We start from the raw sequence: 67,341 nt of genomic DNA on the forward strand, positions 1-67,341 counted from the left end.
TCGATGACGAATCCTTTTGAAGAGGGAGGAGATGATATGATCCAGGAGTCGAGCCCGACGAAGGCGAGTGCGAGACAAGACCCGTTGATAGTCGATGACGGACTAATGACGCGATCAAGGGCAAAGCAAGTGAAACAAGCGATAAGATTGCTCGTTCAAGAAACCATTGATGGAACCATGTTCGGGACTCAAAATGGAGCAATTTTCATGTTCGGGTCAAAAACCGAATCAACTTGGATCAATTTGTTATTTAGCGACGAAACCGGAAGCTGAAAACAAGTCACACAGGCAAAACACCATACGACCGCATGAAGGCTTACCGAAACTCAAGGAGCCAACCGGATTGAACCATGCGACTGCATGGAAATACAGTATGTGGCCGCATAGGCCATTTTTTTTTGGCAAATTTCCTATTTTTGGTATTTTTCCATATTTTGTTAGTTTTGATTTTTTTTTCCCATATTTTGGGGATTATGCTCGACTTTTACACGATTTTTACCTAGTTTTTAGGTTTAGTATAAATAGGAGTTTTCATTCAATTGTTAAAAACTTTTGACATTATTGATATTGAATTAAAGCGAGGCGTATTGTCTTTTCTTTATCGTTCTTCATTGAACAATTTCAAACTTATCAAGTGTTAACTTGTGGCGTTCAAACAACCAGATTTAATTCTTGGATTGCGTGATCAAGGAGTCTTTCAAGCATCGTTCTTGTTGGATTTTTTGGTTCGACTTTCTTTTAGGTTAATCATAAACTCTTGGATTAATTTGACTTTTTTGAGTTCGTCAATCTCGTTGTGGATTTCGTAGTCAACGTTGCTACGGGGTTCGCATCAAATAGGAGGGAAGAATTAAAGAAGAGATGTTGGCGAGAAAAGTAGCGAAGTCGGTGAAGGAAGGCGACGGGAAGGGATAAAACGGGACCAACTGGATTTGGGTTTAGGAGGAAGTGGGGCATCGGGGTGGGAGGGAAAAGATGAATACATTAAATAGTGATTATGTTTTGAATTTTATTTTATTTTTTAATGATGAAATGTTACCACTTTTACCTATTTTAAAATTGGTCAAAGTCATATTTATTGGGTCAACTAGTGGTCAAACTAACAGAAATCATCTATCTGGGATCTAGGTGCTAGATTTTGAAAAATTTGGGGCTGTGATTGGCATAAAGTGAAAATTAAGGTAAAGTATGCAAAAAAATGAAAGGATGAGGACCGCTGCTGCAATTATCCCCTATTATTTTCGCATTTAACCAGTATCTGGAAGTAAATGTGCGAAACCCCTCTCAGCACGCGCCATATACATACACAGTAACACACTATCTTTGTACGGCAACGGTTAGGGTTTTGTTTTCTGATTTTCACACAGAAAAAACAAAGACAAAACCTTGAAGCTGTAACCGCCGATTGATTCGACCGACGAGAAATTGGCTCTTATCTTCTCTTGATTCTTGAAAAAATGGCGAAGGAAATTAAGGAATTTCAGTTGTATAACAGTATGACGAAACAAAAGGAGTTGTTCAGGCCTAGGGTTGACGGCAAGGTCGGAATGTACGTCTGCGGGGTCACCTCCTACGACCTCAGCCACATCGGTCACGCCCGCGCCTATGTGGCTTTTGACGTACTTTACAGGTATACGCGCGTCTGTCTGCACTTAAGTTTATTGTGAATCAAAATATATGGGTCTGTTTATTTAGAATCAATATTTTAAAATTCCTGTTTTTGTTAAGTTGCAATTGATATTAATTTTTTTTTTTTAAATGATATTCTTGTTATATGTGTATTGTATTTAAATTCTGGTTAGAAGTTATATATGTTTTATTTGAAACGTGATCTGTGAAAAATTGATCCTTTTTTTGCTAAGTCGCCCTTTTTATTTATTATTATTATTTATTATTTATATTTTGTGGGTACTAGAAGATATTATGGTTCTTATGTGCTTGGTGAATCTGCTGGTGTGGCCTCACACACACACACACACACACACACACACACAGAGAGAGAGAGAGAGAGAGAGAGAGAGAGATGGAAACCAAAAACACAGAGAATTTGGGAATATTCGAATTAATTAGGCTATTTGGTTTGCATTTCAGTTTTGAATTCATTTTCGGTATATGCTTTGAGGGATTGTATTAAGATTGCAGAAAACTCGTTTGGTTTCTCATTTTGAAAAACTATTTCTCAAAATAGAAAATTGGAAAGCACATTTGGTTCGGAATTTTTAGAAATCGAATTATGACATTTTATTCAATGAATCGCCATAAAAGTGTTACTCTTTTCTTCCCATTATTTCTGATCCCCTGCAATCTAGCAGTCTTTAAATCCGTTTCGCCAGCATTAACTCACCAAAAGGAATTTTCAATAAGAGACAAAACAAAAGAAAACCCAAAGAACCTAATTTCTGAAAATAATAAATTTTCTCAACCAGTCAGATGAATAAAATTAAGAAAAAAATAAAGCAAACCTCAATTCTTCAGAGACGGAGAAAAAAAAAATCTTATATGCATAAACTCATTAATTAACTAATCAATACCAAACTACAAGCAGATAATCAAGTAGTAGTACCAAATCTTTTCTATATGATCTCAATATCCCGATCCCATTTTATATTTCTTGTTGTACTAGCTCTATAAGTAGAAACTAAGTTAGATAATATTTTCTTAAGCTCAAAACTTTTCCTTGAATGAAGGTCCAAAAAAAGCTCTCTTTTATGGCAATAAAGGATTTTGGACTTAGTTATCTTCCAACTGAAGGATTGCACGAGGCAGTTTATTTATTTTGGCTAAGTATGCCAGAGTTCACACTGCAGATTTTATTTGGGTGGGAGAGACTACGTAGATTAACACAAATATTGCCACACAAAGTGTGTAGGTTGAGATATACCATGAAAAATGGAGATGCAAATTTTAGATAGAATGTGCATCTTTGATAAATGATCTTAATATACAGACACTGTTTTAATATCAGAAGCAGCCCCTTAAATGTGTGGAATTGCCAGTGGTTTATTTTTTCTTTAATTTTTTTTTAGTGTTAACATAGGCTATATCCACATATGTTCTTTATAGTTTCTTGGATAAATTTCCTGCTATCCTAATTAATCCAACATCCCAAGTCAAATTTGTGGCTTTCACCATCTCACAAACTTCTCTAATTCATGGCCGTTACTCTTTTATCAGTTGCATCAGGTCCCGTCATCAATAGGTTTCTTATGAAATTGATCCCATTATGCTACATGTTTTCTCATACTTAGTGGCTTGATCACATTAATAATGCAAGCATGCAACAAAATGAACTTTGGTCAATTTTTTTGTGTGCTTGAGTAGTACATATATCCTTCTAAGCCAATCATGAAGCTCATGGCCTATTAAACTTATTTGTTTGTGGCTTGAAATAATGTTTTTCGTCTATGATGCAATACCCCGAGACGCTGTGAGCTGTGCAAATTTCACAAGTTCCAACTCTTAACTCAACCAAATAGAGTTAGCTTGTGAGATGTCTCTTACAACTTGCATTATCATTCACATTACGACGTGCAAATAATTATGATCATCTACATGAATCTCTTCAAAAGCTTACAGTTGACTGAAGTTAAATTGCTACTTTTTTTATTGTGTTGAGTAATTTACTACAGTAACCAGTCAGTCATGTTAGAAGTTTTTCTGCAATGCTTTCATTGGATTGCTACTCTCTTTATTATGGTGAGTAGTTTAATTAACAATAATCCTAGGACGTGTTATGCAATGCTTTGGCGGGTATTATCTGTTTAAATGCACTTCAAGTCTGTTTAATTCTTTGCAAATATTGGTCATGAATTCAACTGTAGTATTATTTGCCTGGTTCCAGTGTTAAACTAACTTTGGTACAAAATCTAGTTTTATCTAGTGATGTATTTTTTTGCCTGATCTACTGTCTATATCCCTTGATTTTTTTATTATTCCTACTGAATTTATTTTTGTTTTTGAAGTACAGATATCTAAAATATATTGGCTATGAAGTTGTCTATGTCCGCAATTTCACCGATGTTGATGACAAGGTGAGAAGTCCTTGACTAATTCTTAATGTCTATGAGATTGTAAACTATCCCGTTCATTTCGCATTTCATTAAAAAAGGTGAAAAGGATAATAAAAATAAATAGTCCACTTAAGATCTCGAGTTAAAATAAGAAGGTAAACAATGTAAATGACATGACCCGGCCTATGTTTATGTAACAAAAGCAAAGATCTTATGAAGAGCATACAATTTAATAAAATATAAATCTATAAAATCTAGAGTAGGGCAAGGGAGCATGCTGGCATGGTGAAGCATTTGTTGAACATTGTTAAAATTCGTTGCCTTTCCTTAACAAATATATCCATAAAAGTGAGTTTTTTTCCTACCTAGTACACATACACGATCATAAGGCTACTGTATTCATATTTCACATAGCTTGAAAAAAGAAAAAAAGGGGGGGGGGGGGGGGGGTGGGGGGGAGTAAAAAGAAAAAGGGAAGGGGGGGGGGGGTGTTCTGAAGTGAACATTAAACTCCGTTGGGAATGGGAGATAGTTTTTCTGAGTTTGGCTACGAGCAAGAAAGACTTATTTTGTGTGTGGGCTTAGATCCATGAAAAAATTATGAAAATGTGGAGATCAAATGGGGAGATTGACTTCATTGACCTGGAGGACCTCGGATGATAGCAAACCGTTATCTCAGTGTTCTACCGTGACATGGAATAACTGTATAAGTTGTATTGTGGTTTCTTATCGATGGTTATTTCCAGATTATTCGTAGAGCAAATGAGCTTGGGGAGGATCCGATAACTTTGAGTGCTCGGTTTTGTGAAGAATTTCTTGCTGACATGGCTGATATCCAGTGCCTTGTTCCCACCCATCAGCCACGCGTGACTGAACATATGGAGCAAATCAAGGATATGATAACTAAGGTTGTTTGCTTCCCACAATTCTCCTTTCATTTTTGAAGAACTTCAATCTCCAAATCTTGAATAAGATCTCTTTTTCCATGTTTTCTGTGTATATGTTCACCTGCATGCTCATGATGTAAAAATCAGGCACAAGCGTTTTTGTTAACTATCATTTTAATTTAATAGAATATTTTTATGGTATTTACTTAGAGCAGTATAACTTGGTTTCTTGTGTAATCTGAACCACACATGTTTGGCGTGGTTCTAATGTTGTATCATGATATTGTTATGTTTGTTTCGTTTAATAAAATTAGTACAATTTCCATAGTTAAAATAAATATCTCATTTCTTTCTTTCTTTTTCATCATGATGTTGAGGAGCGGGCTGCAAGGTTTCTGGACCATATTGAGAAATATGAAAGAAGAATATTTTGTGTTAGCTATCCTCTCTTTTGGATTCATCATCAATTATTTCTGTAACTTGGTCTGATCTGCAGATTATCAACAATGGTTGTGCTTATCATGTTGAGGGTGATGCTTACTTTGCTGTCGATAAATACCCAAATTATGGCCGTTTATCGGGGAGGAGGCTAGAAGATAATAGAGCTGGGGAACGCGTTGCTGTTGATGAGAGAAAGCAAAATCCTGCTGATTTTGCACTGTGGAAGGTGAAAAGGGCTTGCCAAAATCACTTTCTTAGTTTCTTAGTATGTACTGGATTAACCCATGTAAACCCTGAACTTTTCATTTTCCTTTAAGGCTGCAAAGCCAGGTGAGCCGAAATGGGACAGTCCCTGGGGTCCTGGAAGACCAGGATGGCACATAGAGTGCAGTGCAATGAGTGCTCATTATTTGACACACGCATTTGATATTCATGGTGGTGGGATGGATTTGATATTTCCCCATCATGAAAATGAGATAGCTCAGAGTTGTGCAGCTTGCCCTGAAAGCAATGTTAATTACTGGATACATAATGGTTTTGTCACTGCAAATGATGAGAAAATGTCAAAATCACTTGGAAACTTCTTCACCATTCGTGAGGTAAAAGGTGTAATTATAGTGATTTTCTATTGATACTGTGGACTTAAAATTTATTTTCTGAGGAGCATTGCTGTTAAATACAGTTTTGTTTATAGGTTACGAAGGTGTACCATCCACTCGCATTAAGGCATTTTCTTATGGGAACCCACTACAGGTCTCCTGTTAATTACACAATTTCTCAATTAGAAATTGCATCAGAGGCTGTTTTCTACGTATATCAGGTGAAAAATCTAAGTGCGTAATGTTAAATGTTGATTGAATATGCTTGTCTATGCGTTGATGGTCAATATTTTATGTTTGTATTGTCATATTCCGCATCCATTATTTCACGTTTATTTAAAAGGTGACTTATCTTGTTGAACTTGGATCAACAGACTATGGTTACTGTGGTATTTTCATGTTTTTAGCGCTGTCCTTCAGCCAGGCAGAAACTATATGATATCTGTAATGATCATAGGTCTCTAACTTTTATATCTTTTATTTTCTGTTTTTATTGTTCCCTTGATAAATTAATTTAATTGGAGATGTGCAAAATGTTAACCTTACGGATACTTGATGATCATGCTCTGATGAAATGTGCTCCAGCCTTGGTAATTATAAATCATTTTGCCTCGCTAGGCATGAATACACACAAACATACACCGAAGCCAACATTTTCAGATTTCTTTCCCAGTCATATTATACACAAAATTGGCATATTCTTATTTCACACAGAGTTGTGTTGTGGTTATTTACAGACCTTACAAGACTGTGAAGAAGCTTTGTTGGAATTGAAAGAAGAGGCTGAAAAAAATGGCAAAATCAGCCCTGCTGCCCAAGAATGTATCACTAAACTGCATGAAGAGTTTGAGGCAAAATTGTCTGATGATTTGCACACGCCAACCATACTTAATTCTGCTCTGCAAGAATCCCTGAGATTTATGAATAGTTCTTTAAACATGCTCAAGGTAGGATTTTTTATAAAGATCATACTTGCCCCCAATTTATTTTGTGCAACTTTTTCCTTGTGGGCCTCTTTTTTGTTGTATATCTGAAATATTTGCTTCTTTTTTTTTTTTGTTTTGCCAGAAGAAACAGCCAAAGAAACAACAACTATCGACAGTAAAGTCTCTTGCTGAACTGGAGAAACAAGTCAAGGAAGTTTTAGATGTTCTGGGGCTGCTGTCAAATTCAAGATATACCGAGGTACTTCCAAAACTACTGTCATATTTTTATACATCTCTGACTATTCTGATGCTGTAACATATTGGATGTTTCGTCATACAGGTTTTGCAGCAACTAAAAGATAAAGCTTTGAAAAGGGCTGGGTTGACTGAAGACGATGTTTTGCATTTAATTGAGGAGAGGATGCTAGCCAGGAAAAACAGAGAGTTCTCGAAAAGTGATCAGATTAGGAGTGACTTGGGTGTTAAGGGAATTGCATTAATGGATGTGGGAAAGGAAACAGTTTGGAGGCCTTGTGTGCCAGTCCAGCAAGAAAGGCCTGATGTTCCAGTTCAACAGGAAAAGCCAGTTGAACTGGTTAAACAAGAAAATCCTGTCATTCCAACAGAGAAAGGTCAGCCAGCTGTGCCAGCCGGTGAGGAGCAGTAAACAGCTGTTAAAGAGTTATTAACTGGTAATTTTTATTCTTAATCATAGATCATGCATGTACTTTTTGTAACATTTGAGATTTTGCTTCACAAAAAATGTTCCATAATTGGTGCTTACGGCCCTATACATTTTGGGTGCCCATAGATTTACACAGTGGTCTGGTAATTGATTAATACAACAGCAATGCTGGACCTTTTAAACATTCTATATATAATCTTGTTTCTTGGCAAATTTGTGATTAGTGTAATTCTCTGTTCTTAGATATGAATATATGAATCCTCACAACTTATCGGGTATATTGATCTTTCTATGTAAGGAATGAAGACTGCCATTTTGTATAGCATGTTGATGAAGATAACCATGGTTATGTGAACATTGAAGTAATTTGGATATTTTCTTCTTGACGTCGTTCATCTCTAAAATGAAATGATCGCGCAGTTTTTGGCATGTTGGATTTGCTTAGGTTAATGCTGTGGATAGGCTTATGTTTGGCTAATGTTTATAACCTGTTTATAAACATTCAAGTTGCTTTTTGTCCACAATTCGAGGAATCAACAAGTATTGCTCATTTGTTCATCACTAATTCTATCTATTTATATTTTAAATTGTTCATAAACACCTTTTAAACATGCTTTGAAATGGTTTAATTGCTCTCATTATCAATGTCGTAAAATTGAAAATGAAAATGAAAATGAAAATTTGTAGAATCATAAACGAAATTACAATGAATGACATGTTTTAGTAATTTTAATCTATAGTTGTACATGGGCGATAAATGTCAAACTTTTTGTCCTTTAATTGCCTAACATTATCAAATTATCCATCCGGCATTGCTTTAATCTAAGAGAACCACGAGCTAATTTGTCTCGCTCAAAATATTACTATGTTTGGTAGTAAATCGTTTTCGCAACAAATGCTTTCTCCAAGCCTATCCTGTAATAGGCCAGGTTTGGTTGGGATTTCCGCTGTTCGTTCAGTCTAGGTTTGCTACAAACCTGACCTTTGGTTGCATGTACCCTGGTGGTGTGAAACTGCCTTCATGATGGTGCTATGTTCTATGTTCTATACGAAGCTATTACAGGGTTTGCGGTACTTGACATATCTGATTTGATGTGGGACTCGTCTTGTGGTGAAGTCCACATTGGTAAGGATGTACATCACGTTTGGCACATCATATTCGATCTCATTTAGTGAATCGTATAGAATTAATATGTTAAGTGGGTTGAAACCATCTCCATTTCATAAATTAAGAATTATTAGTAAAAAAATTCACTTACACGGATTTCTAATGCGGTGTAGAATCAAACGCCGTATTAGAACAATCCTTTATAGAAGTCAAGTTCTTTTACAAAACTAATTTTCAAAATTTAGTTAAAATTTTCTTTTTTTTAATCATTATAATAAAACAGCCGGCTTTACCACATAAATAAAAAAGAAAACAAGTCGTAATGGGGCGGCTAACGAATTATAATTATATTGCCATCAATTTGATCCATACCCTGGAAAAAAGGGTATGATCATGAAAGCTGCCCAACAAACCTCATGAAGTTGTAGGAATCTGATCCCACCATAAACGCCTAAATCACAAAACATGTCTTCTTTGGTCCCTTATAGTGCCATCTTCATTAGGGCACATTGTATAAGTGGAGCACACTTCATCGAATTTCCTTTCCAATTTTCTCTCATTATATAAATATTCATTTAGCCCATGTTTGAGCATCATTATTTCTATCAAAATATATTTTTTAACAGTGATTTGATCCAATTTCAACCACATATTTTTCATTAAAATAATATTGTACGCAAATCAAAAACTTTTATTTACTTTTTAAACACACATTTTCCATCAATACATTATTCAAAAATGCAATTTTTGACAAGAATGTGGCTCAAACTAGGGCTTAACGTGGGTTTTTACCATCACAAAAGGCACCAACAAAGATGAATTATTAGTAACACTGACTTTTTCCTTTTGGAACAATAAAATATGGGACGAATTTTGTAGGAAAATGCAAGCAAACTCCTGCATCGACAAGATATATGATAGAAGAAAAGTTCATGAGAAAATTAGATGATTTCACATAATAGGTTAACTTTTTGGAATGAAATTCCAACTTAGGTGGTATCGAAGTCAAGTAGATTTTGACTAATTAGCAAAATGTAGCAAATCTTCATCAAGAACAATGCTAATAGTAACAAAAGATTGGAAAATGTGAAATTTTGTAACTTTCATTCTTGAAATGACCTGACATGATTGCTCTTATCGTCCGAGTTGAGCAAAATTCAAAAGTTTAACAAGGAAAAAAAAAATCTATGATTATGCTTGCAAATTCCTCTTTTATTTCATTAACATACATGCACCAATCGTCATCAAAGCTTCAAAAGAAACTAAAAGATCCAAACTACTTTATTATTTAGTGTGTTTCTTGATAATTAATAATTTAACCTAACTTTGAATTCCCCACATTCGTTATTACTAATTTGTCATGATTATTAGTAATAATTGATGACCCGGCAATATAAAATACTACAAATTAGTAATTGCACTCAAATTTTGATAGACCTTTTCGGGTTAAATGAAAAGGGTTTATACCTTTAGTCAACATACCTCCCATTTAACTTAATAATTAAAAAAAATCAAATAATTCTAATGGTTCTCTACTTATTTTTTCTCTTCTTATTTGTATAAACATTCACACAAATTATAAAACATAGTTTATTAATTCATTTCTTACTTTTACTTTCCTCTAAATTGCCCCACGAGGAACAAATTCAGAAAAAAAAAAATTATATTATTGAATGTTGACAAATAAAGAAAATGTTTATTTTTAAAAAGATTTTTATTTTTTTTCTTTTTAAAAATTGCACTTGCTCACCTGGAACTAGGTATAGTCTAAAGCAAAGCATGCAAAGTGGCAACATTTTTTAAGGGATGCAATCGTATCTTGTGCTTTTGGCCATGCAGTTTTGGATTTTCAAATGACATTTATTTGTGGGAAGATTTAGGTTAGAATATGAATATTTTTTGGTGATTATCGACTTGGGATTATCTTGTCTTCGTGCTTACACGTAAGTAAGCTTCCTTTAACACACAATCCACTAATAATTTTGGTTGCTGACTGCTGCAACAACCCTACAACTCACAAATTTTATTTCATTTTAATATTAAATGATATTAAACATAGAGTTTTTTAACTTTTTTTAATAGATTCTTTTCAATATTTGTCATGTACACCAACTTAAAAAACATACCATCACTTTACCCCCTCTTTGGCTCATATTTTTCAAAATCCAGTATTTTAAAAATTTTCAACCACACATTTTAACAAAATTTATTAAAATTTTGATTTTATCTCTATCACACATGAATTTGTTTAGTGGTATATAATGGGGTGTATCAAATGGTGTACACCCCCACTCACATGGGTGTGAGACCCATTTGAAAGAAATGATATTTTATTCAAGTGAGTCATTCGTCCATGTGAGTGAGGTGTACACCATTAGGTACATTCCGATGTACCACTAGCAAAATCGATCACACATAAGCTTACAAAGTTCTCTGGTAGAGTCAAAGCTGAAGTATTGAAGTAGTTTTCTTTGTTTTGGCTTAAATTTTACTCTTGAGCTTTTAGTCACTTGCTCAACATCACACTACACGTGGAAGACCATAAATGAAAATGAAGTTTGACAAAAAACACAAATTACTTCTGTATTCAACGAAGTTGTCAATCCTAAAGCTAGGAAAATTGTTCTGAATGTGAATATGGTCCCATAGTACATGTGCATTGAGATCCAAGAATACGTAACATATACGAATAAGAACGAGACTTGAGAAGATAGGAGAAAGAGAGTTTGAAAAAATTAGAGAGAAAAATCAATAATCAAGTCTTAGTATTACTATAAATATACCCTCTTTATATAGGATTTATCCAACTAGATCGAATCTAATTTAAGAAAGAAACAAAGGAAATAAAGTCTCATTTAAGTCAAACTAAAAAGTCTAAAAAAATAGAAAATTAAAATGAAAAAATCTAAATAAAACTATCTTTGTTCCTAATTAACTAAAGATATTATTATCTTCAATCCTCATATTATAAGACAAACTAAAAAGGTGGTTCCCATATTTCTAGTCTATTTCAATTCTTGTTTCAGTTTTCTAACCTAAGAGCATGTTTGACTGATCTTAAAAAGTATAATTTACTCTAAGTAAATAATTATGTTCATAGAAATGCGTAATCTTTTATTGATGAAATTTAGATATAAATAATTTTTTTACCATAAATTAAAAGTTTCCATAAGCAATTTTACTACAATAAGCAGGAAAAAAAAAAGTAAAGTATTTAAACATATTTACTGACAACTTTTAGTTGTTTTAAGCTTGGCAATATATGCTCTAAGTAATAGATTATATATTTTGCTCTAAGCTGGCACTAAAGTTTGGACATGGTAAAAATGTGATCTTAATTTTGTCACATCAAAGTAATTAATGATTATACTCCCAACCTATGTGTCCAGAAAGTCATATTTATGGGTTGTCAATATTGGTTTTGTTAGACAGATTAAAATATGATTATGTTAACATATGTTGTGTTTGATAGAATTGAATAAAATAAACTTATGTCTTAAAATTATATTCAATTTAAATATACCAAATATGTGACAAAAATCTTAAATATAGTATTTCGAGTTCCAAACATGGCCTTTTTTTTTGTTCATACATGTACTACGTAGGATGATTTTATATTCACTATATTTGCACATGAAGGTACAACTCAATCAATATTTTACATTCTAATATTTTGAAAACTGGGGGTAATTTTAAAATAGTTAGAAAACCGAAAATCCTCATGAGAAAAAAATAAATGAATAAATCTGAATATGTACATTTTCTGGATAATTGATAAATTAACATGGGCTTGGGCTTTCCAGCTGGTTAACAAAGATGTAAAACACAGCTTCGGCTCTTGATCCTCGTGAAGTCCCAGGTACTGGCTATTGGCTAAGCCAACCCTATAGCCTAACCTGATCTCACGGCGCGGCTGGCGCCAGGCTAAGATGCAAATCAAGCCCAAATCCATCATCTAAACTGGGCCCATCGTCTGCCCTAGAGAATCTACTTAATGAAGGCCCATCTAACCTTCCATTATGGGCCTTGATCGCTTGAGGCCCAATACCAGTTAAGCTGGACTCACCAACACTGCTGGTATACGATAAGTTCCCTGCACCCCTCCCTGTTGACCATGTGGGGAACACGCACCCATGCGATACCTGGAAGGGCTGCGCGGCGCGTGGAACGTACAACCACGGCGTGGACGAAGATGCAGGGGCTGAAACCATCACAGAGCCAGGCGGAGCAAGGAGGTTGGTCGGCGGAGCAAAAGCGGAGACTATGGGGTTCCGCATGTAGGATACGGCAGCGTTTCTACTAGCTAGCATTTGTGCACGTTTCAACTGTTGCCTCTCTTTCTTATGAGCATTTTGGTGACCACCCAGAGCTTGTGAATTGGCAAACTCCCGGCAGCAGTACTGGCACTCGTACTTCCGGCCGTCGGAAGTTGGAAAACTTCCGGAATCCGGCGAGCTTGATGGTGTTTTGGTGGAGTCTACTTCTTCTTCTTCAGTTACGCTGAAACCGAAGAGTTTTAAGCGTCCATTACTTATGTTGTTATTGCATGGTTTTCTTTGATACTCTAACTCTTCCATGATATATAAATTATATGTATGTATGAAAATTCTAGAGAGAGACAGAGACACAGAGAGAGTAAAATTAAGGGGTGGTTTAAGAGACTTGTTGCATATTGTGGGGGTATTTATACAAGTTCAAAAGTTCTCTTCACAGTGTAGAGAGAGAGAGAGAGAGAGAGAGAGAATTGGGGTGGGGGCTGCGGACATCCCAAGAAGAAGATAGTAGGTGTAAAAATGGGAACACGAACATGCAACACTTGGGCACCAATAGATTGTACTTGTCTTCTTGACACCATCATTTTTCATTTTCTCACTAATTGGGAAGTTACTGAAGTATCCTCAAATACTTCGCTCGATTGTGAAAAGATATTGAAGCATGCTACACGTGCAGGAAAATTTCACATAACACTTACATGAACAATACTTGGCTAATTTTCATTGAAAAAAAAAATAATAATAATAACAGGTGGACAAAATACTACCATGACAGCATCCTGTATGAATTCTGTGAAAAATAACATGTACTTGAGGCTTAAATCAAAAATATTGGCCATATAAGCAAAATATATGGTGTTTCAATTTAAATACAATTTCAGGAATATTTGTCAAGTTGATAAACAGAAGATATGAAGAGCTCTATTCATATTTAGAGAGCTCGGTTAGACATTGTCAATTAATAGCAATATTTATGTTTCTTGTGGATCATTGATGTGATTTTATTTTTATTTTAAGCAAATAATGAGGAATCGACAGTCCCCTAATCCCTTCTTTGGGGATTCTTTTTCTATATGCTATCTCAGCGGGCAAGAGAAATGTGCTTTCTTTTTTATTTTATCGTAGAATTTTCGAAGGTATCTTGTCTGGAGATTAATTTTAGACTTGACTGTCTATTCATTAGACTTTAGTACCACGTACACATCAAGTCTTCAATTTGCATACTGTCTAGACGATAATTCATAAAATGCAATGACAAAGTTTTGGAATTTGGAAGCGAGTGGGAAGTCATTTTGCTGTTGAGCAGAACTTGATGAAGTGAAGATTTGATTTAAGTGAATGTTGTAGGGTTGGTTCAACTATCAACTCATTGATTTTTCTTGCAACCTTAATTTCTAACTCTTTGTTAGGAAACAATACTATCCACTTCATTATGCACAATATCCAAAAGAGAAACAAATTTCAAAGTAACCATTAATTAAGGGAAGGTGTTAATAGATAATATAATGAGATTTTTTTTTTTTTTTTAATTTAGTTCAATCCAAATTACCGTATTAAAAATATGTGCAAATGTAGCAACATAGTGACAATTGTCATCACAGAATGGCTAAGATAAAAATAATAATAATAATAATAATAATAATAATAATAATAATAATAATAATAATAATAATAATAAGAAATTATATCTTATACTTAATAAGTTTGGAGTACAATATGTTTGTCTTTCCATTGAGTTCATCACTTCAAAATTAGAAAATTGGTGTTATAAATGAATCCTAATAATCTTATGCGACGTATATTGAAAATGTTAAAAGAGAAATTGATGTGATCAACTATTGCACTTTGCACGACTATCTAATCACAATCAATAATCATCATTAACAAAATTTAATTTTTTATTAATAAAATTCATGCTCCACTTCTCTTGGTTGACATTAAAATAGGCTAAGAATAACGTTAGTAGGGAAAACCTAATGTTAATTAAATTATTAAATCCTAGAAAACCAACATGCCCCCCAAAATGATAAGGAATACTTTAAACCTTGAAATGGAGAGTACGATGTTCAACTAGGGTTCTTTATGGAAGCATTCCAATAACAAATTGTCACGTCCTCCCCCAACATATGCACAAATAAGAGCTCTTCTATTAGTCCTAGTATCAAGTAGCCATTTCGAGGCACGTGCCACATGGTCTGATGCTCTAAAATGGCAAGAAAAAACAATTCATTACGAGTAATATTATGTAGTATTACTAGAATTCGATCATAGAATAGGTCTTATATCTCTACTTTTCATTCAATCTATGGTGTTACGTAGTAATATTCTTTTATTACAACAAAAACGCACAAATCAGGTGGTACGTGAAAAAATGTGGTTTGATGGTCTAATGTGGCAAGAAAATGGTTGAATCAAATCTTTCACGTACCACTTTTTGCGTAAAATGAAGTAAAAAGACTTGTAGTGGCTCTTCAAAATCTTCCATTTACCATTTTTATTCGAGGAACTTAATGCTGTCGTGCTTTAAAAAATACAAATCTTCTCTTACTTATATTTTTATTTTCTTTAATTTATCTTATTTCAACGCTTGCATTGTCTTAATTATAAGTAGCCAAGACAAGCCAACTACCTTTCTCTCTCTAAATTTACTAAGAGTTTTAAAAAATACGCCCATTATTACTTACAGAATATTATGTATATGAAGTAATGAAAATAATCAAATGTACATATAGTAAACAAAATCTGACTTTATATTAGGGGTGAACGCGATTCGATTGGAGCGGTTTGTGCTATATATCAACTCAAACCATTTTATGCGTTTTGAAATTTTTTTAAATCAAACCAAACCATTTTATTTTTCGAACCAAATCAAATCAAACCATAATTTTTGGTTTGGTTCGATTTTAATCCGCAGTTTACTTTTCGACATTATAGTAATTGTATTTAACGTAAGTTAAATACAAATTTAAACAACTTTATAATGTTAAATGTTAAATTACATTCATTTTTTAAAGTTGTATGTTAAAATATATTACTAGAACAAATAGATATTTCTTCATTTTTATTATTTCTTATTTGACGTTATAGCAGTTGGTAAAGGTAGAGTTATATAATGTTATTATAATTTGGTTAAAATTCATTTCGTCTTGTTGGTGAGATGTTAAATAAAGATTGAACATGATATTTTTAGATGTATAAAGATTTATAGAGTTTCAGCTTATTGAGAATTGACGAATTTCATCCTCTAACTACTTTATGAAAGTAGAAAGTAGTAGTACTAGTTGAGGAACTTTAACATTTTCACACAATCAATACGCCCCGTCCTTCATTCTTTTCAAATCACAAACAAGTTCATTAATCATCTTGGCACACAAACAATCATTTTTCTATCCAAATCACAACTCGAAAGTGTATAACAAGTTCAAAAAAATAATAATAATAAAAATAAAAGAACCATGAAAAAATTGCTTGAATAAGAATCTAAGACTTACTAAAAGAGAAGAGAGAAAGAGGCAATTCAGATAGAGATTAGTAGACTAATAGGCAAATGCGATTGGCAATTTGTTCAACAGTAACAAACAAGCCTCAAATGTTAAGAAAATGAGAATTTATGTTAGGACATCTAAAACTTTGGACGTAATTTGCTAACTTAGTTTTGTTGAATGTGATTTGGATTGTTGAAAATATATATATATATATATATTTTTTTTTTTTTCATTTCATATGATTTTGGAATAATTTTAATTTAATTTAGATATCAGGCTATATATATATATATATATATATATAATTTTGAAATAATTTTAGTTTAGTTTAGATATCGAGTGAGGACATGTGTTGTGAACCTGTTAAATCATAGGTCAATAATGATGAACCTAATTTATTTTCTAATTATTTTAATTGATTGATTGTAATTTGTATTGCTAAATTGATATATTTTTTTAAAAAAGTGAAAACTGTAGAATTTTTAAGTTAATAAATTTAATATTTTAATTAAAAAATTTAAAAACGGTTCCGTTCGATTTTGTACGATTTTCGTAAACCAAACTATTTTGAAATGGTTTGGTTCGGTTTGAGGTAAAAGAAATCACGGGTCCACGTGGACATGAACCAAATGGTTTCAACTCAAAGATTTCGATTCGATTTGCTATTTCCCGATTTTTTTGTGCAGCCCTACCTTATATGCATTAATATCTAGTATCTCGTTGTCGTCTGTCGACAACCATCTTTACATCATATTATAAATAAATAAGTGAGAATCAATCAACATAAAAAAAAAAAAAAGAGCAAAATAATTGAAAATAAGAAAGCCTCCCTTTTAGAGTAATTATTATTGACGTGTTTAACATGTCTAAATGACGAAATTCGACAGCAGAGTTGATGATTTTATGACATTTATACTTTCTTTAACGTGGTTGACGAGTTCAACGTACCAACATATATATTACGCGGGTATCCTATGACTTCTCACCAATGTTAATTTTTTTGTTATCAATATGGGAAATTTAGTCGAAGCATATGCTTACACACACATATAATGACATGTTTGAAAGAGTGTGAAATTTGAGGTGTTTACAACTTAGGATGGGACCCACCATTACGTGTTGATGATGAATTATTGTTTAGGATGTTTGCGTGATTGACGTTGAAATTAATTTTTTTTAAGCTTCGCTTTATATGGGAAAGATCTCCTCGAATCTTACTAACTACGCCAGAAAGAGAAGCAAATATTAATCAAATAATAATTATATATTTCTATCACTTAATTATCCATGAAACCATACTAATTAATCTTTCACAAGTCTTCACAACAACTCCGAGGCATGGCCCACTATGTCTCTCCTTTAAGTGTTATCTCCTCTCACTTAGTCAAATTAATTTTCCTTTATAAGAAACAAACGTTCATTTGTCTTTGGATCAAACTTTTTTATCTTTCCGACCGTTGGATTAATTTCTAGTTATTTTTTTATTACATTTGATTCCATTAGTAACAAGGGGCGGATCCAGACGAGTTGAGTTAGTGGGCCACAAATAAAATTTATAGGGTACCTTCTAATAAATAAATAAGTGCTAAACAATTTTATTTTATTTTATTTTATTTTATTTGTCGTCCAAAATCTAGAGATTCAATTGACCCTATCAAACTAATAGTCGGTGGTGGATAGTGATTCAAAATCAATAACCCATTTTTCAAATAAACCCTTTTTCTCTCAAACAAGACATACATAAGCATAATAATTATATATATACGCGGAAAAAGTCAATTTGATGTAGCAAATTGGATTTTCGGTGCTTTAGGGGTTGTTTGGACAGATATTCAGTCTACTTAGTAGCTTGGAGATATTTTTTTCAACAGCCATACTACGTTGAATTGGAAATTTGACAGGATATAATGATCGACAACACTTGTTATTCGTTCATTGGAAGATAGAAGTTCAAAAAAAAAAAAAAAAAAAACCAAGCAAAACAAACAAACAAATTAGAATTTGCCATTCATCCCTGTCTCATTTCCCTAGCTGAGTAGATTAATTTTTTTTTTTCAAACTAACGATGTAACGTGTTAAAGATATATCATTCGTGTTTCATGTTACATTATGGAGTGATATTTAGAGAATATTATTTAAAAAAATTTATACTACTTATTTATGATAAAAATATGCTTGGAGATAATAATTAAAAATGAAATTTAGCTTCTGTTTGGTTCCAGTGTTTTAAAATTCATTTTTCTCACAATTTATTTTCAACCACACATTTATGAAATTCACAACTTTAACGTTTGAACCATAAATTTCATCAACTTTTATCAAATCAATTAGACATAAGTTAATTATAACATGCAAGTACAGAAAAGCAACAAAGGAGCTGAAATTGTGGACATTGATTTAGGAATTGATTAGGATCCTATAAATAGAAAATTATAATAATTAAACACAAACTACCTTTCTGACTTTGGGGCATTATCTCTTGGTAGAGGCTCCAAAAAGTTGGTTTGAAACCCAAAAAAATTAGTGAAGTGAGCCTCTCAATTAATCTAAGTAGTTGTGCTCATTAAGGTTGTAAGTTTACATAAAGTTGTTAAGACTTGCAATAAGTGGCCAAGTACTAACTATAACGTTTACTCATTCTAAAGCTTCATGAATACTTTAGATATTCTTCAAATTTTGGGTTTGATTTACATCTTTAAGCTTACAAATGGACATAATGCAACAATATGTTTATGCATTAATTAAACTGATTTTGGTATCAAGTGTAGGATTTTTAAGATTTTCAATACCCACGTTTCCTGAAACGACACTTTGTTCAACTCCTTTCATTTATACTCCTAGCACGATTGCTACTTTGCTATATATAGACTTCCTCGACTACTCTAAGATAGATCGATCTTAAGAAGATCATAGATCGATCTTAAGAAGATCATAGCTTACTCCTCAGTAGCTCACATGAATCGACTATTGAAAGAAAATACCTCATTTAGGGTTATTTTTGTTAGATTGGTACACGTATTTGAAGCAACACTCCTCTTGGGAAACATGAATTTGTTCACTCAAAATTATGAAACATTTCGAACATGAAAGTCTTAACACCACAGCTCAAGGACACAAAGGAAGAGAGACAGGAGATAAGCACTTGGTCGAAATAAATGAATAAACTATTTCATTTAAAAACATAATCGATGACTTATTGAAATTGCATATTCAATAGATGCTCCATCACGTATAGATTGGGTTTATTTGCTAGTTGAAAGCTTGATTTGTGGATGGATGATAATAGCACAATTTGAACTCAGTATCTTCGTTGATTTTAATACTACATTGAATTACTTTGAAAAGTTTAAAATTATAAATAGCGGATAAATTTATTTATTTATTTAAATTGCGTATCGAACACGCTCGTATAAGTTTAGAATTTCATGTGCAGTGTGTGTCAAATGTCCAATCAACTTTCGAAAGCTTGTTGATTAATCAAGAAATGTTCTTAAACAATATGTTTTTCGTGTTAATGGTTTCCACCACCCAATATAAAACTCATTTAAGGACCTTAATCATACTTTCTTTATTGTTGATTGAAGTGATACGGATATTATCGTTTGAGATTGCCGAATCTCGAGTCGGGCCCACTAAGATGTGTTAATCAAGAAATTAAACCAATGGGAGCTTATTATATGTATTTTACCATTAGATTATTTGGCATTAATACAACCAAGTTAACTTTCTAATCAACTTTGTTCCCTTTATTAGAAGATTATTTGAGACATAATCCTATCATTTAACTTTTTTGTCATCTTTGTTCCTCTTTACAACCATTTACTTTGGAAGGATCCAAAAAGCAAAAAAAGATAAACCAAACCCTAAGGTAACTTTTAGTTTTCAAGTTGTAATCCCCTTTTTTGGATATGTTTCAAAGTATATTTGATTAATCCAAACTATGTGGGGGGGGGGGGGGGGGACCCCACATAATATAGTCCAAACACATTAGTTGGGAGACACATGCACATGCATTAAGAATATTAAATTCTATTTTCATTAATTTAATTTCGGAACTAAAAATTCTATTCCTCAAAACATATGTGACCATGTGGACAAGTTTAATTTGATGCAGCAAGGAGAATATGTAATAAATGCACTATGTTCATGTCAACATGTATATTGGCTATCCATTTTAAACTTTTCTTTTTCTTTTTCTATCTTTTCTAAACTTTATTGGGAAGAAAATTGATGGGGGTTGCAAATAATGTGAGTAATTAAATTGCTTTTCCTTACCAATAATGATATTAGTTTATGATTTAATTTATATGTTTTGGTTTACGAACTAATCGCTAAAGTTCATATCGTAGAAATATGACGAAATATGACTTTTATCAAAGGTGACTTGAGCAATTTAAAATTTTAGGTAAAAATCTTTTCAAGAGTAATAAAATACTATTTGAAGGAAGCAAATGGTTTGACAAGGATCTTTCATAAGTATGGTTCTTAAGCGGTCGTCTGTCTTACTTAGAAGTAGAATTGCAATCCTTTTGCTTTTTGTTCAATGCTATGTAGTAAAATTACGGTCTATTTGGGAGCGATTTTTTCACCCAAAAATTTGATTTTTTTACCGTTATTTCACCATTCCAGCCGTCATATTTGACTTCTTCTTTCATAGGTGGACCTCACTTTTTTCCTAACGATAAAAAAATCAATTCTCAAAATCACTCCCAAACAAGCTCTAAAAAGTCAAATGTTCTAGATTCAGACAAGAGATACTTTTTTTTTCCTTTTTTGCTTTATTTGATTTAGCCAATTTTAGAAGTGGAAATTGCTAGTTGGAGAACCTTTTGGATTGATATGAACAATTAGAACAAATTCCATAACCACTTGGAAACTTCATTGCTCTAATCAAAGTATAATAGAGATTACAATATCTATATATAAAGATGTCAAGATAATTTTAAAAAAATAATAATAATTCCAAGAAAAATAATTATATTTTTAAGTGAATGGTTCATGTGCTTTAGGTTCCATCTAATTTTAAAAAGAAAACTAACCCTATTATGGCTATTTCTTGTCTATTAATTATTTAATTTGGTAGTTCATTTTAGCAGCCAGTCTTCGGTCATTTGGGGCAGCCAAGAAGACCAAGATAACTTATTTATTACTGGACATTAAACAAATATGTCACATTGGCCGCCACAATTCAGCAATTGTATTTTTATTTTTTTTCCATTATTAATGAATTGTATTCGTAGTTTAAATATGACCTCAATGATTGGATGTTGGGTTTTATGTCCGTGGGAAGTCTTTACTTTCATATTCAAATAAGATAAAAGAAAAAATTAATTTTAAGAGGAAAGGCAACTATTCTGTAAAGTTACTTAAAAGTAACTTCATTTTTTAATTATATATTTATTTTTTTCCTTTTTGGACTCCATTAGGATGGTATTTGTCGCCCAAACAGGTTGTAATCCCGTTCACGTATTAACTTATAAAACAAAGGATAATTGCATTATCAACAACGAAAACAAAAACTGAATAGTAGTAATATTATTAACATAATAAAAGTAGTTGAATATCTAGTCAGTTATCAACAATCTCAACATTAAACAAAATTATCTGTCTTATTCTTAAGGTAATAGATAATTAAATAATAAGATGATATTTCATCGTGACTAAGAAAAGGGTATGTTGAAGTGTCGGTAAGGTGAATTAAACAATACTGAACTTCAAAGAAGATACTGTAGAATCAAGTAGCACTTGGATCACCAGATGGAACTCATAATATAAATTACAAATGTCTTAAAAAAAATATTATGTTACACAACAAGGAGCCTAAGGATGGAACAGGCCCAAGAATATAAATCTAACTACAAAATCCACTATATTTTCAAACATTTTACAGCAGTGAAATATCAGAAACCAGCCTCCAAAATAAACATACCAATCACACAATACAATGGGAACTTTATGTAACTACTGTGCCCAAATGTTTGCATGCAAGAATGAAATTTCATACCTTTTGGAACAAACAGGAAATTGCCTACTACTCACTTTTTTTCAGATCCTTTGAGGTTGAGATTGAACCATTTCTTCTTTGAAGACTTGTCCTTCATATCTGAACTGCCCTCTTCTCCGGGACTCTCGGATTTGAAATCACTACTTCCATTACTAAAATGTCCACTTCCACCTGTAGTAGCAACTGACCTTGAAACTGTAAAAGAAGAATGGACACTATCTCGTTGTTTGAGCAGCTCGTCAACCTGTTCGTGCAAAGCACGTGACCAAGTAAGTACCAAAGCCAATTTAAAGGAAACCAACAAAGGGAGAATCAGTAATCGAAAGTATAAAACAATAGATTGAATCAGTAATTATAACCAGTAGAGCCTGTCATCAAGTACAAATGGTGAAAATTTAAACATTTTACTCCAAAAAGAGAAGCCTAGCGACCATAATAACAAAAATTAAAGATGTGAACTATTGACCATGGATTCCCTATATACATCAATTCATGAATTCAGAACCACCTTAGTGCATTTTTGGCATAGCTTAAATTAGAATTTAAGTTAGTCAAATATGTTTATTATTCACACATTTCATAGAATCTACAATTTCCTATCCATTTATTATTCACACATTCTGTATGACTCATGGCTTATAAGCACTACCAAATAAGCAGTTAAAAAGACATTATACAAAAGTTAGCCCCCGTTTGGACCCCATTAAATTCCATTCCATTACATTCTATTTTTCTCTCTCCTATTTTCAACTACACAGTCTTTCATAAAATAATATTACACGTGAATTGAAAACTTTTCCTTCTTTTACAACCACTCATTTTTCAAAAAAACACTATTCCTCCCATTTCCATCACCAAAAAATGGGGGCCAAACGAGGTTTTAGTAGTAGGCCAAATAAATTGACATGGATGATGCAAGCATTACAAATTCAATTTAGAAATATCGAAGACCAACAAAATCTAATATTTGAACTCCAAGATGCAAGGAAGGCTAACATTTAATTAAATATACAATCATTTATTTTCTTCTTTAACCTTGTAGTTTCCACTCATCTCAAGTAATTGTGCACTGATTTCGTGGAAAATGAAATTCGGAGATGGAAACTAGGACTGATGCACGCATATTTTGACAATGGACCATTCAAAACACGAGAAGTAAACTTACAGACTGCTTTTCCTGGTTGTATCTATTGGTGACTTCTTGGAAGCGCGCTAAAGCCTGAAGATAACAACCAAACAGAACAATAATGCAGTAAGAGTTATGTGCACAACCCTCAATAGAAAACATCCGTAACTCTTGAATATTAAATTTTAATAAATAAATGTGCCGCCCCCTCTCTAATAGCTAAGCTTTTAGATGAGACAATTCCACATAATATCACAGCAAGCAAAAATTCTTAGTTCAAGTCTCGCCGCCACTCCATGAAAATTGGGCATGAGGGGATTATTGAGGACTAAACTAAATAAACAAACATGACCCCTCTCTAATAGCTTCAGCTTTCAAATGAGGAAAAGTAAATGGCTGGGAAAGGAAAGAAACCTTTCTATATTCTATTTCGAATTGGCGTAGCTCATTTCTCTTCCTCAGAATCTCAGCCTCAATATCCTTAAGCTTATGAGTCGTATCCTCGTAAGATTTAGCACAGAGTGCCTCAATTGTGTAGCTTGCTGTTTTGAAGAAATTATCTCCTGCATGATGGCCACAGGTGAGTTTAGAAGATTCTCATCTGTTCTGTAATAGTTACTAATATTACAAACCCAGTCTTTATAATAATAAACAGAAAATAAAAGCAATTCGGACCATAAACAGCGAATATGTGAGTGCCAGCTTTTAGTTCTGAGACCTCACAAGGTTGAAGGCCTTCCAATCTTTTGAAGAAAGCAGCTTCTGGATCCTTAGCCATTGCCAACTACATCACCACGTAAGCATATTAATCAGCAAGTAAAAATGTAAGCATCTTAATTAAAAAGGAAAAGTAAACAGACATACTGCATTTAAAGTTGAATCCATCCTGTACACTTGAAAATGTAAGAAATACATTCCAGCTGACGTAACCTTGCCTGTCTTCTCACTATCTTCCTGTGTAAGTTTAACAGTGTGCAGAAACATTCGGTGCCAAGGGGAACAGCCATAGATAAATAAACATTCAAAAAATATTGTGAAACACCTTACAGTAGCTAGATGATTTCACGTCTAGAAAGGAAACAGAATTCAGGCCCAACTGGTGATCCAAACACTTCAAAGAATATATTGAGACCAGATACTAAGTCTTTAAATAGGTTCATTTGAAATTATTGGACATTTAGTTATATCCGTAGGCGTGAGTGAACTACTAGAATCATACCATCCAATTAAAAGGCATGATCAGAGTATAGAAGCCTCAAAATTAGGGTGGATTATATCACACAAATTTAATCCATAAGCATGAAGATCTCAGACTAGCTAAATGACACGATTCTGATACCCAGCCAGATGGAACTATATACTCAATACTAGGCCAAAAAAACAAATCAAACAAGCTTAAACAACTAAAAAAACTAAGACAACAGCAATCAATAGAACAAATACATATTTGTCTGATTAGAACTTATTACATTTTAACATCACAAAATGGAAAGTTTAGAAATGACAATGGGACAGCAGAATATTTTCTATTAGGTCATTTAGCCGCTGTTTGAGCCCCATTAACCAATAATTCATCTTTTCTCACTCATTTTCAACCACACATTCTAATTTGCACATAAATCCAAAATTTCCTTACTTTTTAACCGCATCTTCTCCAAAAAAGCACTATTACAAAGTTCATTTTAACATAAAAATGGGGCTCAAACAAGGGCTTAGTAAGTGACGAATTTGTTACGATTGTAAGCTTGCCCTAAGTTTTTGCCTAAGTTATTATATTTTTTTTCTTTGAGCTGCCTCTTGTATATTATTCCTGAGGAAATTTTTCTGTAGATGAGACAAGGAGGAGATAAATCGAAAATAATAATTCTAAGGAAAATTTTGCAATCTATTAGCGCGTTTGGTTTGTTATTTCCAAACTATTTTATGTTTTCAATTTTGCAAAACACTGAAAACGTATTTGGTCTAGTATTTCTAAAAATACATGTTCGAAAATAATATGAAACTTGTAACATAAAACTCAAAATGCATTTTTGACGTTTTGAATGCTTCCAATGAAAATTCTAAAAACGCTCAAAATGGATAACAAGCATTTAAATAAATTTTTTAAAAATAAACATATAAGTTTTTAACAAATAAAATTCAAAAAATTTGAGAAAATAAATCTAAAAAATAAAAAATAAGAATCCTGAAAAAATAAAATTATAAATTTTTCTAGAAAAATAAAAAGTAAAAATAGTTCAAGCACTTAATAATTATTTAAATAGAAATTCTAAAAATATATTTAAATGAACACAAATTAAAATATTCTCAATCATGTCATTAATTTTTATTTTCTATATTTTGAACTCTAGTTATTATTTATTTTTATTTTACTTTTGTAGTGAGAAAAAAATATTATAAGATTCACCAACTTTAAAACAATTTTTCAAAATTTCAAACCAAACATGTTTTCAAATTTTCTGTTTTGGGAAATAATTTTCAAAATTACAAATTAAATGCATTTTTAGAAATCTTAAAACATACCTCAAAACAAAAAATTGAAAATGAACTCAAAACTGAAAGCTAAAATACAAACCAAATGGGCCCTAAATGATTTAAGTAAGCTAAGATGCAATGAATAGAGTGCTCTTTTATTAATAGTAAAGATAGGTTCAATTAGTATTTAAAAACAAAGGACTTGTAGAAGGATACAATGTAGTGGACTAGAGAGGATTGGATCAAAATGGAGAAGCAATGTAGGGATTTCGTAGATGCGCAATGTAAAAGGGTGAGTTCTACAAATCAGATTATATTAGCTATGCTTTACAGTATCAAATACACAGTGAAATACTAAATTCTATAAGATTAGGTAGTAACCAGCAAGATATTAAGATGGCTGCACAACCATACGATTTGTATAGGATTAGATAAATAATCACCGAGAATATATGCCAATAAGTGGAGGTATGTAACAATAATTGAGATAAATTAAGGGGAGAATTACTTAATGTTTAAGGCATGCCTTAGGGTAAACTTAAAGAAGCTCCCATTCACAAGAAAGTTGTAATCCTAGTAGTGTAGGTTAGAGAAGGGACCTAAATTAACATAATTTGATATAACTTCAAACATTTCACTAGACCTTTTAAGTAGACTAACACAGGAGAAAGTGAGAGGCAATGAGGATTCATTCAGCCAGTTCCAAAGTTTAGTAAGAATAAACTTAGCTTCTTGCTGTAATTTAACCCGTGGTTTTGGCATTCTGAAGAGGAAAGGTTACAATTGTGAGGAAACCGTGTGTTGGGCCTTCTAAAGTCAAAAGCTACATTCTAAAAAGTGTAAAGCCTACTCACCATTTGGTCCACACGTAATGCACAGCTAGGCCCCTAGGAGTGCAATTCCCAGACGAGAAAGAGAGAAGACAGACAGACGAGAAAGAAGAAAGTAAGAGAAGAGAAGAGGTGAAAGAGAAACTAGTTTTTATTCAATATTGAAGTACAACTATGACTGTGCATATGCCCGTTAGATTAGTTTAATCCATTTGGCTATAACCTTGCAACCCTCATCCCTGCCCCAGAACGGTTTTGGATGCCCCCCTTAAAGTAAACCCTAAGGCACTCCAGCAGCACATTTCAAAAACTAAGCTTGACAATCCCCATAAAAAAAGTTGCCTTTCTTCTTTCTCATTCAATAATTTGAGGACATGTCCAAGTTCAACTGCATAGTTAAGTAATCAGAAATTCTGATAGACAAATGCTGGGTAAGGGTTTATCTATGCAACAGCTCTTCTGTAACAATCGTCAATGAGAACAATCTAAACAAAGTAGTTACGAAACGTGGTTCACTTAACACTTTTATAAGTCAAGCTAAATATCCATCAAAACTGTAATTTATTTTTTAAACCAAATTTATTCAGAACTAGGCTGAGTGGGGTATTTAGCCAAATTTGCAACCTATAGCAGGCATGTGTAAACAAGTTGAACTGAGAATGAGTCTGGTCTAAGTTATTCCAGCATTGGTACAACTAAGATATGCAAGCTCCAAACTTAGGGAAATGAATGAATATTGCCGCTCTAATATTCATTCTATCCGATTGCCACGGGCAATTATCATTGTAGTGCCTGATTTTGAGTTAAATCTCATCTGTGGTGTAAGTTGTTTCAACTGACATAGAGAGAACATGTGTATATGAATTGTCAGAAATGACAAACTCTAATATCAATTAAGATATGTTGTTATTGTCAGTATAGTAAGTTATATCCAACATGTAAAGTACACATCAATATGTATTTACACTGCCCATTAAGCTATAGACCATATGTGAGACAAGACAAGGAAGAAAAATATTTGACAAACACAGCATTCTAACAGGCATTATATGTAGAAGTAATGTCCATCCTTGAACTAATTTGAAAAAACAGAAGTATAGGAAATTTTGAGAGCAACTTAGAAAATGAGAAATTAGCAATGTAACGCAGCTTGTGTTTAGACCGAAGTAAAAGGAACACGTTAATAAGACCTATAAGTAACATGTGCAAATAACTATGCACATACAGTGTCCATAAGCCAAAGCATCCTTTTTACCAACTTGGCTTTTAAGGCAGTTTTTTGCAGCCTAAAATTTGAAGGGTTTTTGGTGGTTATAAACACAATCTAGCCCTCTGCCCTTGCAACTAAATTACAATTCTCCAGTCACACAACTTTATGGCAGTAGGTTGGTGGCAGAAGACTTGCACCGCATAACTTCACTCTTTCTCACTTATATTTTTCTCAATTTCTTTTCTAAGTTATTATCTGTTATATTTTCATTCCTTTGCATCTTTCCATTTGAGGTTAATTATTTCATTTGTTTTTAGCTCAAGTTGTGGATTAAATATTAATGGTCTTGTTTATATGATTACAACTTTGTTAACTTGTAATTTGCTACTTTGTCGATTCATTTTATGTTTCTAGTTGCAAATTAAACTTTTAACTATGTTGACGTGTTTTATAATTGGTTTTTAGATGATTTACGGTTTGTTATGAATATAGTTAAGTATTTTCTAATTACTTATTGGTCTGTGTGGAGGGCGACTCATGGAGGCAAAACGTCTCAATACTAGATTTATACTTTAAACACTGATAATGCTCCTAGACCAAAGTATGTTAGGAGAAAAAAGGTCATTGTGCAACTAAATCTGTAGAGACAATAATTACCTGCAAGGCCAGGCCATACCCACCATTTGAATCATGCTCGAAGTACAGGAGCTGAAAATCACACATCAAAAGTTTTCAGTAACCATTTTTGCTGCATCTGCTTTGCACACCAAATTAAGTGGAAGAAGTGTTTTCTCCACAATTAATTGTCTATATACTCTACAACCAATATGCATGCACCTTAAATTTGCTCTGTGCAGCTGAAGTAACTCTAACTACAATCCCTTCTTCAGCTTGTTCTTCATTAATGGTTACACTAAAAAAGTGAGCACATTGCTTTTCTACCTGTGGAAAAAAAAAAAAAACAAAACAAAACTTAAACGAGCAAAACCAGGACAACAAAACAAGTCTTATTTAACCTGCAACATGGAATGTGTACCTTTCCACTGACTGAAGTTCCAATTGGAAGAGGTCTGACTGTAACAGTGCCATTTAAAGCATCTTCAAGAACATTAGCAGAAATTGTGGTCTTGATAGGAACGCCCAGTTTGCTATCCAAATGAAAATAAGTAAATAACTTACTTCTTAATTACAACAATACAAAAAGATCGAAAAGAGTACCTGAATAAAGCAGCAAACATTGTGTTAACAGTTCCGAGGTTTGATAGATCAATTTCCACATCCATTCCTTCAGTGTCAAGGGCCTTATTGAACCAATTGGGAGATGCAAAATAAAAACTAGTCAAAAAGCAAACAATTACTCGAAATATTAATGCACTGTCAGCACCCACCCCCATTTAGCTCAGGTGGAGTTGAGATGTGACGTGCCAATGATTGATGCTAGGTGCTAGACCTATCATCAAGGCTAAATGTAATCTAATACTACAAATCAATTATTTTACAAAAATTCTAAATCAAACTGAAAAGCAACTCAAATACTTCAACACGATGCATGATATAAGATGTCCCCTCTAAACTCATACTAATCAACTAAAAAGACACAGCAAAATCACATCCATCTTAATTTTTAAAAAAATAAATAAAATAAATAAAAAATAAAATAAAATGCATGAATTGACATAAGACACAACGAGCCCATAGTTGTCCCCACTGGAATCAAAATCTTTAGTTGGATCGCTACCATGTGGGGGGGTTCGATACAATACAAAACACCCATGTTATTTGCTGTAGGGTTCATCTTTTTGTTCACCATAGGAGGACTCACTGGAATAGTTCTGGCAAATAAAAGTTACACAAACTGAATAGAGCTGGGTTGACTCAGAAAGCAAAACATGCATGCAAATGTCCAGGTGACTTAATGTCAGCGTGGCTTGACTAAGAAATCAAAACACGCAAACAAATGTTTGTGAAGGAAAGAAAACTGCAATTGCCAAAAACCTTTTACCAACTGATGTGGTAGCATATGATGTACATTATCTTGTAAAATTTGAACCATGTGCATGAAACATTTTAACCATGAACCCGTTAAAAGGCTTTAATATTCATCTATGTATAGCTTTGATGACAAGAAATGATGCACACAAGTATGATGAGAAAATTAAGGCCCAAATCCATGCTTTAACCCTTATATATCCACATAATACAGAAGCGCGAGATCAACATATGTGCACACACACGCAAAGAAACAAGTGGCCATAATTTCTTAATAGCACCTCAACATATAAGTCCAATCTATGTTGTCCGAGGAGATATATAAATCCTAATTTTGGCACTGATAACAAACATGTCATATTTAACTAACCTTTGGACGCATTACTTTCACAAAAATTCTTATTTCTTTACAATTCTTAATTTAACAAAAAACTGAAGGTGATTAACTTCACCATATTCAAAAACTGGGCTTCACCATCCAAGTTTTTAAATAAAATTGCAAACCATTGAAAACAAGCATGCAACACTTTAATCCATATATATATATATATATATAGATAGAACATGGTAGTGTTTTCCAATCAAATACTCCATGTGCACTTCTGTTTAAAATTTATTCTATAATGGTAGTAGAACATAAAAATATTAGAAACAGGCATTCTACCACAGTAATAACCTACAATCATTTTGGTCAAGCTACTTCATAGAATCACATCCATGACCATGAGCATATTACACACTTGTAGCATCCGGTTAATGGGAGGTAATTTGCCTAATTCTAGGATTAAAAAGTTGATTATTTGCATAGTTCAAAACTAGCAGAACCCACGGAGGAGTATTACACGACTATTCAAACAGACGTGGAAGATAAGTATTACCTCAAATCCAGCATTATCGTATTGCCTCTTTTTCTCTGGATCAGATAAAATGCTATAGGAATATGCAACCTCCTTGAAAAGATCTGAAGCTTCAGGATTATTAGCGTTCTTGTCCGGATGGTACCTGTAGATAACAACTAGTTATCTGATCCATGAAATCTATATGAACTACTCGATCCACATTCTCTCTTTCCTTCAAGTTTACTGCTATGCAACTTTGTGTTGGAACGAAGGACCATCCGCAAATGCCTTAAGACATGCAACAACTTTGTTATCACTATGCTGTGAAACTTCGAAAGTCTATTTACCATTCTTAATACCAGAAATTTCCTCATTACCATTGACTAACAAACATATATCCTATCCAAGCTCTCAAATTTAAGCAATCTTGAAATAAAACACCCTCGACATATCTGGACAGAAACCCTTACCTTTTCTTCCTTTTATCCTTTTGTAATTTTAACTCAAGAAAAACATTAACAGACTCAGCTGCAACTTTAACAGAAATTGGGCTTATGACCTACTGATACTTTTCAGAAGAACTCTCAAACAGGAAGGCTAAAAATTTATCACTAATTAAAATAAGAATTCTTAAACTGTGAAACCTGTTAACCTATATATTGCCAGTAAACATGATGAAAACAAAATTCGACCTTATCACCATGATGAAACCCATCTGTTTAACAAAATTGCATGCACAAGCATAAGGAAAGACCACAAATTCTTAAAAATAATTATCAAACTATCCAACTTCACCAATAATGAAACACACATTTGCAGAAAATAATCTACATACTCAAAACTCAAAAGATGAAAAGAAGAAATTGAAACTCACTTGAGCGCAAGCTTTCTATAAGCAGTCTTGATTTCTTGATCAGAAGAATCCCTTGACACACTCAACACCTCATATGGATCCCGGCGTAATGCAGGTGCTGAAGATCCCTCCATCTTCGATCCGCCCATTTATTTCGCTCCTTAATTCACCTCTTCTATACCCTTCTTTCAAAATTTTCTTCCCCTTTCACCAAAGTTTGTATCCTTTATTTCCGGCAAAATTGACCTTCTTGTCTGTTAGCTATATTATGTATACCAATCAGACTAAAATCCTGTCTACAAATGAGCAAGCATAACAAATTTTCAAGAAACAAATTTCATCAAATACAAAACCTAAATCGTTACGAAAAAAGAGCCAGATTTGGGGCATGGATTTCAATCCATTGGATCACTTCAAATTTTTCCTGGGATTAACGCAAAATTATTCGGTAATTAATCGGTCTCAACAGTGAATAATTAAAAAAATTACTGAATAAGATCTACCACAGGGAGGATTCAAATTATTAATAACACACATATACGCATATGCTTGGATAGATGTAAACATAATTGAATAAAATAAAATTTTGGTTTTGATAACATTACTTACGGTTATTTTTCTTGATTTGCTTCTTCCTCTTTTCCCCTTGCAATGCTTTCAGCTAAGCAGAAAAGAAATAACAAAATTGCTGTAATATTTATGTGCGAATGAGTTTTACTACTCAGAAAAAATAGGATCGTCTGCGCGCGAGTGCATTGATAAGGTGTCAATTGTCAAAGTTTGAAATTTTGAACTCTTCCTTTTTATTTATTTATATTATATTATATTATATTATATTTTGATATTGGTATATTTATGGCATATTTTAAATTTTAAGCACTTGTTTGGTCCGTGATTAAAATTTTTAATATATTTTTCATTCTTTTCTTTTCAATCACACATTCTCTAATAAAATAATATTACACATAAATCAAAAAAATATCTTTCATTTTTAATCACACATTTTTCAAAAAATTTCTATTTCAAAATGCATTATTCTCAAAATCGCATTAAAATGTTGGACAAACAATTGTGGTAAGTATGGTGAAATTATGAATGGATCAAGTCGAATGTGAAAATAAAAGTTTTCTTTTTCCATCCTTTATTTTTTTTATTCTTTCTTTGTATTTTTTGTTCGAAATTCTATAAAAGATGAGAAAGAAGACATGCAAGAAATAAGAAAGGACGTGTCTTGGATAGAGATGGCAATCGGGCTCGTCGGCTCGAGCTGCCGGTGGCTCGACTGGAAAAAAAACTCGACCTGCCCAGCTCAAGGCTCGGAGAACCGAGCCGAGGCTATGGTCGAGCCCCATTTTGGAGTGTCAGGCAAAGCCCGAGCCTGCCCGTGTGGCTTGCCGACTTGGGTTCACAAGCCTATATTTAAAATAAATAAATAAATAAAATACAAAAAAATATATGTTTTAAAGACAGCGTGCTGTTGCCTAAAATAGGCAGCAAGTTGCTGCCCAGTTCGACTTGGAAAGACCGAAGCCGAAAGTAAGGGTCGAGCCTAATTTTTTTGGCTCGTGTCTCAAATTTCGACTCGATTCGTTGACATCTCTAGTTTTGAGTATGAAAAGAGTTTAGGAATAAAGGAAGCAACTACTACTGTAGGAGGAGTGCATATCATGCATAGCGATTAGCAAGTATGATAGAAAAACTCTTAATTTCGTGTTTTTCTGATATGCATAGGTGTCGAGCTTATCGGTCCAGATATTTCAATATCCAAAACTATTCATTATAGTTCGGGTATTTCGTAAAATAAAACCATTCAAGTCAATGTAATTAAATTACTGGAACCAAACTCAAACCTTAATCGTTGATTCTAGTTCGGGTTTGATTATACCATATCTATTAGACCTGACCCAATCAAGGTACTGGGTCATCGAGTTCGCATTGATAAGGTGTCAATTGTCAAAGTTTGAAATTTTGAACTCTTCCTTTTTATTTATTTATTTATATTATATTATATTATATTATATTTTGATATTGGTATATTTATGGCATATTTTAAATTTTAAGCACTTGTTTGGTCCGTGATTAAAATTTTTAATATATTTTTCATTCTTTTCTTTTCAATCACACATTCTCTAATAAAATAATATTACACATAAATCAAAAAAATATCTTTCATTTTTAATCACACATTTTTCAAAAAATTTCTATTTCAAAATGCATTATTCTCAAAATCGCATTAAAATGTTGGACAAACAATTGTGGTAAGTATGGTGAAATTATGAATGGATCAGGTCGAATGTGAAAATAAAAGTTTTCTTTTTCCATCCTTTATTTTTTTTATTCTTTCTTTGTATTTTTTGTTCGAAATTCTATAAAAGATGAGAAAGAAGACATGCAAGAAATAAGAAAGGACGTGTCTTGGATAGAGATGGCAATCAGGCTCGTCGGCTCGAGCTGCCGGTGGCTCGACTGGAAAAAAACTCGAACCTGCCCAGCTCAAGGCTCGGAGAACCGAGCCGAGGCTATGGTCGAGCCCCATTTTGGAGTGTCAGGCAAAGCCCGAGCCTGCCCGTGTGGCTTGCCGACTTGGGTTCACAAGCCTATATTTAAAATAAATAAATAAATAAAATACAAAAAAATATATGTTTTAAAGACAGCGTGCTGTTGCCTAAAATAGGCAGCAAGTTGCTGCCCAGTTCGACTTGGAAAGACCGAAGCCGAAAGTAAGGGTCGAGCCTAATTTTTTTGGCTCGTGTCTCAAATTTCGACTCGATTCGTTGACATCTCTAGTTTTGAGTATGAAAAGAGTTTAGGAATAAAGGAAGCAACTACTACTGTAGGAGGAGTGCATATCATGCATAGCGATTAGCAAGTAGGATAGAAAAACTCTTAATTTCGTGTTTTTCTAATATGCATAGGTGTCGAGCTTATCGGTCCAGATATTTCAATATCCAAAACTATTCATTATAGTTTGGGTATTTCGTAAAATAAAACCATTCAAGTCAATGTAATTAAATTACTGGAACCAAACTCAAACCTTAATCGTTGATTCTAGTTCGGGTTTGATTATACCATATCTATTAGACCTGACCCAATCAAGGTACTGGGTCATCGAGTTACTGGTCGGACCGGTGGATCATTACTTAAAAATAATTTAATTGTTTTTAAAGTATAATTTTATATTTTGTTTGAGACAAATAAAAATTTCAAATTCCTTGTCAGTTGTCACTAATTATTTTTATACATTTAAAACATTTTGATTTTATAATTTTATATATAATATTAAAAAGTATATTTTCCCTTTTTTTAGTTATTGACCAAAAATTTATGTGTATTATCTATTAAATTTATCATAGTTAAAATTAATTTTTTTTCAAATAAAATAATTATTTGATATTACAAAATGAATGAAAATTTGGACTAATTTTTTAAAGATATTTCTAGAAGATAGCAAATTATTTATAGGTTAGATATAGATTTTATTACACAAAAGACAACAGAGTGTTGGATGCTCTAATGGTAAGTTCATGCTTTATTTAGCCACAGATCAAGTGTTCAAATCTTTGGCCCTTAATATTTCAATGGAAATTTTTTTAAAAATTTGGATCAATCGGGTCGCTCCGTCCCAACAATTAAATAAAACGATCTAATTGACCCGGTCAAATCCGATTTTTGACTGGGCCACTTGTATTTGCATAAGAGGAAATTACATCATTCCAGAGTTTTCAAGTTCACCGTTCATAAATCATGGGCTCAACTTTTCTAATCAAATATTCGGTATAACCCTAACCCTAAAATTGAAATTCATTTTACTCCATCCTTCATTTTTTCTCTCTGGTTCACAAGCCTATATTTAAAATAAATAAATAAATAAAATACAAAAAAATATATGTTTTAAAGACAGCGTGCTGTTGCCTAAAATAGGCAGCAAGTTGCTGCCCAGTTCGACTTGGAAAGACCGAAGCCGAAAGTAAGGGTCGAGCCTAATTTTTTTGGCTCGTGTCTCAAATTTCGACTCGATTCGTTGACATCTCTAGTTTTGAGTATGAAAAGAGTTTAGGAATAAAGGAAGCAACTACTACTGTAGGAGGAGTGCATATCATGCATAGCGATTAGCAAGTAGGATAGAAAAACTCTTAATTTCGTGTTTTTCTAATATGCATAGGTGTCGAGCTTATCGGTCCAGATATTTCAATATCCAAAACTATTCATTATAGTTTGGGTATTTCGTAAAATAAAACCATTCAAGTCAATGTAATTAAATTACTGGAACCAAACTCAAACCTTAATCGTTGATTCTAGTTCGGGTTTGATTATACCATATCTATTAGACCTGACCCAATCAAGGTACTGGGTCATCGAGTTACTGGTCGGACCGGTGGATCATTACTTAAAAATAATTTAATTGTTTTTAAAGTATAATTTTATATTTTGTTTGAGACAAATAAAAATTTCAAATTCCTTGTCAGTTGTCACTAATTATTTTTATACATTTAAAACATTTTGATTTTATAATTTTATATATAATATTAAAAAGTATATTTTCCCTTTTTTTAGTTATTGACCAAAAATTTATGTGTATTATCTATTAAATTTATCATAGTTAAAATTAATTTTTTTTCAAATAAAATAATTATTTGATATTACAAAATGAATGAAAATTTGGACTAATTTTTTAAAGATATTTCTAGAAGATAGCAAATTATTTATAGGTTAGATATAGATTTTATTACACAAAAGACAACAGAGTGTTGGATGCTCTAATGGTAAGTTCATGCTTTATTTAGCCACAGATCAAGTGTTCAAATCTTTGGCCCTTAATATTTTAATGGAAATTTTTTTAAAAATTTGGATCAATCGGGTCGCTCCGTCCCAACAATTAAATAAAACGATCTAATTGACCCGGTCAAATCCGATTTTTGACTGGGCCACTTGTATTTGCATAAGAGGAAATTACATCATTCCAGAGTTTTCAAGTTCACCGTTCATAAATCATGGGCTCAACTTTTCTAATCAAATATTCGGTATAACCCTAACCCTAAAATTGAAATTCATTTTACTCCATCCTTCATTTTTTCTCTCTCCCTCTCGTCTTTCGCTTACTCTCTCTCTATCCATCCCATCTCTCTATCCTCTTCATCACACGAGCAGCCACCGTTGCCAGAGACCACAGCATCATAACGATAACCTCTTCCAAACATGTGAGCGTCGTTGCATAGTGACTTGCAACGCCGTCATCGCTGCAGATACCGTGAAGAGCGGTGATGATTGCCGTCACTCGAAGCAGATGTGACGTACAATCGGACCTCAACATGGTCGTCGATTGGTTGTCTAAGCGGATAGAAAAACTCTTAATTTCGTGTTTTTCTAATATGCATAGGTGTCGAGCTTATCGGTCCAGATATTTCAATATCCAAAACTATTCATTATAGTTTGGGTATTTCGTAAAATAAAACCATTCAAGTCAATGTAATTAAATTACTGGAACCAAACTCAAACCTTAATCGTTGATTCTAGTTGTGATTTTAAGGTTTTGTTGGTTGTATTTTCAGATCTTGGTCGTGGTTGTGGTGGTGATGTTGGTAGTAGGATCTGATTGCTGGTGGTTTTGGGGGGATGTGGTTGTAATGTTGGTTGTTGTGGTGGTCGCGGAAGTGGTGGCAGTGGGACACCGTAGGATAGGAATGTTTGTTGTTAGTGGTTGTGGTAGTGGTGCAGTGATAGTGGTGTTTCTAGTTAGTGGTACTGTGGATATAATGGTGTTGGTGAGGTTGGGAGGTGGTGTATTGTTAGATGTGTTTGGAGGTATTTTTTGGCTATCCCGGTGGTCTTGGTGGCTGCAATAGTTTCTGATGGTGGTTGTGTTGTTGGTGTTGGTGGTGGTGTTGTGGTGGTGGAGGATATGGTGGTGGTGTCGGGATCGAATGTTGGATGTCTGTGACCAACTATATGGTTACGTCTGTGATTATGACCGTAAACTGTGACATTAAAATTCAATCCTTTGTCATTAAAAAGTAATTCGTGACCATCAAATTTGAAAATATGTGGCATATGACCTATAATTTTTTTGAATTTGTGACCAATGATGTGAGCTATGACCTACAAATTTTTTTTAATGGAAATTTTTTTAAAAATTTGGATCAATCGGGTCGCTCCGTCCCAACAATTAAATAAAACGATCTAATTGACCCGGTCAAATCCGATTTTTGACTGGGCCACTTGTATTTGCATAAGAGGAAATTACATCATCCCAGAGTTTTCAAGTTCACTGTTCATAAATCATGGGCTCAACTTTTCTAATCAAATATTCGGTATAACCCTAACCCTAAAATTGAAATTCATTTTACTCCATCCTTCATTTTTTCTCTCTCCCTCTCGTCTTTCGCTTACTCTCTCTCTATCCATCCCATCTCTCTATCCTCTTCATCACACGAGCAGCCACCGTCGCCAGAGACCACAGCATCATAACGATAACCTCTTCCAAACATGTGAGCGTTGTTGCATAGTGACTTGCAACGCCGTCATCGCTGCAGATACCGTGAAGAGCGGTGATGATTGCCGTCACTCGAAGCAGATGTGACACACCAACACCAACACCGACACAAACAAAATCGCCACCACTAGATCAAATCAAATGCCAACAAAAATAAGGACAACGACAACCACCTCCGACGTCAAAAACCACCTAGACTTCCACCACCAAACACACCAACAATAACCAAGCCACAACCTCACCAAACAAACACCTTACAAACGATCAAATTCGTAAACATCATACATTAGTCCATCAAGAATTGATTCCCAAAACACAGCTCCCATCTCAAATCTAAATCACTATCAATCCCAAACCAACCCAAAATAATAGTGCACGTGGGGAATGTACGTCGGAAGAGGTAGTGTTGATGGTATCGAGTGCAAGTGTTATGCCCTAAATCCAATCGATTTTGGTTGTAAACGCTTTTAATATGTTTAATGCATTTAATTTTGGCGAGATCTATTATTTATTTAAATTAATTTTGTGATAAATAAAATGATAGTGGTGTTTCTAGTTAGTGGTACTGTGGATATAATGGTGTTGGTGAGGTTGGGAGGTGGTGTATTGTTAGATGTGTTTGGAGGTATTTTTTGGCTATCCCGGTGGTCTTGGTGGCTGCAATAGTTTTTGATGGTGGTTGTGTTGTTGGTGTTGGTGGTGGTGTTGTGGTGGTGGAGGATATGGTGGTGGTGTCGGGATCGAATGTTGGATGTCTGTGACCAACTATATGGTTACGTCTGTGATTATGACCGTAAACTGTGACATTAAAATTCAATCCTTTGTCATTAAAAAGTAATTCGTGACCATCAAATTTGAAAATATGTGGCATATGACCTATAATTTTTTTGAATTTGTGACCAATGATGTGAGCTATGACCTACAAATTTTTTTATTTGTGACAAATGAAATAATCTGTGACCCACAAAATTTTTGATTTGTGACCTTTAAATAATCCGTAACAAATTAATTCGATGATATGTGACCAATAATTATGAATTGTGGTCATCAATTATGTAACTGTGACTTTATTATATTTAATTAATAAATATTTTTCAATTAATTATACAGAAACTTGAATTTTGAATTTTTGAACTTTATACCAAATTTGTAAATTGATGTAAACAATACCCCTGAGTTGTGATTTTTTCTCTTTGCATAATATGATATTGCCCCGGCCTTGGGCTCAGCCCAAGGTCCGATCACTGGTTTACGGGGCTGGACAAATTTTAGTAACAATGAATTATACCCATAACATTGTCTAATAAACATTGGGAAAATTTCGTAACACGTGTATTATTTACACCAATTCAAAAGTCAAGTAAATAGTTTGAAAATTTAAAATTCAAGTATATATTTAATTAATTAAATATAATAAAGTCACATTGAATTAATGGTCACAGATATACAATTATATGTCACAATTTATTTATTGATAACATATTATCAAATTAATTAGTCACAGATTATTTCGATGTCAAAAATAAAATTTTTTATAGGTCACAATAAAAATTTAGGGGTCACGGATTATTTCAAAAACAAATTAATTAGTCATAGATTATCAAAATTTTAGGTTGTAATTAATTGTTGGTCACAGATAACTAAATAGTTGGTCACATACCACCATTATCGTTGTTGCCGCCACAACACCACCACCAACACCAACACCAACACCGACACAAACAAAATCGCCACCACTAGATCAAATCAAATGCCAACAAAAATAAGGACAACGACAACCACCTCCGACGTCAAAAACCCACCTAGACTTCCACCACCAAACACACCAACAATAACCAAGCCACAACCTCACCAAACAAACACCTTACAAACGATCAAATTCGTAAACATCATACATTAGTCCATCAAGAATTGATTCCCAAAACACAGCTCCCATCTCAAATCTAAATCACTATCAATCCCAAACCAACCCAAAATAATAGTGCACGTGGGGAATGTACGTCGGAAGAGGTAGTGTTGATGGTATCGAGTGCAAGTGTTATGCCCTAAATCCAATCGATTTTGGTTGTAAACGCTTTTAATATGTTTAATGCATTTAATTTTGGCGAGATCTATTATTTATTTAAATTAATTTTGTGATAAATAATATTAAATAATAGAATCCGAAGATTCAAGTTTAAGTGATTTGTTAATCACAAGGAGTTGTGATTGTGAAATACAAATTACATATAATTGGTCTTGAATAAACCGTGGTCGTAAGTAATAACGAGATACAGATATCGTTAATACAGTTAGACCATCACGTGTGACATTTCTTACTTGTGAATTAAGTAGTTGATCTCACGAGCTAAAGTGTGGTGACACTTAAAAGAATACGTGGATGTTTTGTTATAAAACAAAACATTGGAGACCCACTAAGAGATTCCATATGGATAACTATCTAAGTGTCAGTGGTTAATCTCTAACGTTCGGTAGTGAAATTGGTCATACAACTTGAGGTCATCATAGTGCCTTGTATGAGGACAGTCATACTTTGACGGTGTTGGATGTTACTCTACCAAGGGCCGCTAATACAACATTGTTCGGGTATGTTATGAATTGTATGAAGGTTGTGAATGATCAATAGAGGATTTGTCACACTTAGATAGTAAGAGATTATGATCTGTATTTCATTCAATTAAGTCGATAACACAATCTTTGGCCAAAGTGTACTCATAAGTCAAAAAAGAGTTTTCGACTTATATTGATTTAATAGTGGAGTGAAAGATATAATTGATAATCGAGATTGACACACTTCCATATCTCGTAATTGATCAGATCATATTGCGAAGGGATTATAATTTCACGGTAAACGAACGAGTTTGGTTTTGTCATACCACGTGACATTTTCCGTTACATGTATTGCCCTGATACATTACTAGATGTCAATCTAGGACGTCGAGTGTGAATTGTTGATAAATTGAAAGGGCTTTTTAATTTATCAATTTTGATTAGATCAAAATAATATTTCACGTCGTTAGGCATCATGATCGGGAACCTGATGAGTCGCACACAAAAAGAGAATTAAAAGATTGTAATTTATCAATTAATTAATTTAACAAGCATTGGATAAATTAATTAATTGAGTTTCATATTTATAGGCCTGAATTAATTAATTGGATTAATTAGTTCACGGACTGAATTTAATTAAAGAGGTTAATTAAATATTGGACTGAATCAGGCCAAATCCGTTTGGGCTCATATAAATATGACTAGGGTTTTCAAATTTAGTAGAGAATTCATTATTCTTGCTAGCACAAGAAGAAACCTGAATCTGTACTCTTATTCTCTGTATGGATCACCATTGGAAACTGGACAATCGGACAACTGTGGGAGACAGATCCAAGTTGTTGAAATAAAGATATGACAAAGGAGCTAGCACATCTTATAAAAGGTACATCTTTATCGCAATTTCTATCTAAACACAAAGACGATTTTTGATGAAAATCAAAATTTGTTTTAATTTTCTGCTGCGCATGTTAAGTAGATTCCCAACATAAAGATCTACACAAAGTATCATTGATTGATCTGTCATTCATTTCTACAAGGATCTCACTATACTAGACACATCCAAAGTTAGTTCGAATTTGATTCCTATTTCATATCACACAGAGAAACCACTGTCACTATTGTACTACACAGTTGTTGAATTTTCTCACCAGAAACTTTTGGCTCCTCCTCACCTACCTTGTTTTCACACAATTAATACCCCCACTTAGACCTTAACAATCCAACACACACAGAGAGAGACCTATTATAAGTATCACTCTCATTCTTAAACTCACCTCCAAAATACTTGCATTCAACTCACTAGAGTTTAAAGACTTCAAAATCATGAAGAAATTCTTCTTTCCAGCTCTTCTTCTTGTAGCTCTTGTAGCGCAACTTGGAATGTGTGAGTGGAATTAACCAAATGGTCAGTAATGCAATATTTAAATATTTTGACTATTTTATGTGGGAAAAATGAGAAAAATATTCCAAACCTGTCATTATAACTAAAACATCCCAAAATAATTCGATTAATTAATCAAGATGTCATTATAAAACATTAATTTCACACTTTTAGTGATCTAATTATCAGAATCCTATGCAATGTGCTTACATTTTCCTTTCTTTTTTCTTCTCGAGTTGTGTCATTTAGCAGCTTGACAATAACTAATACTCTCTTTAAATAAATTCTTTTTTTTCTCCTGCTAGATTCAATTGATACATTCAAGGTGTTTATAAAAATGAGAATGTGAAAAGTGATATTTTCTTACTTTTATCTAAAAAAGTCGTAGTATCTCATTGGAGCAATTAACTAGATATATATGTGTGTGATTTTGGACATTTAAATATACAAATTCAAACATTGTTTTAATTTTCAGATCCGACGGCCGAGGTGGAAACACCTCGGCACCCTGTTTTTTGGCCTGGACAATCAGCATTTTCGTTTATGAATTTAAAGTTAATCCTTCAGGCTTTTGAATAGCACACTTGAAATATAGGGTTTTTGGTAATTTTCTCATGAAAAGTAAATTTATTTTGGACTTTTCAAATACAAAATATTATGAGTAACCTCACTTGATGTCACACATATGCGTATTGAATTTGATTTTTTCAATCTAGTTGTTATAGAAGATGATACCTGATCACTACATTGTAATCTTTTTGTCAATGTAATTTTTCATTAAAGGCTCTGTTTGAGCCCCATTAATTTTTAAAAAAAATGTATTATAGAATAGTGATTGATGGAGAATGTATAGTTAAAAAATAAAGAAATTTTTTTGATTTGCTTGTAATATTATTTTCATGAAGAATATGTGATTAAAAATTAGTACTGTAGAAAAAATAATGGAAAGAATGTAAAGTAAATGATAATAAACAGGGACAAAATTTCTTCAATGACAAGGTTGTTGTTGATGCTGATAATTTCCTTAGAAAATTGATTTAATATACATAGCATTATTTGTCTTTTGATTTCGTAATGGAAAAGAAGCGCAAAAAGGCATATGAAACTCTAGTGTAAGCACAAGTATCTTGCAAAATAATCTTGAGGGGTAGCTCAGTGGTTAGGCCTTGGATTTGCTCTCAAATGGTCAACAGTTCGAGTTCTCTCAAAGCCACTGAAATGAGTACCCGACTATAAACTTCATGGCCTCGTGGAATTAGTCGAGGTGTGCCTAAGTTGGTCCAAATACCCATGGTTATTAAAAAAAATCTTGCAAAAGAATTGTCGGGTGCCGATGACATAATGCTATTAAAGTTTAGAATATTGATTGATGAATATGATTTATGAAGATATCCTTTAGAATAAGTTTGAATTTTCATACTCATGTAACTTATTACAAATTAGTCAACATCTATCCATTATGTTTATAAAGTCATTCACAATAAAATTTCATTTATGTTCGTTTTGAGATGAAACGGACTCAATGGATACTTTGGTTGCTACGTAAAGAAGAAGGGCATGGTATCTATTCAACAGGTTTAATGTACACAATATGATGCATAAATGAAATGAATGTTTAACTATCTTCTTCCAACTATACAAAATATATTTAAATCTTGGAGGATGATGCCCATTGTAACGAGTTGATATACTTGTGTTTATATTACAATGGTTGATTTGTGACACTACACCAGATATTTTTATGATTGTTGCTTAATAAAACAAAACCTCTTGTAATATAGTTGAAGTTGTATAGCACTATAATGAAAATAAAATGGTATTCTACCTACAATTTATCCGTAACCTACTAAATAGTTTATCACATACAACTTATATGAAATATGGAATCTACTTAAAGCGACAAACATATTTCTGACCATGATATACGAATAACACTATAATTCATATAAGTCTATAAATAGCATTAAAGTTTTGCTGCCAAAAAATACATCACCGTCTGACATTTCGTTCATTCGTTCAACACTAACATGGCAATTATTGAACCCATGAGAAATGGGTGATTTGGAATACCAATTATTGGCGAATCTTTAGTACTTGTTACAAAGCGCATAGTCTTACGCCAACTAGGTAAAGTCATCATTAAACTAAATATACTGGATTATAGATTGATGACTTCCAAATCTGTGTGCTAAACCTTCCTTGAATTGTAATGATGTACTACTTTGAATGGGGTTTTATATTCTTGAACAAATAATGCGATTACCAACAACAATGAATGATAAAGATTATTTCTTGAAATAGAGTTTATGGATTGAATTAAACTACTATGACAGGGCCAAAAAAAGGTATTATCACCCCTTGATAAGTGTACCCTGGACTGAAACCCTGTTGGCAATCCCAGTTGTTGTAGCAGCTTTGTTATGGATTTCATGATACGGGTGTTGAAGGTGAGTGATTTGTGGCATGATTTGGGACTTTTTGGATTGTACGATTTGGAAATTTTTTATTTTGTTTGAACATCATTCCATGTGATTTGGATTTTCTAAGATTAGGGCTGAAATTGGGGATTTTAGTCAGGTATTATGAAATTTACTAAGGGTTGTTTGTCGGAGTAATATATGCTGCCAATATAAACAATTTAACGTGCATTTGTAGTTTTTTTTTTTTCGTTTCACTATTTCCTACATATATAAAAGAGCAAAAGATTGGCTGGACGCATGTTTCAATTTCCTATCGTCTTCCTTTTTTTCCTTCCCCTTTCGTTCTTCCATTACTTCACGCAACCGCTCAAATATCTCCTCATCCCACTCCACAATCTCATATCCCATACCTCCAAAATCTGATGAAATCCTAACCCAAAAGCTTATTTACGCATGGCCATATCTCAATTCAATCCAATTTTGTCCAAAATTAATTGACCCAAAAACTTCTTCATCACAGATTGTTTATACATTTGAAGACGAGCAGCTCCATGGTCACATATCATCAGCAAACATTTTAAATCAGAATCTCTGTAATTTTTATATAAGTATATATTTATTCTACTTTCAAATAACCATTTGTTTTCTATTTTTTTGAATTCTACTTTTCAAATTTTCTCTTTGAATTAATCATCATTAAATAGTGGTTACGTGCACGAAGGAAATAGCTTATCTTCGAGTTTAATTTAAATAACAAGAAAAAAAAATTTGCACGAAGCTTTTCAATTTTTTCTCTTTGAGTTAATCATCAGTAAATATCAGTAAAGAGTGGTTGCATGCATGGCTTATCTTCAAGTTTAATTTAAATAACAAGAAAAATAAAATAAAATAATAATTATGGCTCCATTCGAGTTTAAAAAAAAAATAAAAAAATCAGATATGGTCCGTGCTCTGTGCACGGAGCATTTGCTCCATGCATGCCCGGAGCATATTGCTCCATTCATTTTAAATCTTTTTTTGCATTGCATTATATCTTTTTCTTTCGTTGTCGTCATTTTCTCATTTTCTCTGCCTAACATTTTTCTGTAAACTCTCTCAGGACATCATAAACAATATTATCAATTGGCCGCGTCATTTGCCGACTTCAAGGTAATGTGATTGATTAAATTTACTAGGTGTAGTCTTGAGCTCATACAACCCATTCCTTTCTTCGATTCTTAAGTCAAAGTTAAGGATTTAATAATTCGGATTTGGATCGAAAAGTATTCATTTCTTTTTTCTAACAGTTGTTAATCTGTACCATTTAGTTAATAAGCTCGTTTGTGTGTAATGGTGAATTGAAATAGTTTAATATTTAGTTTTAATTTCATTTCTTTTTTCTGACAGTTGTTAATCTTAATAATTCCATTAGTATTCCTCATTTCTCTTTTGACGGTGAATTGAAATAGTTTGATTTTTTGTTTTAATTGATATTACTTGCATGTCAAACTGATTTTGATAGTATGAACTAGGGAGTAAAGTAATATCAATTACAGTTCTGCTATTTTAATTAATTATATCAATTAAGTCTGGTGTTCACTATCTACATTAATTTGAAAATAATTTGAAGATGAGATGTTATTTTAATTAATGCTTATGATATTGAAGGCAAAACAAAAAATAAAGAAGATATAAGAAGACGTCTTGGGCTTTCTTCCGATGATATCAGGCAGCCATTGGTAAGTCTGATTAGCTTCTATGCTTTACTCCAACCATAATGGAAGGATAATAAATTGCAATCATTGCTACAAATTGCTCAATGAAGAGGTAAATTCTTAGAGTTGACAGCCTAATATTGTGGATTTTGAATTTGATTTAACATGTGTATAAATATTGCCCATTTTGTAGTTTTTTTTGTTTTTGTTTTTATTATTATTATTATTTATTAGTTTTTTTTTGCATTTTTTATTCATTTCATACTTCCTGTGTTTCATTTTTCTTCTTATGTTCCAGTGCCTTAGTTTTTTGGTGAAATTTTAACTTTTTTTCAATTTTTTTTATTATAGTTTGCTTTTGATTTTGTTGGGGTTTATACATAATTCTAAAAGTTTTAGTTATTTCTTGCGCTGGAGCATTTTTCTATTTTGCGTGTATGAATTTCAACTTATTCTGGGTGTTTTATTCTCAAATTGAATTGATTATGTGAGTTCTTCTTTTGATGGCATGTTTTTCCTTTGTGTTGTTTTATTTTATTTGGTTGTGTGTTTTTTTTATAAAAGGTATAATAGCTAAAATAATTGCTTGTTGCTCAATCTCATCGTTCGAAGATCTGAGGACAATTCCATGTGTGCAAATTATTTTTTAAAATTATTCTTCTTATGAAATTAAAGTAATCTAATTCAATTTTGTTTGTAGGATTTTACGAAGATATTTTAATTCGATATTGGAGGTGATATGATTAAAGGTATATGTTGTAGTTCATTAAGTACCTTTATTAAGTGATATATGTGATATTTTAGATGAGTTCTTTTTCATTTTAATTAGTTCATTGTCTTGACAAGATCGTAAAATTGTGATATTTCGTTAGTTCATGTAAATAAATCATGATTGTCATAGTGAGGAATGATTAAGATAGAAAAAGATGAATTGTTATAGTTATTATTTATACTTCCCATCTGAACTTAGTTCCAATGTGGATTACTTTCGTCAGGGAAATTTTCATATCTTTGTACTGAATTTATATCTGGAAGCACTAAAAAATCATTGACATGTAATTTTTCATAATATATTCTTTTAACTTATAGCCGGACAATTAATCCTATATGTAAATGTAGGTACATTGATCATGATAAACTGGTGTAGAGTTTGTCATGTTGTCATCAAATCCAAATATCTTTGGTCTCTACACCAAACTTTTGAAAAAAATTCAAGAGGTAAAACTTCAATTATGCAATGAACAAATGTTTGAATTAGTTCTTAGGGTGTGAAGTTGTATTAGAGATGAAATCACAGCTAATGTAACAGGACAATCCTCAACTATTCTATGGAATTACATGGTTGTGTTTTGTAGTAACAATACAATTCATGAGCATTCATTAAAAAAATTAATTAATCTTTCTCAAGAAACACTCGAGAAATTTTTAAAACTTGTCAAATCTGCCTTCCTTTCCAATTCTTGATTTGGAGTTCCAAGCTTTTTCCCAAAATCTTGTGCAATCAAGTTCTTCATTTAGGATTTAACTTGAACGCATGATCGTCCTTATCTCTTCTTGCTTATGTCATTGTTAGATGCCTTTATGTCTCAAGACTTATTCTTCCACAAGAACCTGGTACATTCTCAGTATTAGGAGTTGAAGTCGATTTCCATAGGAATATAAAACTTAATTTGGCCTTGATTATTGTGTTCTTTTTATATATGTTCTTTTGACTTTTCATTTAAATAATATTGCAATTTTACTACTTTGAGCTGGTAAGAAACCATAAATACAATCTAAATTCTGTTATAAACTCAATTTTTTAAAATTTCAGTGATAGATATTATCCCAACAAACTTAACCCTCCCCCCCACCCCCCAATTAATTTTTTAAGAGTCTCATGAATTTGATATACTTGTTCATTTTTCGTAAACTTATACATTCATTGAGGAAGATTCTCAATCTAGAATAGTAGGTCCTGTGATACATGTAAAAAAGGATGTTTGAACGACTAACGACACTCCTGAGTTTCTTCTTTGTGACTTGGTCATATTTGCAAGTTTATAATTTTTGTTGGAACCCAATTTCTTCTCTCGGTTTCAAAACACCAAAAAACACTTAGGTAGCACTCTCAAAGATGTGCAATTCTATTCGATTGATTCAAGAGTTTGGAGTTTTTTTTATTAATGTTCCATTCTTTTATCTCTCTCATAGATTGATTGAACTAAAGTATTCGCTGTGATGCTTCTTGTAAATTGAACAAGCTATTCGTAAGTTTTGTGCTCATTAGCTCCATTTTTGTTCTAATTCATTGATGATGATTTTGATTCTTTATTCAAAGAAATGTTTCAGGTTGGTCAGTACAAGTGTGTGTATAGCACCTATAATGAAATTAGCTTTGGTAATTCTTGTTAAATTAATGCATCTGTTTACATTGCGATAGATGTACATTGGTTTACAACCAAAATAAAAATTGTATTTTCTCTCATAGGATTTATATTTTTGTGATATCTAGCAAACATATCAATAAAATATAAATTGATAATCACTCGGAATAATTGTCAATTTTAAGAACTTATAAATACTTTTCACATTTATGAACGAATTCCTCTAAATTTTATATACACTGAGGACATGTTTGATAGATTACATTTTTCATGGAAAATGAGATTCAAATTCCATTTTCCACCATTTTGGCATGTTTGATAGCCAAAATTTCAACGAAATTGGTTTTCCATGGAACACCTCGCGTGATCTTGTTTTCTTGCTTTTTAAGGAAAACCAATTCTTTTGGTTTTGATGAGAAAGTGTTTTTTCCAGGTTTTTTTTTATTTATTTTTTGGCAATGGAAAACAAATTCTATCCACAATTGTAATAATAATAATAATAAAATAAAAAATCCAAAATTTCAACATTTCTCAGGTGGAAAATTAAACCAATTAAACACATTTAATTGACAATTCTCAGTAAAACAAATTCTAGACAATTCAATTCCCTAGAATTCATTTTCTTTCCACTCAAATTCCATTCTTGCAATCAAACGACCCTTATTTTTCACAATTCACAATTAACACGCACGTTCACCCCACTAGTACTCTAAAAAATGCAGTAAAAAAAGAATAAAAAATGGCATAATGCATTATAAGAATTATTATATTATTAAAGGTATTACATGTAATTTCCTCTAAAGGGAAAGCAAAAACTTTCGTTTCTAGTCAACTTGTTATATTTCATAGTATGCGCATATTTATGCTTCTCTGTACATTGAAAACAATTTTTTTATGATCATTCTTAAGTTGCATATACAAATCCCTTCAATTAACCTTGTAGAAAATGTGTTCCTCCAACTTAAACTACACGAAGGTGATTTTTCTTCTCCCAATCTCCCCAATATTTATTCCAATGAATTTATTTTACTCAGCTAGCTAGCTTCAATTTTCTCGAGAAGAAAGTTAAATTCTTCAATCTTTAATTTTAGAATGAGATGTTTAAGCTCCATTCCCTTGCACATATGGCAACTTTATAAACTTTAACGAGTTGAAATATCTTAATATCTAGGGGGAAAAAGGTCAAAAGTCATTCAAGTAAAATGGGAGCTTCCTAAACCGTAAAAACAATGTTGTGCGAATCACACAAGCATGCACGCTACATCTTAAAGGGTGAAAATTTAGTAGTCTAAAGCATTACTATCTTATGCTCTAAGCCGAATATCATCATAAAATCTCGTGTGACTTTCAAGCTAAATAACGGGTGAAAGGAACATTTTAATGATGCACAACACGTAATCGTACGAGTATTTTACAATTTATTTAAGGTACAAGTTTTTGGATTGTCAATCACTTGTCCCTACGCTTGACAAATTTTGACTATATATAGTAGTGATGTAAAACAACAATTTTGTTGTCATACTGCAATTTCAAGAAGAAAGGAAGAGAGAAGCAATTGGAAAGTATGAATCCCTATGTAATTCTAAATAAATGGATTCACTCAAAAACTGGACAGGTTGCTCCTCGAGTGAGTATTGCAATTAAGGAAGAAATTAGCAAATAAATCAGCAAGCTAGAGCCAAAGGCAACTGAATGGAAACTGGTCTATCTTTTCTATTTAGCAATTTGGAGATCAATTCTATACTATTCCAGACGATGATAACAAAATTTAGGAAAATTTTGGATATTTACTAGATGACAGGAGAGTAAAACATATATAAGATTTGAACTTATTTTTCTTCCTCAACAGTCCCCAGCTATGTATTGTAATCCCAATTAACAAACCAAACAACAATCAATGAACACCGGAGATCAATAGTTAACTATGTCGAACAATTAGGATCGCTGTCAACCTTGATTACTCTGGTATTATAAGACCCACAAATCCCACACTTGTGATACAGCCAATGAAATGGTGAACTTCCCTTCTTGTCACAATCATTGCATAATATGTCCTGGACATACCAAATTAAGTCCCTCAACCACTAGTTTAACATGCAAAAGAGCAGAAAGAAACATTGGTAATGAGAAATAGATGCTTACTTGACAACAAGTCCTATATTCTTCCGGAAGCACCTCAGAAGCCATTAGGGCGTCAAGCATGCCAAAGTAGACCTGGATAGGAGAAGCAGAATACAATCTTCAAGTTAACTCGTTTACATTAGCAGTATATAAAAATAGCAGACACCAGAACATTCCCGTGACCCTTTTGTATCGACTACACCAACCCCTTACCCACAACCCGCAGAAAAGGGAAAAAAGAAAAAGAAAGTTGCTCATCATCCTATTGATCCTAAATGACTAACTGCAGTGCCTCAAAGGAAGAACGAATACAAAGGCATAAAAATACTTTTGATCAGTTTGTTCCCACTTCAATTTCATCAACAATCAGCCTCGTTAAGTTACACAGATAATTCAAAGAAATAAAGAGGATCTACTTACCGACATATCTCCCATAGACTTGCTACATATAGGACAAATGTAGTGCGTGCAAGCATATGCCTGTGAAAATGGAAAATAGAGGTAAATGCCAGCATTGTGTCATATAGTTCACAAACACAGCCCAAGAAGTTAAGCAGAACAGAACAGAACAGACCAGACCTGGAAGCATGCAGAATGCATATAATGGCCACAACGAAGTGCCTTTACAGAAGTACTTGATGTGAACAAAAAATCACAGCATATAGGGCAGTTAGTTTCAAGGCCTTTTTCCCTGCACTTGTGATCCACCAGATTCATTCCCAAGCAATAATTGCATGTCATGCAATGGAAAACATCTACACCAAGTCCCTTTCCAACACGGCATAGATTGCAAAATGGGCAATGATAAACTTCCCTGAAGATCAAATTTAAAGGATAATATGGAAAATGTCAGATCACGAGTTCCAATAGTTCTATCTACTCACATTGTGATCTAATAAAATTACACGAAATGCACGTCTAGTTATATGTGTGTCTATGTACCATGTCTCAAGATATGCATTGAACCGACCGCTGGTTTCATGAACATAAAATTTTAAGGGAATCATTAGAGCAACAGCACAAACCTCCCGAGAAAGGTTGGCCAGGAATGAGAAGGAAGATACAAGCTTCCTAATTACAAACATAATTAACAATGACACACCGTCACTGGCACTCAGAATGACACAGGAAAATATTCAGCATGTTGCAGCAATCTAGACAATAAGTTTACTCCAAAAATTCTTAAAATCTGAACAAAGGAAAGACAAACGATGTATTTCATTTCTTTGAAGCGACGATGTATTTCTTTTCTTTGAAGCGAATGCAGTTAAAATGAAAGCAGATGATCTGTTCCATTTTACAATCATGAATAATGGAAAGTAAACCTCAGTCCATGCTTAATTTGAGGCCCTTAATCATCTAAAGATTTTTCAGTTTCAAATATTGAGATTTTTCAATTCAAATATTGAGATAATTTAAAAGAAAGAAACCAATTGGAGCCACAAGACACTGCCAACAGAACAAATTCAATGAAGGCTGACCTTTCATCATCAAAAAATTTGCAGCTACTGCAATGGTATTTTGCCATCAGAAGCCCATTGCAAGATGGGGTTGTGCACACAGGCCCAACTGGTTGAATTTTTAGGCAATTCATACACATCATCTCAGATGTTGCCTTCCTGTAAATAAAAAATTGAATATCATAGAACAACTTTTTTATTTATAATTTCCATATGATAAAGTCATTTCATGAAATGTCACCTGTCCATAGAATGGTCACTGACTTCATCATGGCAGAATCGGCATGAAAATAACTTCCCACAGCAAGCAGCACGAAGCTTGCAGTTTCTTTTGTAATGCTCACATCCAAACACTTGTTTCTCTGGATCACGAAATGATGGGGAACATCCAAGTAAATCTTCACCATCTTTTGTCTCGTGGGTTCTTGATTGCGAAAACTTCTGCTGAGAAGCTATCCAGCGACTAGATAATAGATGCACCAACCACAGTAAGTAAAAAGCAGGACATTAGTGATAAACTGGGATCTAAAAGATCAAGTTGTAAAAAAGAGGAACCTGGTCATCAGATTTTGAATAAGATAGGCTTTTCTTCTTGGATCAAGAGTTGAATCACGAGAGACCTTTCTTATCTCCAACTCAAGCTCATTTTGGTTCATCCGGAAAATATCTTTCCACCCAGGCTTAAAAGTATAGTCATTTTGGTCCGATGATTCATGTAACTCATATTCTGAACATGGAAAAATTGAAGTTCAAAAAGCAACACCAAACAAATTCTTTAATATGTGTATCTTACTAAAAGTCCAAAACACAGAATTAATAGTGGAAAGTTATAAGGCAGGTTATATTAAGCATTACAAGTACCTTTAGAGATACCATATTCTGATGTGGATGTCTGAGAAGATGCAGATGGAGTCCCTTCCCACCATTCATTAAGCCACTCACTGAACATTGTGTTTTTGGTTGCTTGTTTCCACGTGTCCATCATTTTATTTTGTTCTTCCTGGGTAAGAGCTGAAGTAACCCATGGTAGCATTGACTGAAGCACTTCAGCTCCAGTTGTACCAATTATGCGGCCAACAAGTTTGTCTTGCTCATCCACAGAAAAATGTCTGTCAAACAACGGCCAAAGTTCAACTTCTTCCCGCATGACATGATGATCTAAAGTTACTTTAATGGATTTGCACATGCCCTGTATCTTTGTAGCTAGCTCATTATATTTTCTCAAACTATCAATGCGGTCGGAAGGACTGGAGAGGCTTCCACTTGAATCTCCAGTCAAATTTCTGCTGTTCAAATTTTCATAAAGTCGAGAAAGCTCAGCTAGGGCAGATGAGATATCCTCAAATAATTCCTCTTCCTGCTTGTGGTCTAACGTGTAAGAGTGACTAACATTATGAAGGGTTTCTTTTGCTTCCAAGGCAGGGAATACAATATCATCCTCGGCATTACTGTGGGCTCTATATAAGGCCCATAGAAGACGAAATCTACCACTAAACTGTCTAAGGAAAGTCTCATCGCAATCACTAAGTTTACCAGACTCAGCATCCAGGAATTCTAAATCTTTTCTAATGGCTTTGTGAAATTTGAAAATGTTGTCAATGGGTCTAGTTGCGAGCCCACTGGTACTGGAGTTGATCTCTGTTTCCCAGTTGAAAAGACTGGAGATGAGGGAAGGAGCACTAGGACCAAAAGATAAGGAGCGCAATGACTTCGCTGTGGCAAGGGAACTCATTCCAAGACAATTGCTACTCACTCCTAAACCAGGAACACAACAAGACTGGTTAGCGAGAGATGTTTTCTGTAACTCTATCACCGAAGTATTGCAAGAACTGCTTTCTCCTAGACGAGCTGTGTCTGCAGTTTCAAAATAACTCGACGGTCCACAGGTTAAATTTTCGATAGAGATGCTCGAACATGCACAAGATTGACAAGATCTATTAAAAACCTCACAGGGTTCTGTCAGCGCTCTTGCAGCACAACACCCAATTGCACTAGAGGACAAACAGGTGCCCCTTGGACAACCTTTGCATGCCCAACCAGAGAACAGAGTTACCAATGCACCATCCGATGCCGGAGCTGCATTAGATAACAGAATTAGAAACAGAGCATGTACATCAACCCTTTGGCCATGTTAATAGTAACTGAGAATAAAGTGACAAAATTTAGAAAATGGGAAGCAGAAAGAGAACCTGCCATATGCATGTTGTAAAGAAAAGTCCTAGCTTCCACTTCGCTCAGTGATCCAATCAACCATGGTAAGACACATTCGATCAATCTCAGTGGCATAACACACAAGCTTTGATACAGAAGTTCTCGCTGCCTTTCAGGGCTGAAATGCTTCCGTGCAAGGGGAAGAACCTAGTATTTAGAGTAACCAGTAATTATCTAGATACATTGTGAACTTTAATTGTTAATTTCAGCTTTTGAATGCTACATCTGAAAAATGAATGTTTTGAAGACACAAGTACTAAATGGCGTTGTAACAGAATAGCCCCCAATTACTGGATCTTTGTGCTTGCATTCACATCTTTACGGTTAAAATAACTTCATTAGGGAGCTGAACCTATCAGAAAGAAAGAATCGCCAAAATCTCTTACCTGGATTTCCTCATTGCGAAAATGCTTTTTTACGGTCTCCATTATATGATCAGCTTGTGAGCATAACCTAGAATAAAATTTAGCAGATGAGTTGCCTCCATCATTTTCAATACTTTCTATGAAGCATCTGAACTTGTCAAATTCACTCTCTTCTTCTGCATGCTCTCGGACAAATGACACTTCTGCATCAACTGCTGGGAATATAACTTTGTCCTCAGCAATGCTGCACCAAAAGTGATATAATTTAAGCTCATTTAAGAACAAAAGCAACAGAAGCAGGGCACTTCATTGTGAAACATTAATTTGGAGTGTAAAACTGACCGGGTAAAGTATGTCATAAGGAAAGCACTGATAACAATAATGTTAAGAAATTTATTTTCAGTTTCTCCATTTCACTAGAGCAGTTATTAAGAAGAATAGACTTGATTGCATTTTTGAACTTTTGAGGCACATCTAAACTAGATATCTTGTCCTCATCAGGTAGAAAATTAGAACTTGAAGCAGGCTGCAAAAACATTGCTGATAAAAGATGCTAGGTGCAAGCTACAAACAGTACAATGACATAGTCCAAATCTTTGAACAGCTACTTTTATTCAGAGGAGATCATAATTAAGAAGTGTCACGGCACAAGTATGAAAAATACCTATGGAAGATACAGACTTCGGCAATGAATTGAAGCCTCCTATTAAAGGCAGATAGATCAGAAAAATCTCCAGTTAACTTTATGTTTCTAGCTGCTTCAGCAATTTCACTCAGTTCCTTTTCAATAGCCTTATGCCAATGCAATATATCATCTACTGGATGGTCTAGGGCAGACATCATAACATTACAATCTGACAGCAGCCGATCTCTTTCAGCAGTCCTTGAAGATTCACAAGCACAGTGCCCATTCTCATTTGGAAGAATGAGGCCCCTAGCCAAATAATCTGGAGCACTACCATTTCTGGTATCATCTTCTAAACGTTTACGTTTGCTGTTTTTCTTTACACCATCCATCCAGGTAAATATTATCTTCATTACAGAGAATATAAGTCAGAATAATGTCATAAGTAAGACCTTTATTTTTGTGTTTTTAACACTTGAGGTATCTGACCTGTTGAAGCAGCTTTTCTTCAGGGATTATTTTGTGTAAGCATTTACGCATATCCTGCCGCTCATCAGGTGAAATTGACAACGAAAGCCATGGAAGGAATTCTGCCATCATATTCACAGGAATGCTACACAAAAATTGCCACACCAATGATGCCTGCTCCTCAAATGAGAACTTTTCAATAAGCAATGGGATAACCTGCCATAAAAGCAGATACTTTTCTCAGATAAAACACGAGCACTCACTTTGGAGAAAATATATATGGAAAATTAAAGCCTGGGTTTGAAGTAGTATGCATATTAAATCCCATCAGCTGCCTTTAAGAAAATTACAAACTATGAAGTTTTGCAGCCTTGTTTTCAAAGTATTTCTGCTAACTTGCAAAATTAACATGCTAAAAATACATCAGACAGCATATATATTGCATAAAGTTACACCCCTTTCTGAGCAACAGTGATACCTAGAGTTTCCAAATGACAAAATAAGAATGCAAGTTGTCTCCTTCAAGATTATAAAATTGCGTATAATTATATACACACAGCAGTCATAGGGAGATGTCGCTTTTACGAACACATTCTGCAGTATATGTATTCAATTTCTCACTGTTCTCCTTTTGGTTTTTCCTAGTAAACAAGAACTCAAACATCATGTAGAGAAAAAACAATACAAAGGCTAAGAATCAGCAACAGCGAACCAAGGAGATAAATACTGCAAAGCTCAGGTGCCCAACGTTTGCAGCAACCATTAGAAATCTATAAAGGACAATGTCTAACCCCAAGCGAATCTGAAGCAGGAAATGAGAATTTAGAATTTCGAAGCTAATGAAGGTAAAATCACAGAGTAAAATGGATCATCAGTTTCCAGAGGCAACAGTTCTTTGTCCATATAAGTTGCACCCAGATGATTATACTCCAATGATATTTTGACCCATCACATTAAAATCATCTTCCAAAATATTTTTGCATTAAAACGGCTCCAGCCTAGGAAAATGATCATTGTGTATAAATGTAAAAACATCTTGGTTCATGATCACACAATTTCAACAAATCTGTAACATATAAACCACTAATATAAATTTCTAGTTCAAGACGCCATCCTTCAATAATTAAAGCTACTTATACTAATGTTAGTGAAAAAAAATGAGATTAACAACTCCTAATACCAAGGTCAATGAGACCTGCTACTTCTATCTTAGTAGAGCTCCAGTTATGAGAGTATGTAGGCTATTAATCCTACTGAAGGATGGCCAAGGCAGCATATAAGAAAACTGGGATGCTTTGTTATTACCCACTTAAATCCAATTTAGTACATGGTTTTTTAGATGACCATACCGTAGGTTGCCAAGTGTCTTGATTAAAAAAAAAGGATAAAAATGAAACCTGCTCCTCTTCCTTGGCCATGTGCTGACTGATTGACGTTCGAAGGGCTCCCGTACAGGAGGCCAGCTCTCTCCTGTAGCTCCCTTCATTTTGCATATCAGAGTCCAACCATGTGAATAGCTGATCAAAAAGCACACTTTCTCCCTCATGCTCAAGGGAGTAAGTTCGTGCCACATTCTTTACACGGATATCAAGTGCAGGAAAGATAACCTGCCATCAAGATTGGAAAAAAGACATGATGATTAGTACCTGCTTTACTCATTACTTTACAATGGGGATAGTTGGGGGAACTCATTACATACTCTACATATGCACAAACCTTTCAGAATATTGATACAAGGAAGGGCACATCAGGTCCAAACGCAACTCCTAACCTAACACAGAACTTATTGAGGAAAAATTTAGAGCTGTGGTAATCCTGTCCACCCCCCAAAGCATATGAGTATAACAAATCCATGAAGATCATGTTCCGCTAGCAACCACTTGCAGCATTCTAATTTCTAATGTGTAAGAATCTAAGTCTTGTGCTCAATTAACTTGAGGTCAGTTAAATGAATCCTTTTTCAACAATTTTAATCCAAAACCACAAATACTCAATACACCAATGACATCAGGACTTTTACAACCATATGAAACTATGTTGATTTTGATCTACCTCTCTCTCTTACAGCTTGAGCTAAGAGGATCACAACGCTCTTGTGCATGCAAGTTTTTTTTTTTTTTTTTTTAAACTTTAAGCAAGACGTTTCTCAACCATCTAAGTCATCTCCAAACATGTATCTTAACATCCTCCTTTTCGGGTAATTTCTTTAGTGCACTTAATGAACTAAAATTATCCAGTATCATATAGCATAACTACAAAGTCCTTATCCAAAATTTTTACTTGCGATGTTTCCTTCCTGGTCTCGCCAACTCAAACTAGATTGTCAATGAATAACACAGACTAAGCCAATTCATCTTGTAACCGTTTAACAAGCATCAGATCTATGTTTTTTTGTTTATGGGAGTGTTGGGTATATGAGAATTTTAAAGATGGAAGAAAAATTATCAAGTTATTTTTTTGAACTTCCCTTTTCGTTATATTTCAGGATCAAATTATGTATTCCAATGTAGTTCAGATTAAGTTTTAGTTTTATTGGCAGGAACAGAGATACAAACATCACTTGCGGTTTCTGAACACTGTATGGGGTGACAATGTTGTGGACGGATGGTTGATGAACACATAGCTCAATTCTAAGTTTCGGTTTTAATGGAAACTAGAAGAAATATCATTTGGGATTTTGTAAACTAATAATATGAGTAACAATTTGCTGATGGATGGTCGATGATTTTTCTGGTCATTTTTGCGGGCAGGCAGAGTTTGGTTGTGGGGTGGGGGCATTCTGATGATTGATAAGATAGTAAGACAGCGGCCAGTGACCAGTGACAGTAAGTAGGGTTGTTAAGGAAAGTGTTCTTCCCTCTTGTTTAGATGTCGTCAAGAAAAAAGAGTTAGAAGGCTAATTGAGGAGATGGGAATTTTTTCACTTCTAGTCCCATGACATATATTAAGAAATAAAACAGCATTGATTAACAATACCAAGATGACATATCTTTTCATTAATGCATCTTTAGATTATTTAGCCCCCGTTTGAACCCCAGTTTTCCTAAAACTCATTTTCAATCACACATTCTCCCATTAATAATTTTACATGTAAACCCAAATTTTTTTTTTTCCCAATTTTTTAACCACATATCCCCCCCTCCCACCAAAAAAAAAAAAAAAAAAACACTGGAGCTCAACAGGGGGCTTAGCCTTCTTTTGGCAAATTTGTCAATCAATTTATAAAGAGGTATAGTAGTGGGTCTTACGAAATACGTAGATAATAATGAGTAGTAATTATAAATTAATTATAAATGTGGATTGAAATTAATATTTGACTTTGACTATATTTATAAACCAATTTATAAATTGTATATAAATGGAGAATTATTATGCCTTATTCCATCCACGATCCAAATTAGTCCGGAATTAAAAACACGCTCTGTTCATGTGCGGAAAGCAAGACAACTAAGTAATCTTTCCCAACCAATAGCTAGCCAGCCGAGGGATACGATCTTTTCTCTCCACGTCATCAAATGCAGGATACAGGACAAAGTCACATGTAAACTGTAATCTTTACTTTCCACATCATCAAATGCGGGATACACAACAAAGTCACAGGTAAGACGTAGTCTTTACTCTTCACGTCATCAAATGCAGATACAGGACAAAGTCCAAGTAAAGCAATAATAAAACAAACCCTTAAGTACCAAATTTCACAAATATAGTTAATATTTGGCATGAAACATAAATTTGTGATGTTATCCCACTTAGGAGGAAGTGTAATACATACTACTTATGTCATCCTTAAACATTTTTGTACTACAAATTACTTTCTAAAATATTTAATTCCATAGTGTCCCTCTTTCCTTTAATGTATAAATCAGTTTGTTCAATTGTTCGAGAATAATGCACAACTGAACCAGAATGCAGAGAGATTACATTATCCTATTCGAAGAAGCACGAAAAGTTTGTCTCCCACTCTTCTTTGATTCTCCAAAAAAATGTTATCACAACTACACTAGAGATGAACTGTAGACATATTAAGGGGCAGTAGAAAATTCAGTGACCAACATAACTTGCCATATAACTCCACCTTGCCGATAGCACAAAAAAAGGAATTTAAATAAATGAAAATTCTGAAATGTAATTAACAGACACTTGAAGACGTGGTTAACTAAACTAAGCTGCCTGCAAAACTTCTCGATTGGATCAAATATAATATCATCAAGAAATGAATTAAACCGGTACACAACAACTTTATGACTCAGAATTTCAGCCCAACAACTTAAATCCTTAAATTTCTCAGAAATCTCACCAAATTTTAGATACAATAACAGCTCAATTAAGCTTAATAAAAATCCATTATCTTCCAATTCTAGCACACGAGCATTTATTATACATACAAGCACAGAAATATACAATAATACAGAAAGAGACAGAGGCTTGCCTCATCTTCCGCATTACAGTGGTGCTTGTAAATCGACCGCAAGAAATGGCACTTCTCCATCAATTGCTTTATGTCCCCACCGCTTCTGTTGGTGGCGAGGGCCATGGCGGCACGGTGAAGGCCATCGAGCTCGGCCCGAATTGCCTTGTGAAAATACAAGAAAATCCGAATCGGTGACGAACTCCTCAACCCAGTCGCCGAATGTCCATTCTGATCCACTACCGCTGACAGCCCGGGTCCAGGTCCCGCCGCCATCACCGTTACGCCACAGTTTTGTATCCCCGGCGTCGCCATATATACAACCAAAATAAAATTAAAATAAAAAAATTACCCCTTTTCTTTTTCAGTAAAATCTGGAACTTTGGGATTTTCTCTCTCTAAGAATATGTATTTACATGACAAGAAATAAAAGTGAAATGGGATAGATTTTGTGGTGGTTCCGTGATGGATAAAGAGGCGGCAATTTGTAGTTGGACACGTGGCCCTGAGGTTTGAGTTGGATGACGTGGCAGTAATGGGCCATGTCAGCTTGGGTGCAAGGTTTGTCGAATGCGCAGGGCACGCTAGGGGACTTGGGAGGTACGTGGGGTGAATGAGGGAAGGATACAGGTGAGACAAGCCTTAAAAGATAATAATGACACAAAACGGTCAAACTAGTTACAATTGTATCCATTAAATGAGTAACGGTCAATAATTACTATTGTTTAAATAGTAATGATCAAGTCAAAAGGTTTTTCAAATTAAGGGAAGAAAGATTATAAAGAAATTACAAATATTTTTACGTTAAAATTGATTGATAATATGTGTAGACCAAAATGATCTAGTAAAGTCGATTATCAAGTAGTTTAAGATTAAATCCTAACTACAAAAAGATGAGAAAATTCCATTACTCCATTTTCAGCTTAGTCAAACCATAACCTTAGGAAACGAAATTGTTGTAGAATGGACACATAGATCAATATGTTGATCAATGATAGTAGAGAGTGTATATATTTGCTAAGGAATTTGATATTCGGCCATATAGGTTAGGCTGATTCATTTGTTCTTTTTAATATATAATAAATCGAATGTTTTTGTTTCGATGACTTCCCAATCCATGACCTATTTGATCTTTCAATCGTGTGGAGATCAAAATTTTCACATTCCATGAGGGAGAGTTAGAATTTATGAATCAAGATTACTCTATGAAATTTTTAAATCTATCAATTGCATGAAGCCAGACAAGTGACTATAAGATTATAAGAGAATAATTTATTGTATGATTAATTTTTTTATCGTACGACACTACTTTCAATGAAAAGTTACAAAATGATGATTATACTTGCAAATAAGTCAATAATTTCAAGTTCACAATATTATCGAAACTACAACAATATAATTATACTTTTAACATCTGGAATAGCGATTAATTTCAGATTCTTTGATTAATATGCCACTTCTAGGGGCAGCAATGGGCCCCAAGCCACCCCATGCATCGCTGATCGTCCCACCACAAGCCACCCCAGGCCGAGCCTGCATCGATTTGACTCATTCCACTGCCACCCATATCCCACCTTTGAATAATATATTCACCAAAAGCCCACATTTTAATCTTCAATTACTATGAAGTGACACTGCACATTGTCAACTACGTGCTAAATTAATATATAAAATATTCATTTCTAGAACAATCTCATCTTCATTTTCCATATTAGAAAATATACAAAAAATATATATATATATTTAATGAAGAATTTAATACGAAATTAAAATGCACGTGGTTCCAGTGTAGAAGCCAGATGGCGCGAGACCTCCGTGTCGTCACACATCCCACGCTCCTTCAGCTTTCGAGGGTTATACCCCACCACCTACGCTGGCCTCACGTGGACCACCGCTCATTAAATTGGTAGCCATCATCTGGCTTTCTGGGACCCCAGTTTTCAATAAGTCAATTATGGATGAAGGATCTTTCTACGATTTTCTCGTATAACGGGAAAATGTTTTTAGAATTTAGCCTATGTTTGTCATCCTTCGACAAATTAAATTATTTGTTACAACAATATTTTTTATCATACATTCAAGCAACAAAATATTCTACATACAAATCAATAAAATTTTCTTTAAATTTTAATCACATATTCTCTAAAAAAGTGCTATTCAAAACCATATAATTTCTCTCATAATAGGAGACAAATAAGCTCTTAATAATAACATGTAAAAGAAAAATGTTATAAGATTTGCATATATTTTAGCCCTATTTGATGGGATTAAAATCCAATTTTTAGTATATTTTTATAAAGATTGATAAAAATTATGGTTGAAAATTCTTAGCTATCATAAATTATGTTGTTAAAATTAATTATTAACTTGGTGGGAATTAAAATTTAATTTTTGTTAATGAAATGAGTGATTGAAAAATTGTGAAACTCATTAAATATGTGGTTAAAATTGATTTTTGACTTTGATTTAGATTAAAATCTGAATAAAAATTATGAATTTTACGAAATGCGTATAAAAAATAAAATTTGATCTGATCATCATCGACTATAAGCTTTCACAAACATGAGATAAATATTGAATTGGTTTCATATTGCAGGTTTGCCATTGCTTTTAAATTATAGGTTTCAAGTTTTAATGTTAAATACGAAAATTATTGATTGTAAAAATTAAATTTCTGTTTGTTTCTCATTTTTGGAAGAATGATAATGAAAAATATAGTAGTTAGGGTCCCACATAAGAGATAGAAATTAAAATTTGGTAACTTTATGTGATGGATAATGGTCATATTTTTAATTTTAATAAGGAAAGAATGAGAATCAAATAATTTATTCATGAAAACAAAAGCTGTACTTAGTTGAATAAAGAATTAAACAGTGAATGCTCCAAATTCAAACTAGACTCTCTCTTTTCCTAAAAGTGGGTCACTACTACATATTATGGCCCGGTTGGACAACCACTATTCGTTTAAAATAGAGTTTTGAATTATGTTTTCTACGCGGTGTGATTAAAAAATAAAATCCTGTATGGTATGAATTAAAATTCAGTTAAAATTTTAAGTCAAAGTTAACAATTAGTTTTAACTCTACATTTCATCAGATTCAAGACTTTTTAATTACACATTTCATCAATTTTTATCAAAATCTACTAAAAATTTGATTTTAATATATATCAAACGGGTCCTAAGATAAAGTTTTGAATTTACATGAAAAATATTTTATTATATAAATGTGTAATCGAAAATGAGTATGTAGAAAAAAAAATTGATAATAATGATCGTCAAACGGAACTAAGCTTGATTATTATCCACGAAGGCAATTAAAATTAAGTCATTTTATTTGATAAAAATAAAATGTCCCATGTTGACTGGCCTTTGACTAAGCTTCTGTATCTCGAGTTGTGCTAGACGGCCAGGGCCACATGGGCCCTGGAAGTCTGGATGTGGCCCTGGACTTCTAGAATAATTCCTGAATCTCTCGATTGGATCAATTGTAGTTGTTACTAATTATAGCATTTGTTCCCTAATGATGCTTATCACTTGTGGACCAAATGCGTTTTGACTTTAATCGAAATCTAACCTAAAACTTTCAATAGGGGTGGCATACAAGGGATATAAGATTAATATAACGAATTGAACTACTTAATATTGGCCCCGTTTGGTACCCATTTTTTTCAAAATGTATTTTTCTCTCTTTTCTTTTTAACAACACATTCTTTATTAAAATAATATTATACGTAAATCAAAAATTTTTTCTTATTTTTTAACCATTCATTTCCCATCAATTTACTATTCAAAAATATATTTTTACATAAAAATGTCTTCCAAATACCCTCATTATCTATTTTTCTAATTTATACATTAGTCATAAGTTGTTAATAATGTAAATGGTTTTTCCATATTAGTGTTGGACTTCATTAGTCGATCCACGGTATCAATTTTGATATAAAGTTGTCACGTTGTTAATTTTTTATATATCAATTATAAAACTTAATATTGACATAAGAGAGGGCTCGATTTAAACTACATCTAAATTACAAAAATAATCTGACTCCACCTAAATACAAGGTTACATTTAAAAATAAGAGAAAAAAATAAACTTATCCCTCGTTTGGTTCGTATTCTTTAGATTTTTTCAATCCAAAAATTTAATTTTTTTACTGTTACTTAATATGAGCAGCAGTCATTTTTTACTTCTTCACTACAAGTAAGACTCACTTTTCTCTCTAACAATTAAAAATTCAATTTTCATAATCACTATCGAACAAGTCATTAATGTGCTCAAATCATACTCATCATCATCATATACTGAGTATATCGTCTCTCTGACACCTTATCATTGTTGGACTCGTTGCTCAAGAGAGATAGTGTATGAATTTATCGTTGAACCCTAACTATGTGAAATTCATATCACTCAAACACTACATTTTCTAAGTAGCAAATATTCCCATTAATTGAAATTAACAACTTTTGTTGAAATTGCGATTGCTACCAATATAGTTTCAACCTATCATAAGCTTGAGCTATTCAGCTAAAAACTTCTAATATGTGTTAGATTTGTTTCAAGTGAACTGTACCAACCATATTTGGTCAACAGCGTGAACTTAATAAAAGTCAACAACACATCATTAAATTACTTGGTGAATAAGCTCGATATGTGAATATACCAGTGGTGATTTGTCGTAATAAAATTATCACGTCAATTACTTTAAATTTATACAAAGAGTTTCGACAAAACTTCTATAGATTAAGATACGTTTCTTAAATATAATGGTTAAAAACTAGCTTCACATTAGATTTAAAGTTTCTCTTCTCTCTTAGTAGGGTTTTTAAGTTTCAATATTCATGCAATGTATCAGAAAAAAATTCTAATATCTGTAGCCTAAACGCTTGTTGAACTGCTTACATATTTGCACACGTATGTGTATAGGATTTTGGCAGTGGCCAATTCCATAGTGGAAATATTATATAGGTGAGCGTGTGCTTTGCTTATGGTTTGCCCACATTCTTCAATATAATACTTTATCCAATTGTTTTATTCACTCTTATCGTTTTCCTACTTTGTGGTGTTTAATTGGATTTAAAAATAGGTATAATTTTATATATAACAAAGCAATGAATAAAGTTTGATCTCTTATCAAATGAGTGAGTAAGCATATTAAAGATTGAATTAATTAATTAATTAACTGTAGAAATGGGTTGCTGTTTTTATGTGGAAGCCCAACCCAAATTTATGGATTTGGCCCATACCCAGTCCAATGACCCAAAATGAAGGAAGAATTTCGAAGCTTGAAGTGGTTTTGAGAAAAAGCGTTTTCAGTTTTAAAATAACAACTTATACTAGATTTTTGACACTTGGCAAAATGAAGACCGTTGGATCAAAATGGGGCATCTCTCTTATAAAAGGGAACTCTAGGCTTTGAGGCTCTCTCTCTCGCGCAGCTTCTATATTTTTCATATTTTTCTCTCTGTAATGAGCGATTCTCTCTTGGATCTTTGTGATCTTTGTGTAGATTTCTGTAAAGAGATTGAATCTTTATGCACTCTTGTATGAGTTCAATTCGGTGTTGAGGGTTTTGATAGTTGCTGTGGTTGGAACTGTGTGTTCCGTTTGTAATTGAAGTTTGTGGTATTTGGCCGGTGATTTTTAGTGGATTTGAGCCTATTCCTTATGGATGCTCAACGGGGACTAGGCGATTTGTTAAATCGCTGAATCTCGGGGTTTCGGCCGAAAAATCTTGTGTTCTCTTTATTGTTTTTTACAAATCTGTGTCTATACTTGATTTTTGCCTCGAATATTTTTCGGTCTTCATACTTGCCTGAACCTACAGTGGTATCAGAGCTAGAGAATTTTTTTTTTTTTTGGTTTCCCTAGTAAGGGAACTGAAAGTTTAGTGACCGGCCGGAAAGAGAAACGGCAGATCACTACGATCTGCCAGTATATTTTTTTTTATTATTTCTAAATTTTTTTTTCGTATACAACTAATGTAACTTAGGCACTGTTTAGTGTGCTGTATAAATTTTGAGCTAGTGTTTAATCTTTTTTTAAAGGAAAGCGAATGTTACTGAGTTAAATTCCTTTACAAATAACCAGTGTCGAATTTGTTTGATAGAAACTGAAGTTTTTTGATTATCTTTTACCTTGGTCCACTGATTCTTGTTTGTGTCTGGCTCTAAAATCCTTATTGAAATTCCTTGGTGATCATACTGCACCCTGCAGTGTGTTTGGTAATGAGATAAATAGAAGTGTTCTATAAATACCCACCGATTATTGCAGTGTTAGTTCTTTGCTTGTCTATGGTGGCACCTGCAGTAGTTAAGAGACTGCTATTGTATAAGAGTAAGACGGTTTTAGGGTATTTTATGTACCTGCAGTTTATGTGAGATAATTTTTTTTTCAAAACAAAAAAAAAACGTGTTTTTAAAACATAAGGTCTCTTTGAACCTCCCCTACCTCTACCTCTGTCTAGGGTTCCCTAAGAGAATCCTAGAAACTTTGGGGACTAGGGTTTCGATTCAAGAGACCTTTAATCTTCAAGAATATTTTTTTAAAATATCTCACTGTGAGTTGATAATAAAATCAAAATCATATTTTTAATTGATAAATTGTTGTACATTCTATATGAACTGTACTAATACACAATTTGATGCTCTCAGGTTAACCTGCCAAAGTATAATTGCCTCAAAGGTACACACATTGTATTTACTATCTTGATAACTTACTGTGTGTAAGTTCTGTGATTAAATTTGATTGCATGCTTAGTGTTATGCATAATTAAATGTGTTTAATTTTGGTTGATATATTTCTGTACATATTACACTCAAGCACTATTATATATATATAGTCTGAAATTGGAATAATAGGACAGTAAACCTTGTGACATACTGTTGACTGAATAATCACTGAGATATATCAGCTTTATCATAAGCTTTATTAGCTTTAGTTTCTGGCGTCAGAAAATTAAAGCACTGTTGTTACAGTTAAAATGTGCTAAGGCTATTGATGAATCTTGGCCAGAAACCTTATCTGAAGCTAGGAAAACTGA

General features: G+C 33.3%; 4 protein-coding genes across 9 annotated transcripts; 1 reads left to right on the plus strand and 3 right to left on the minus strand.

Annotated features, from left to right (window-relative positions):
* The first annotated feature begins 1,271 nt into the window (after nt 1–1,271).
* On the plus strand, nt 1,272–7,771 carry LOC111396301 (cysteine--tRNA ligase 2, cytoplasmic-like). The gene is made up of 9 exons (XM_023022692.1): nt 1,272–1,630; nt 3,968–4,031; nt 4,757–4,918; nt 5,394–5,564; nt 5,656–5,937; nt 6,033–6,158; nt 6,675–6,884; nt 7,006–7,122; nt 7,204–7,771. Exons 1-9 carry the CDS (start codon nt 1,458–1,460, stop codon nt 7,528–7,530), a joined length of 1,632 nt encoding a protein of 543 aa, XP_022878460.1. The 5' UTR covers nt 1,272–1,457; the 3' UTR covers nt 7,531–7,771.
* Nucleotides 7,772–12,251: 4,480 nt separating this feature from the next.
* LOC111396302 (zinc finger protein GIS3-like) lies at nt 12,252–13,365 on the minus strand. The gene has a single exon (XM_023022693.1). The coding sequence runs from the start codon at nt 13,231–13,233 to the stop codon at nt 12,559–12,561; it is 675 nt and encodes a 224-aa protein (XP_022878461.1). The 5' UTR covers nt 13,234–13,365; the 3' UTR covers nt 12,252–12,558.
* Nucleotides 13,366–22,160: 8,795 nt separating this feature from the next.
* Nucleotides 22,161–32,496, minus strand: LOC111396303 (chaperone protein dnaJ 15). 6 transcript variants are annotated; one of them, XM_023022699.1, is made up of 13 exons: nt 32,351–32,492; nt 32,095–32,165; nt 31,763–31,995; nt 30,928–31,051; nt 29,279–29,361; nt 29,097–29,208; nt 28,898–29,002; nt 28,718–28,768; nt 24,410–24,499; nt 24,221–24,329; nt 23,960–24,108; nt 23,585–23,638; nt 22,161–22,663 (listed from the first exon to the last, which is right to left on the minus strand). In XM_023022699.1, exons 3-13 carry the CDS (start codon nt 31,888–31,890, stop codon nt 22,451–22,453), a joined length of 1,218 nt encoding a protein of 405 aa, XP_022878467.1. In that variant the 5' UTR covers nt 31,891–31,995; nt 32,095–32,165; nt 32,351–32,492; the 3' UTR covers nt 22,161–22,450. The 6 variants fall into 6 exon arrangements, with proteins under 6 accessions (XP_022878467.1, XP_022878464.1, XP_022878462.1 ...); XM_023022696.1 differs by having other exon boundaries at nt 31,763–32,002; XM_023022694.1 differs by lacking the exon at nt 32,095–32,165 and having other exon boundaries at nt 31,763–32,037; nt 32,351–32,496.
* Nucleotides 32,497–50,331: 17,835 nt separating this feature from the next.
* Nucleotides 50,332–60,735, minus strand: LOC111396304 (zinc finger protein BRUTUS-like). The gene is made up of 14 exons (XM_023022701.1): nt 60,322–60,735; nt 57,290–57,499; nt 55,914–56,108; nt 55,464–55,831; nt 54,821–55,043; nt 54,413–54,581; nt 53,085–54,299; nt 52,779–52,950; nt 52,465–52,686; nt 52,245–52,382; nt 51,343–51,577; nt 51,184–51,243; nt 50,785–50,856; nt 50,332–50,696 (listed from the first exon to the last, which is right to left on the minus strand). Exons 1-14 carry the CDS (start codon nt 60,613–60,615, stop codon nt 50,565–50,567), a joined length of 3,705 nt encoding a protein of 1,234 aa, XP_022878469.1. The 5' UTR covers nt 60,616–60,735; the 3' UTR covers nt 50,332–50,564.
* Nucleotides 60,736–67,341: the final 6,606 nt, after the last annotated feature.

The sequence above is a fragment of the Olea europaea genome, chromosome 6 (genome assembly GCF_002742605.1).
Source record: "Olea europaea var. sylvestris chromosome 6, O_europaea_v1, whole genome shotgun sequence".
In the NCBI taxonomy this organism is placed as follows: Eukaryota; Viridiplantae; Streptophyta; class Magnoliopsida; order Lamiales; family Oleaceae; genus Olea; species Olea europaea.

What these genes read in the sequence shown, in the direction of transcription:
- LOC111396301 (XM_023022692.1), top strand. Translation starts at nt 1,458, where the DNA reads ATGGCGAAGGAAATTAAGGAATTTCAGTTGTATAACAGTATGACGAAA. An exon ending in CTGATTTTGCACTGTGGAAG is followed by an intron (nt 5,565 to 5,655) that starts GTGAAAAGGGCT and finishes TTTTCCTTTAAG; the next exon opens with GCTGCAAAGCCAGGTGAGCC. An exon ending in CTGTTTTCTACGTATATCAG is followed by an intron (nt 6,159 to 6,674) that starts GTGAAAAATCTA and finishes GGTTATTTACAG; the next exon opens with ACCTTACAAGACTGTGAAGA.
- LOC111396302 (XM_023022693.1), bottom strand. Translation starts at nt 13,233, where the DNA reads ATGGAAGAGTTAGAGTATCAAAGAAAACCATGCAATAACAACATAAGT.
- LOC111396303 (XM_023022694.1), bottom strand. Translation starts at nt 31,890, where the DNA reads ATGGGCGGATCGAAGATGGAGGGATCTTCAGCACCTGCATTACGCCGG. An exon ending in ACGATAATGCTGGATTTGAG is followed by an intron (nt 29,362 to 30,927) that starts GTAATACTTATC and finishes TGGTTCAATAAG; the next exon opens with GCCCTTGACACTGAAGGAAT. An exon ending in GAACTTCAGTCAGTGGAAAG is followed by an intron (nt 29,003 to 29,096) that starts GTACACATTCCA and finishes TTTTTTCCACAG; the next exon opens with GTAGAAAAGCAATGTGCTCA.
- LOC111396304 (XM_023022701.1), bottom strand. Translation starts at nt 60,615, where the DNA reads ATGGCGACGCCGGGGATACAAAACTGTGGCGTAACGGTGATGGCGGCG. An exon ending in TTACAACATGCATATGGCAG is followed by an intron (nt 54,300 to 54,412) that starts GTTCTCTTTCTG and finishes TATCTAATGCAG; the next exon opens with CTCCGGCATCGGATGGTGCA. An exon ending in TGCATTCTGCATGCTTCCAG is followed by an intron (nt 51,244 to 51,342) that starts GTCTGGTCTGTT and finishes CCATTTTCACAG; the next exon opens with GCATATGCTTGCACGCACTA.